General features: G+C 39.5%; 1 pseudogene across 1 annotated transcript; it reads right to left on the bottom strand.

Moving 5' to 3' along the window:
* Positions 1-45,982: 45,982 nt before the first annotated feature.
* Positions 45,983-47,909, bottom strand: LOC309969088 (growth factor receptor-bound protein 10-like; annotated as a pseudogene). The gene is made up of 2 exons: positions 46,420-47,909; positions 45,983-46,186 (listed from the first exon to the last, which is right to left on the bottom strand). The product of its transcript is annotated as a growth factor receptor-bound protein 10-like (transcript).
* Positions 47,910-72,089: the final 24,180 nt, after the last annotated feature.

Here is a 72,089-nt window from a genome sequence, read left to right as displayed (position 1 = left end):
AACACAGGAGCAGACAGCTGGCAGGCAAAGGTTGCACTGGGCTCAGAATTGTGATTTGTTTATCCTGCTGTAAATGATTCGAATTAGTTGCCAATACTGGAGAATTGGGAGACTTCACATAAAAATGACCAGATCTTCTTGAAAACCTGGAGGCTCTGGTAGAGCTGATCTCACAGTCCTCCAACTCCTGGGGGGGTCTTTGGACCACGCGTGAGGCGTCACCCTGGGAAATGGAATTTGCCACACCCTGTGCCTTACAAATCATTCAAAACCTTACAAAACCTTTAAAACCTGCTTCTAGCATTCACCTTACATCAGTAATGATTAATGAAGATGTATTGTCCTATCCTATGCATGGAGATTTTTCATTTTATGAGAAAGCCAAGCTATAAAATGTTTCTGCCTACATACCAGGTACTAACCGTCAAATCTTTTACTTGTTTACTGTTTTATCCGAAACAATGTAAATAACACAGTGGATGCTGCCTCTTAAATAATCATCTTTAGCATCCTGAGAAGGTAATGCTTACTATTAAATCAAATAGAGATACCAGGCTTTTCAACGGCTGAAACGGTCTAAGCGTGATTTTCAGGCTTTAACTCCGAACACCGTGCAATGCTGCCACCTTGAGGCTACATCCCTGATGCGTCCCAACATCAGTTCTTGAGGTAACGTTGCCATCTGCTGAGCTATCCCGAGATTTCAGAACACATATAAAAGAGCTCTGAGGCCCAGAATATAAATGAAATATCCATCAAATTGTGCGTATGGGACTGCTAACAGTGGCTAACTATCTGTGGATAGTTGTCACATTGCCAGTTCAATATCTGTGATGTCATGGAATCTTGGTGCTAGAAACAAATGCAAATTTTTACCCAAGGAAGTTGAGCACCAGATCCCTTTGAGAATAAGAGAAGATGTTCATGCATCTGAGATGGTTTGGATTAGTGATTCCCAAACGCTTTCCTCCAGATGCTTTAAAATCAACTGGGGAGCTTGTTAGAAATCTGTGTCTTGGGTCCCAACTCAGAAATACTTGGAATCTGTATTTATGCGAACTCCCGGGTGACTTGGTCTGCACCCTGACTCATGAACGAACCCTGGGTGACAAACCAGCCAGTGGCGCCAGATTGCACTCATGTATTCATTCCAATGTTGTTGTATGTTTGGGTGCAGTGTGCTGAGTGAGGTTTCTTTTCAAAGAGCCCTCCTTGTTTCAGGATGCGTGCTGTTAAATGGTGAATTACATGCATGCAGTTAGAATAAGTAAAGCAATCTAGTTCCTGCAAGAATGTCCAAAATATAGCAGAAAGAAAAAACAGGGATCCCCATAAGTCTTCTCCAGTGAGAAGACAGTAGCTTTCCAGGGAAGTGTATACAGATCCAGGCACTTGCCAGCAAACCTGTGGGAATGGAAGCCAAATACCATTCTAGGTAAAGAACATGAATGCACAGAGGTGCAGCAGTTTGCAGACATACATTATTGCTGAGAATGTATAAGGATTCGTTGATTCCTGAGCCGTAATGTTTTTGGTGCGGGGGTAAGAATTAAAAACTCCCCAAGAGGGCTTCCCTGGTGGTGCAGTGGTTGAGAGTCTGCCTGCCGATGCAGGGGACACGGGTTCGTGCCCCGGTCCGGGAAGATCCCACATGCCGCGGAGCGGCTGGTCCCGTGAGCCATGGCCACTGAGCCTGTGCGTCCGGGGCCTGTGCTCCGCAACGGGAGAGGACACAACAGTGAGAAGCCCACAACAGTGAGAAGCCCACGTACCGAAAAAAAAAAAAAAAAAAACAAACAAACAAAAAAAAAAACTGCCCAAGAATTCAAGATCCTGTAGATCCTGCAAACAAGTAGGCATTTCGTCATGTAGATGAGTTACAGGAAACCACGGGACATTTGCACAGGGAGGAACAGAATCTGACTCATGGAAAGAGTACGTAGGAAGAGGGTGAAGGTGGATTTGACAAAGCTACTTGAGAGGAAAGAGCACAGGCAAAAACGTTACTAGGAGAACTCAGCCTATGGGTGATGGGGTTCTGACAGTGGGATTGGAAGGAGGGGAAGAGATGGACATTCCCAAGCTGGACAAGCTGGACAAGCAGAAGCATGAGTGATTGGATGTGGAAGGTTAGGCAGAGGGAAGAAACCAAGATAATTCCCAGAGTGATTTCTCTGCCTACCTCTACCGCCTCCCAGCTGAGCACCTGGGTAAATGAAGGTACCGTTCCCCCAAAGAATAAAATAAAGAGAGGCGAGCTGATGCTGAATAGAAATATGGTTTTGAGACACTCGCATGCAATATTGCAGCACCAATGTAGGACTATCTAGTAATTCGTCTGGGATTTAAAGAGAGGGCTGAGCTAGAGATTTGAGTGTAGAAGTTAACCTGGTGTGAGTGGTAGACCCAGTCATGGATATTACGTACAGTGCAAAGAGAAGGGAGGGGAGGATGGACATTTAAGGAGTTGGACAGAGGAGTAGGAAAAGGGGCTGGAGAATGAGGAGTAAAGAAGTAAGAGGCAAAACAGGGGAGATGGGGAGGGAAGAGGGCTTCAGAGAAGTGGGGGTGGTGGATGGTGTCAAATGTTTCCCAGGGGTCAACTAAGATAGAAAAGTGTTTGTTAGACTGCAACAGGGATCTCAAGAGTTTAGCAAGAGCAGGCGTTAGTGGCAGATGAATAAAATGAAGGGAATTAGGTACTGAACGAAGACTTCCATATTACTGAGCCCAACAGTTGATATTTAGATATTAGGCCCTCACCCCTAATTTTGGCACTATTGTCTACTCCATCCTTCACAGAAAAGAGAAGAAAAGCTCAGAGGGCATGGGAGACTAAAAGAGAAGAGGTAAAGAGGGTAGCCAATGCAAGATGGGTTACTTAAAGGGCATAAAGTGAAAGCATCCATGGATTAAACAAGTTTTTTTCTCTGTAATAATCACCAGAAGCACAATTGTCTGCTCAGGGTGGAGGGGGGTGAGAGGTAAAAGTTTGAAGGTGGCTACTGAAGGGACCTGTAAACGGCTGTGAGTTTTTAGTTATCAATTTACACAGTCATGCTCAGGAACTCAAGAATTTTTCTAGAAGAGATTGGCTGTTAACAAAATAGGTATTGAGCATTGAAAAGAACACTACTCAGGAGGATAGCATTGGTCCTCACCCAGGTATTAAGAATCTCCATGAAAAGATGAAAACTCAGTGAATTCATCAAATTATGAAAACAAAAATATACATGCACCCCAATGTTCACTGCAGCACTATTTACAATAGCCAAGACATGGAAGCAACCTAAATTGACAACCTCCATTGACAGATGAATGGATAAAGATGTAGTATATATGCACAATGCAATATTAGTCATAAAAAAGAATGAAATAATGTCATTTGCAGCAACATAGATGGACCTAGAGATTATTATCATACTAAGTGAGTTTAGTCAGAAAGAGAAGGACAAATATCATATGATATCACTTATACATGGAATCTAAAAATTGATACAAATAAATCTATATACAAAACAAAAACAGACTCGCAGGCATAGAAAACAAAATTATGTTACCAAAGGGGAAAGCGGGGGAGATAAATTAGGAGTATAGGATTAACAGATACAAACTACTATATATAAAATAGATAAGCAATAAGGACTTACAGTATATCACAGGGAACTATATTCAATATCTTGTAAAATCCTGTAATGGAAGAAAGTTTGAAAAATTATATATATGTGACAATCGCTTTGCTGTACACCTAAAACTAACACAATATTGTAAATCAACTATACTTCAATTTTAAAAAAAAAGAATCTCTATGACTTTGGCCTTCATTTAATCACCTGCAAAGTATAGGTCTGGAACAAAATGCTTTCTTAGCTCCCAGTCAGCTCCAGCAGATTCTAGATCTATAATTGCTCAAAGTCTCATGGGCAGTCAGTGCCTTCCCTGCTGTCTTCCCTCTCCCTGAGATAATAACAACCTATTGCAGATCACCCTACTTAATTCAATAACTCTCTGAGGTGGGTACTATTATAATCCCATCTATAGATGAGGAAACCAAGGCACAGAAAGGTTAAGAAAATTGTCCAAGTACTCATAGCTAATAAACAGTAAAGCAAGGTTTTGAACTCAGATAGTCTGTACTTCAGAGTATAGATCCTCAACCCTCAGTCCATGCTATTTCCCTCTAAAGATGATGCAAGAAGCCAAAGGAAGTAGTCAGAAGATCCTTTAAGAATTTGAGAGTTTCAGCCAGTTTGGAGTTGTTCTTCCACTAAATCCTACCCCTCAAGTCTTGGTCTCAAAGCAGGTCCAAGCTGAGATCTTCACATCTCTAAAGAATTAAGCCAGAGGAATTCAGTGAATGATTTAGTTCTTTCCCCTAATTGACACCAACCTCCTTGGACCTATCATCATATCTGGTGTCCTATAGGTGGAAATATAACAAGGATCTCATATCTGCTTCTGTCACTAAATAAAATCTTTCCTGTTATGCCTCCTTTCTAGGTGTAGCTACAATTTCCTTAATGGATCAGTTGACTATATGGTTCTTAGTTTCTTGGTAAATTCTCCTTCTCTGCTTCACCCCAAACCACATTGCTTTGAGGAGTGACCAAGGAAAAGTGCAGGCATTCAGAAAGATCCCATGACATCATTCATGATAAAACCATAGCCCTGAAGCAAACAGCTTCCCAGCTCCTCCAGAACACAGGATGTAATCGACTAAACAACCATTTTACCTAACAGTAATATTTTTCTCTGCAAATGGAATTATCAGAACCCAACTGTCCCTTCTGTCTGAAATCTTACCCTCTCCATCTTTGCCTGTAGAAAATTGTTGCATCCTTTTAGGTACATCTCAAATGCCAACTTCTACATTAAGTCTAGAGACACTCAGAACCAGTCGAATCTTCTCTGTTGAGTCCCTGTATCACTTACCTGTAAACATCCATTACAATGCTTATTGCTATTTGTGTCTGTGTCTTCTTTCTATTTATGAACAGGATTTCATTTTCACAGAAGCATGAGGCAGAGCTGGGACATTATCGGTTTTCAGGCTGACTGCCAAGTGCCTCCCAAGTTCACCTCCCACTCCTGCACACTCAGCTAGATTGACACATTCTAGAATCTGGTCATCAGCCTCACAGGCCTGGGAACCCAATTTTCTAAGTATTCCAGACCATACAGTCTTAGGGAAGCTTTCTCAAACTAACTTCACCAAATTTTAAAAAGTACACAGAGGGGAGACCTTCAAGATGGCAGAGGAGTAAGATGTGGAGATCACCTTCCTCCCACAAATTCATCAGAAACACATCTGCATGTGGGACAACTCCTACAGAACACCTACTGAGCACTGGCAGAAGACCTCAGAGCTCCCAAAAGACAAGAAACTCCCCACATACCTGGGTAGGGCAAAAGAAAAAGAAAAAACAGAAAAAAGAATAGTGTCCATCAGCTGCACCACTAGGAGGGAGCTGTGAAGGAGGAAAGGTTTCCACACACCAGGAAGCCTCTTCACTGGTGGAGATGGGGGGGGGGCGGCGGGAAGCTTCAGAGCCACGGAGGAGAGTGCAGCAACAGGGGGCAGAGGGCAAAGCAGAGAGATTCCTGCACAGAGAATGGCTGCCAACCAGCACTCACCAGCCCGAGAGGCTTGTCTGCTCACCTGCCGGGACACGGGTGAGAGCTGGGAGCTGAGGCTTGGGCTTCGGAGGTCAGATTCCAGGGAGAGGACTGGGGTTGGCTGCATGAACACAGCCTGAAGGGGGCTAGTGTGCCACAGCTAGCCGGGAGGCCATCCAGGGAAAAGTCTGTACATGCCTAAGAAGCAAGAAACCATTGTTTCAGGGTGCACGAGGAGAGGGGATTCAGAGCACAGCCTAAACAAACTTCAGAGATGGGCACAAGCCACAGCTGTCAGCGTGGACACCAGAGACAGGCATGAAACACTAAAGCTGCTGATTCAGCCACCAAGAAGCCTGTGTACAAGCACAGGTCACTATCCACACCTCCCCTCCTGGGAGGCTGTGCAGCCCACCACTGTCAGTGTCCCGTGATACAGGGACAACTTCCCCGGGAGTACACAAGGCATGCCTCAGGCTGGTGCAACGTCTTGCTGGCCTCTGCCGCCACAGGCTCGCCCCACATCCGTACCCCTCCCTCCCCCCAGCTGAGTGAGCCAGAGCCCCCTAATCAGCTGCTCCTTTAACCCCATCCTGTCTGGGGAGGAACAGATGCCCTAAGGTGACCTACACGCATTGGTCCAACAGAGACCTCCCAGCACCACGTAATATCAAACAGTGAAAGCTCTCCCAGAGATCTCCATCTCAGCGCTAAGACCCAGCTCCATTCAATGACCAGTAAGCTACAGTGCTGGACACCCTATGCCAAACAACTAGCAAAACAGGAACACAACCCCACCTATTAGCAGACAGGCTGCCTAAACTCATAAAAAGGTCACAGACACCCCAAGACACACCACCAGACGTGGTCCTGTCCACCAGAAAGACAAGATCCAGCCTCATCCACCAGAACACAGGCACCAGTCCCGTCCACCAGAAAGCCTATACAACACACTGAACCAAACTTAGCCACTGGGGGCAGACACCAAAAACAACGGGAACTATGAACCTGCAGCCTGGGAAAAGGAGACCCCAAACACAGTAAGTTAAGAAAAATGAGAAGACAAAGAAACAGGCAGCAGATGAAGGAGCAAGGTAAAAACTCACCAGACCAAACAAATGAAGAGAAAATAGGCAGTCTACCTGAAGAAGAATTCACAGTAATGATAGTAAAGATGATCCCAAATCTTGGAACTAGAATGGAGAAAATACAAGAAACGTTTAACAAGGACCTAGAAGAACAAAAGAGCAAACAAAAAATGATGAACAATACAATAAGGGAAATTAAAAATTCTCTGGAAAAAGGGAATACTCTTGCACTGTTGGTGGGAATTTAAATTGATACAGCCACTATGGAGAACAATATGGAGGTTCCTTAAAAAACTAAAACTAGAACTACCATACGACCCAGCAATCCCACTACTAGGCATATACCCTGAGAAAACCATAATTCAAAAAGAGTCATGTACCAAAATATTCACTGAAGCTCTATTTACAATAGCCAGGATATGGAAGCAACCTAAATGTCCATCAACAGATGAATGGATAAAGAAGATGTGGCACATATATACAATGGAACATAACTCAGCCATAAAAAGAAACGAAATTGAGTTATTTGTAGTGAGGTGGATGGACCTAGAGTCTGTCATACAGAGTGAAATAAGTCAGAAAGAGAAAAAGAAATACTGTATGCTAACACATATATATGGAATCTAAGAAAGAAAAAAAAATGTCATGAAGAACCTAGGGGCAAGACGGGAATAAAGACACAGACCTACTAGAGAATGGACTTGAAGATATGGGGAGGGGGAAGGATAAGCTGTGACAAAGTGAAAGAGTGGCATGGACATATATACACTACCAAGCATAAAATAGATAGCTAGTGGGAAGCAGCCGCATAGCACAGGGAGATCAGCTCAGTGCTTTGTGACCACCTAGAGGGTTGGAATAGGGAGGGTGAGAGGGAGAGAGATGCAAGAGGGAAGAGATATGGGAACATATGTATATGTATAACTGATTCACTTTGTTATAAAGCAGAAACTAACACACCATTGTAAAGCAATTATACTCCAATAAAGATGTTAAAAAAAATTCTCTGGAAGTAATCAATAGCAGAATAACTGAGGCAGAAAAACGGATAAGTGACCTGGAAGATAAAATAGTGGAAATAACTACTGCAGAGCAGAGTAAAGAAAAAAGAATGAAAGGAATTGAGGCCAGTCTCAGAGACCTCCACAACAACAAATGCACCAACATTCGAATTATAGGGGTCCTAGAAGAAGAAGAGAAAAAGAAACAGACTGAGAAAATATTTGAAGAGATTATAGTTGAAAACGTCCCTAATATGGGAAAGGAAATAGGTAATCAAGTCCAGGAAGTGCAGAGAGTGCCATACAGGGTAAACCCAAGGAGAAACATGCCAAGACATATTAATCAAACTATCAAAAATTAAATACAAAGAAAAAATATTAAACACAGAAAGGGAAAAACAACAAATAACATACAAGGGAATCCCCATAAGGTTAACAGCTGATCTTTCAGCAGAAACTCTGCAAGCTAGAAGGGAGAGGCAGGAAATATTTAGAGTGATGAAAAGGAAAAACCTGCAACCAAGATTACTCTACCCAGCAAGGATCTAATTCAGATTCAACAGAGAAATTAAAACCTTTACAGACAAGCAAAAACTAAGAGAATTCAGCACCACCAAACCAGCTTTACAACAAATGCTAAAGGAGCTTCTCTAGGCAGGAAACAAAAGAGAAGGAAAAGACCTACAATAACAAACCCCAAACAATTAAGAAAATGCTAATAGGAACATGCATATCAATAATTACCTTAAATGTAAATGGATTAAATGCTCCAACGAAAAGACAGAGACTGGCTGAATGGACACAAAAACAAGACCTGTATATATGATGTCTACAAGAGACCCACTTCAAACCTAGGGACACATACAGACTGAAAGTGAGGGGATGGGAAAAGATATTCCATGCAAATGGAAATCAGAAGAAAGCTGGAATAGCAATTCTCATATCAAACAAAATAGACTTGAAAATAAAGACTATTACAAGAGACAAAGAAGGACAATACCTAGTGATCAAGAGATCAATCCAAGAAGAAGATATAACAATTGTAAATATCTATGCCCCCAAAACATAGGAGCACCTCAATACATAAGGCAAATGCCAACAGCCATAAAAGGGGAAATCGACAGTAACTCAATCATAGCAGGGGACTTTAACATCCCACTTTCACTAATGGACAGATCATCCAAAATGAAAATAAATAAGAAAACACAAGGTTTAAATGATACATTAAATAAGATGGACTTAACTGATATTTATAGGACATTCCATCCAAAAACAACAGAATAAAATTTCTTCTCAAGTGCTCATGGAACATTCTCTAGGATAGATCATATCTTGGGTCACAAATCAAGCCTTGGTAAAATTAAGAAAATTGAAATCGTATCAAGTATCTTTTCCAACCACAATGCTATGAGACTAGATGTCAATTACAGGAAAAAAATCTGCAAAAAATACAAACACATGGAGGCTAAACAATACACTACCTAATAACCAAGAGATCACTGAAGAAATCAAAGAGGAAATCAAACAATACCTAGAAACAAATGACAATGAAAACACAATGACCCAAAACCAATGCGATGCAGCAAAAGCAGTTCTAAGAGGGAAGTTTACAGCAATACCTCAAGACACAAGAAACATCTCAAATAAACAACCTAACTTTACACCTAAAGTAATTAGAGAAAGAAGAACAAAAATACCCCAAAGCTAGCAGAAGGAAAGAAATCATAACGATCAGATCAGAAATAAACGAAAAAGAAATAAAGGAACAATAGCAAAGATCAATAAAACTAAAAGATGGTTCTTTGAGAAGATAAACAAAATTGATAAACCACTAGCCAGACTCATCAGGAAAAAAAGGGAGAAGGCTCAAACCAATAGAATTAGAAATGAAAAAGGAGAAGTAACAACTGACACTGCAGATATACAAAGGATCATGACATATTACTGCAAGCAAAACTATATGCCAATAAAATGGACAACCTGGAAGAAATGGACAAATTCTTAGAAAAGCACAACTTCTGAGACTGAACCAGGAAGAAATAGAAAATATAAACAGACCAATCACAAGCACTGAAGTTGAGACTGGGATTAAAAACCTTCCAACAAACAAAAGCCCAGGACCAGATGGCTTCACAGGCAAATTCTATCAAACATTTAGAGAAGAGCTAACACCTATCCTTCTCAAACTCTTCCAAAATATAGCAGAGGGAGGAACACTCCCAAATTCATTCTACGAGACCACCATCACCCTGATACCAAAACCAGACAAAGATGTCAAGAAAAAAAGAAAACTACAGGCCAACATCACTGATGAACATAGATGAAAAATCCTCAACAAAATACTAGCAAACAGAATCCAACAGCACAACTTACAATTCCCACCAACAGTGCAAGAGGGTTCCCTTTTCTCCACACCCTGTCCAGCATTTATTATTTGCAGATTTTTTGATGATGGCCATTCTGACCGGTGTGAGATGATATCTCATTGCAGTTTTGATTTGCATTTCTCTAATGATTAATGATGTTGAGCATTCTTTCATGTGTTTCTTGGCAATCTGTATATCTTCTTTGGAGAATGTCTATTTAGGTCTTCTGCCCGTTTTTGGATTGGGTTGTTTGGTTTTTTAATATTGAGCTGCATGAGCTGCTGGTAAATTTTGGAGATTAATCCTTTGTCAGTTGATTCATTTGCAAATATTTTCTCCCATTCTGAAGTTTGTCTTTTCATCTTTTTATGGTTTCCTTTGCTATGCAAAAGCTTTTAAGTTTCATTAGGTCCCATTTGTTTATTTTTGTTTTTATTTCCATTTCTCTAGGAGGTGGGTCAAAAAGTATCTTCCTGTAATTTATGTCATAGGGTGTTCTGCCTATGTTTTCCTCTAAGCGTTTGATGGTGTCTGGCCTTACATTTAGGTCTTTAATCCATTTTGAGTTTATTTCTGCATATGGTGTTAGGGAGTGTCCTAATTTCATTCTTTTACATGTAACTGTCCAGTTTTCCCAGCACCACTTATTGAAGAGGCTGTCTTTTCTCCACTGTATATTCTTGCCTCCTTTGCCAAAGATAAGTTGACCATATGTGCGTGGGATTATCTCTGGGCTTTCTATCCTGTTCCATTGATCTATATTTTTGTTTCTGTGCCAGTAGCATACTGTCTTAATTACTGTAGCTTTGAATATAGTCTGAAGCCTGGGAGCCTGATTTCTCCAGCTCCGTGTTTCTTTCTCAAGATTGCTTTGGCTATTCAGGGTCTTTTGTGTTTCCATAAAAATTATGAAAATTTTTGTTCTAGTTCTGTGAAAAATGCCAGTGGTAGTTTGATAGGGATTGCATTGAATCTGTAGATTGCTTTGGGTAGTAGAGTCATTTTCACAGTCTTGATTCTTCCAATCCAAGAACATGGTATAACTCTCCATCTATTTATATCATCTTTAATTTCTTTCATCAGCATCTTATACTTTTCTGTATATAGGTCTTTTGTCTCCTTAGGTATGTTTATTCCTAGATATTTTATTCTTTTTGTTGTAATGGTAAAACTGATACAGCCACTATGGAGAACAGTATGGAGGTTCCTTAAAAAACTAAAAATAGAACTACCATATGACCCAGCAATCCCACTACTGGGCCTGTAGCCTGAGAAAACCATAATTTAAAAAGAGTCATGTACAAAAATGTTCATTGCAGCTCTGTTTACAATAGCCAGGACATGGAAGCAACCTAAGTGTCCATCAACAGATGAATGGATACAGAAGATGTGGCACATACATGCAATGGAATATTACTCAGCCATAAAAAGGAATGAAACTGAGTTATTTGTAGTGAGGTGGATGGACCTAAAGACTGTCATTCAGAGTGAAGTAATTAAGGAAGAGAAAAACAAATACCATATGCTAACACATATATATGGAATCTAAAAAAACAAAAAAGGTTATGAAGACCCTACTGGCAGGACAGGAATAAAGATGCAGACGTAAAGAATGGACTTAAGGACCTGGGGAGGGGGAGGGTAAGCTGGGACAAAGTGAGAGAGTGGCATGGACTTATATATACTACCAAATGTAAAATAGATAGCTAGTGGGAAGCAGCTGCATAGCACAGGGAGATCAGCTCGGTGCTTTGTGACCACCTAGAGGGGTGGGATAGGGAGGGTGGGAGGGAGATGCAAGAGGGAGGAGATATGGGGATATGTGTATATGTATAACTGATTCACTTTGTTTTAAAGCAGAAACTAATGCACCATTGTAAAGCAATTATACTTCAATACAGAAGTTAAAAAAAATAGTACACAGAATGGCAAGTTATTAATTTACAATATCTAGTATCTGGCATGGTCAGATATGAGTATAATGAGAAGTCTATGAGAATTAAGGGGAGGTATGGAAGGTATAAGTTATATGACCAAAAATATTTAGTAGCATCAGCCTATGCTACTTAAATTGATCCACCTCCACCAAAAAGTTTTATCTGTCAAAGGCAGAGAAAACACTTCTAATTGCAGAGTTAGGGAGTTAGTGTCATGGCACTTCTGTATCTGTGCTGGCCATCTTCCTCCTCTCCAAGCATTTTTTCTCCAGAGGATAATACAATTGATTAGAGCTTCACTCTCTATATTATAATCTTTCCCCTTTACTACCATATCATACTGAGACAGTATCAAATTTTCTCAAAGTCGTCAGCCTCATGATAATTAACCATATCTTGGTTTTCTTCCATAGCTCGTGTGAATCCCATCCATTGTGTGAGGATTTTACTAGTGTGACTCTCAGCAGGAGCCCTAATTTATGGTATGCACATTGTATGTTTCCCGAAGAGCACACAATGTCTGGCTCCATTTTAGGTCCATACCACAGTGTCTGGCTCAGAGTAAGTTCTCAAAAAATATTCTGATTTATTTGAATGTGTTCATTCGACTGTTTATTTCACTCATGATGTAAGCTTGGCAAAAACTGCATGAGTTTGAGAATTGCTTTTGCCACTACTAAGTTGGTGCCATGTTAAATGATAATGAAAAAGAGTAGGACCTTATGGTCCTTTCCCCCATGCCCTCAGCCTGCCTTTTGTCTGTAGAAAAACTTTAGTCAAAGAGTAAGTTTAATCAGAGAGGTGAGAAAATGCAGAAGCAAAGAAAAAAAAACAGGACCAAATAATAATAGTTTAGTCATTAAACAAAGTCAAGGACTTCTCTTTCCTGTTCAAGGGTTATAGGTAATATTCTGAGCCATAACATTTGAGCTGTTTTGAAAATACTTAAGCCCCCACCCGGTGGAAGAAGTTAACTACATTATGACCAGATATAAGCTGCCACAATTCTGAGACCTGGCCTCAAAGAAATGGAACAAACCGACCCTGGAACTGAAGACTAACCATACTTATAACAATCAAGATGACACAGATCAGATCACCGCATGACCAATTTCAAAATGATTGTCAGAGCTGACTGCTGTTTATGCCTGTAGCCCCCTCCTTCCACCTATAAAAGCTCTTGCCCACTGATTGTCAGTAGGGGGTGGAGGTGGCCTTTGGACATGAGTCTGTCCCCATCCCCCATGCTGGCCCCAGTTGCTGGCCCCTGAAATAAAGCAAATTTTCCTTTCCACCAACCTTGCTTCTTTACTGGCTTTTAAGCGGTGAGCAGCCAGACCCTACCTTCAGTAGCAATGTTTAATTTGTCATTTAGTTTGTTATCTCAAAAAAAGAATGACAACTGCTGACATTTTCAAATGAGGGAAGAAATCACAGTGATTGTGGTGGGTAGGTTGCATCATTATTAAATCAGTAATTTTAAGACAGTGGTTTCCAAAGTGAGATCTCTAAAAAAGTGCAACAGTATCACCTAGGAAGTTGCTAGAAATGTAAACCCTTAAGCCCCTCCTCAGATCTACTGAATCAGGAGCTCTGGGGGCAGGGCTCAGCAATCTGATTTTTAACAAGCCCTCCAAGCAGTTCGGATGTACACTCAAGTTGGAGGGTCACAGCCCTCATTTGTTCAGAACCTCGCACATGATTTCAATGGCTCTCACCTGCAGACAAACAAGCACCTTAAGTCTCCTGCACACTGAGCCTGATAGCATATCAGATGATAACACGACAGTCCCTGTGATATGCCAGTCAGTTGACATGTATCTAGTACCATGCTATATGCAAGGGTTACATTAAATTAAAACACTTAATTGATATTGTAAATAAAGATAGCCCTGATAATCCCACACTAGGAAGTATCTCCAGCCAAAATAGCATTTGAATAATTAAGTCATTAAGAGCAAGACTTTTTGCCAGTCATAAATCCTAGTCATTAGGACATCAGAAAAGAGGAGAAAAGGCAAAATATCACCAAAGCTTCATGATGATGTTAATTATACCAGGGATGGATAAGAAAATCCATCTGTGGTTGTTCCAGGACAATTAAGAAAACATACTCTTGGCATCAGACTTTGAGAAGCCTTGCTGGATGGCAGCTCATCCAAGCAGTAAGGGGATGGTGGAGAATCTACAAGATGCACCGACAAGGAATGAAAACGAATTGCTCTGCCACAAATGTGTGCAATGCAGAAAGAGCTAGAGTTGTATATCCTAGCCATGTCTCTGTCATGCTTCTCAGATGCCCTCTGCTTCCTCTTTGGGTGACATTTTACAGCCATCTGTGGTTAGATGTAGCAAAAAGAATAACTTCTGGGTCAAATGCAGCCAAGAGAACTTTGCCTTATTTCTGGGGTGAATGGACAATTACTGTTTGCCAAAAATAATCTTGTTTTAAATGCTGTCCTTATGTAGTTTTGATAGTATCTCTTTTCCTTTCAGAAGTATCCCAGTTTTGACAATAAACTATGTAGCCACTGGAACTATTACTCAAATCTCCTTTTATCTCCTCTTTCTTCTTCTCCCTCTCCCTCTCCCCCAACTCCTCCTCCTCTTTCTTCTTCTCCTTCTTCTTTCTCCTTCTCCTTCTCCTTCTCCTTCTCCTTCTCCTTCTCCTTCTCCTTCTCCTTCTCCTTCTCCTTCTCCTTCTCCTTCTTCTTCTTCTTCTTCTTCTTCTCCTTCTCCTTCTCCTTCTCCTTCTCCTTCTTCTTCTTCTTCTTCTTCTTCTTCTTCTTCTTCTTCTTCTTCTTCTTCTTCTTCTTCTTCTTCTTCTTCTTCTTCTTCTTCTTCTTCTTCTTCTTCTTCTTCTTCTTCTTCTTCCTGCTCTCCTCCTCTCTCTTTCTTTTTCTCTCTCTCTTCCTTTCTCCTTTCCTCCACTTCCAACTCTCCTTCTCTCTCTGTATTTCCTGCCATCACTTAAGATGTTTAACACCTGTATTCCCATGTTCTTGACACCTGGCTACTAAGAGACCCTGGAGTAATCCACAATTGATCACAGCACACCTGAGGTGTCATTCTTGTGAACGATGCCATTGGAATTGTACAGGTCACAATCTATACAGATATATGTGGTGCCCTGCTAACAGGAGTCCCTGGGATGAGACCTTAAACTCCAGCTGGGTCCATCTGTCCAACTCAGTCCATAAATCTCCAGATGACTCACTTTCTCCAATCTGATAAAGGCTAGGGCTATGTAAAGACCCAGTCTTAGAACTAAAATTTTATCTGCAAAATGAATCAGGAGCATGCTCCATATCCATTCCTCCATTGCTTCTCACACTTGGCTGGTTTCATTACTCAGTTTAGTTTTTTGACCTCTAGCCCTTTGATTGAAGACCTCATTGACCTTTGACATGTCCATCCTCTGAATGATACAATCTCTTTTTTTCTCCTCCTCGCTCCATGTTCCAATCTGCATGTTGTCTGCCCTATGCATATCCAAGTGGTCTCCTAGGAAAGAAATGGAGTACAGAACATCATGAATCTAAGGAAATAACTAATCTAGAGACCATTCTCTGCTCCCAGGAGATCAGATATGCCCATATTTCATGATCCTGGAAAGGTTGATGTAACTCAATGTCTCTAGAACAATCTATAGTTTAAGATCCTTTAGAAAGCCTTGGAACAGACATAGCTACTGTCCAGATAGCAGGACAGAGATAGTCCAAGAACAATCACAGCCTCTGCAACACTTAGAGCACAGGACATCCATATATCCAAAAATGGCTCTATGGAACAACCCTGAAATAGGGGTTATGGAATGTGGGGAGACCAACTAAGGAGGCACCTCTGAAGAGTACAGCTCATTAACACCCAACCCAATAGCCCTGTCTCAGAGTCCCACATGGGGGCACACACCTAGGCTGCACATTGCGCTGTGGACAGGATGAACTTTCCTAGATGCCTTTACTATAGGGAATGTCCCCATTGATTTACTCAAGTCCCACACTGGGACTGCCACCTCCTTAGCACAAGAGCATTTACCTGCTCCCGCCTGTATTTGGCTCTATTAGGAGTGGTGGCTTACATCTCTACTATCCTTTTGTTGTCCCAATAAAGCAAGAGTCTAGGGTAGGAGTACTGTGCACTCTTAAAAGGGCATGCCCTTCTACTTTCACTCTTCTTAACTTGAACTTGCTAGTCACCCTACAGAATCGACTCATCCTTGCCACTCTCACTAATCTCACTGGAAATGCTTCTGTCCAGATCACCTTCTGATTAGCGAGTCAAAATATACTTTTCCATTTTTACCACACTTTTTCTTTTTTTTTTTTTTTGGCTGCGATTGGTCTTCATTGCTGTGCACTGGTTTTCTCTAGTTGCAGTGAGTGAGGGTTACTCTTTGTAACTCCATGGGCTCCTCATTGTGGTGGCTTCTCTTGCGGAACACGGACTCTAGGCGTGCAGGTTTCAGCAGTTGTGGTGCACAGGCTTCAGTAGTTGTGTCTTGTGGGCTCTAGAGCACAGGGTCATTGTTGTGGTGCACGGGCTTAATTGCTCCACAGCATGTGGGATCTTCCCGGACCAGGGCTCGAACCTGTGTCCCCTGCATTGGCAGGCGGATTCTTAACCTCACGCCCCGAAGGAAGTCTCTATACCACACTTATTTTTGTTTGCTTTTATTTCTTCAATTTTTAAAAATTACATATGTACTGTATTTACATACATGGAATTGTGTGTATTTTTACACATCATAGATCAGAATTTTATCAGTCTATACTAGAGAGAAGATACAGAACAATTCTAACATCCCAAAGAATTCCCTTGTTCTGCCTGTTGTATTCAGATTCTCCTACGACACCTCAACCCCTGGCAGCCATTGACCCATTGTCTGTTCTTATATTTTTCACTTTTCCAGAATGTCATATAAATGGAATCATAGGTAACCTTTTGAGAGTAGGTTATTTCCCTCAGTACAGATGTTCTCAATCAGGAACATTTAGCAATGTCTGAAGACACTTTTAGTTGTTATAACTTTGGGAGGTGTCACTGTCATCTAGTGGATAGAGGCCAGGGATGTTGCTAAATTACTACTGTACATAGGACAGCCCCACAACAAATTATCCAGCCTGGCAAAGTCAAAAACCCCACTGCTGAGAAATCTTGACCTAGCACAGTGTACCTGTGATTAATTCACATTGTTCAGGTCTTCTTTATTGCTGAAAGGCAAAAAAAAAAAAAAAAAAAAAAAATTAATTGTATGGATGTAGCACAGACTGCTTATACTTTTATCCCTTGAAAGATATTTGGGCTGTTTCCAGGAATCAGCAATTATAAATAATGCTGCTACAAACATTCATGCATAGAATTTGAATGAATGTAAGCTTAATTTCTCTAGGATACATACCAAGAAGTACGATGTCTGGGTGCATGGTAATTGTATGTTAACTATTTAGACATTGACAATGGTTTTTCCAGAGTAGTGACACCATTTTGCATTTCTGTCAGCAACACTTGTGAGTTCTTCTTCCTCTGCCTTCTCACCAGCACTTTCACCACATCTCATTTTATGCCAGCATTTGACACTGCAGATTCAGAAATATTATCAGCACCTCAAATCCCTGCTAGGGTTCTCTTCCTAATACCACCCAGCACTCAAAGGTAAACACGATCCTGACTTCTAACAGCAGAAATTCAATTTAAAATTTTTGAAATTTCTATAATTGAAATCCCAAAATACTAACTCTTCTGTGTCTGGCTACTATCTCTCAATATTTTGTTTGTAAGACTCATCCCTATTATGGTGTGTAGTTGTGAGCATTTATACTCATTGTTGCCTCTTTGTACCCTTTGGGGGGGTATACAGTTTTTAAATTTTACTTTCTATTCTTGATGAATGTTTGTCTTTCTTTATATTGAGGTTTAGTTTACAGTCAATGAAATGCACCCATTTTAAGTGTACAGTCCAATAAGTTATGACAAATATATATATACTTATGTGAACACCAACAATATCAAGATGTAGGACATCAACACCAAAAATATTTCCCCATTTGCCTTTGCCTTTGTTCCTCTCAGACACCCCAGCCCCAGGTGCCCACTGATCCACTTTCTGTCACAATAACTTAGTTTGGTCTTTTCTAGAATATCATGTAAATAGAAACATACAATATGGACACTTTTATGTCTAACTTCTCTGGCTCAGCATAATGTTTTTAAGGTTCATCTATGTTGTTGTATGTGTCGGTACTCTGTGCTCTTTTATTGTTGAACCACATTCCGATGTATGAATATATCACAATTTTTAATCTATTCACTTGTTGTTAGACATCTTTGATATTCCAGTTTGGGTTATTTTGAATAAAGCTGCAATGAAAATTCTCACACAAGTTTTTATGTGGACATCACTTTCATTTCCTTGTAAATAAATAGGTAGGAGATGGCTGGGTCATATGTTTATGTCTATATTTAGCTTTATAAAAAAAACTGCCAAAGTGATTTCCAAGTTGGTTATACTATCTTTCATTCCCAGAGGTAATAAATAAGAGTTCTAGTTGCTTCAACGTCCTCACCAACAACTTCTGGCAAGGTTTTGTTTTGTTTTTAATTTTAGCCATTCTAGTTGTTGTATACTGGTATCTCCTTGTGGTTTTAGTTTGATTATTAAAGTGTTCTATTTACTGTCAAATACTACTCAGCCATAAAAAAGAATGAAAATTTGCCATTTGCAGCAAAGAGGATGGACTTGGAGAGTATTATGCTAAGTGAAATAAATCAGAGAAAGGCAAAACTGTATGATATCACTTATATGTGGAATCAAAATTACCACAAATTAGTAAATATAGCAAAAAAGAAGTAGACTCACAGATATAGAGAACAAACTAGTGGTTACCAGTGGAAGGGGTGGAGGGAAAATACAGAGGTGGGGGATAGGGAGGTACAAACTACTGGGTATAAGATTGGCTACAAGGATGTATTGCACAACACAGGGGAAATAGCCAATACTTTGTAATAACTGTAAGTAGAGAGTAACCTTTAAAAATTGTATAAAAAATAAAAAATTTTTAAAAGAGCAAGAAAATATTTTTCTATATATGTTGAATTATTCAAGTCTTCTGTATCTTCATTTGTTTCTGTCTGCTTGTTCTATCAATTACTGAGAGGGGAGTGTTAAAATCTCCAACTATAGTTGAGACATTTTATAATCGTGACTACTTTTCAGCCTTTTGGTGGACCTGCTTCTCTGGGCTGTGATGTTCTGACAAACAGCCGTTCGTTCAGAAGTCTAGTTTCCTCCTTCCCATTTCACACACCCTTGGTGAGACAAAAAGCCAAGAGGGAGTTGGAATAGGAGAAATGAATTTCTCCATCTGAGGTAAGGCAAGACTCCGTAAAGTTTCTTCCCCTGGGAAGCAGGGCTTTTTTAGGGAGCACTTCCTGCACATATTCACAATGATTACTCTTCTCCTTTCCCTGCTAGAGTCACAAAGGGGACTTGCATGGCTTTTCGCTGTGAAAATCTGGTGGAGTTCCTGGAGGTAAGTCTTAGGATTTCCCCCAAGCCTGCAGCCCCAAGGAGTTTTTCCCTCACACTAGTCCACACCCAGACCCCAGACATTCATCCAAATTACCCTTTAAGTGTTCCTACGAGTTTACAGCTCCTGCGGCTTCTGCTCCAGGTATGTATATCTCAGCTGTGACTCTTGGGATTTGCCTTTCTCCCCACTGTTGGGGGTGGCAGTTCGTCTTTCAACCTCAGATCTGTGATTAGTCCAAGAAAAGTCATTGACATGGAGTTTGTTCAGCTTTTTCTGTTGTAAGGATGCAAGTGACATCTGCCTAGCTCTTTACATGTCAGAGCTGAAACCAGAATTTGCACTTCTGTTTTCGTTCAAATCAAAATACTTTCTAAATTTCCTTTCATTTTTCTTCTGTTCCATGGTGTATGTAGAAGTATGTAGTTTAGTTTCCAAATATGTGGGGCTCTTTCAGATATTTTGTTTGGTAATTGATTTCTAATTAAATTCCATTGTGATCGAATAATGAATTGATACTTTGTATATCTTACCCCTTTTAAATACATTGAAACTTGCTTTACAGCACAGAATTTTGGTATGTTTTGGTGAATGGTCCATGTGCACATAAAAAAAGTGAATTCTGCTGTTTTTTCATTGGAATGTTTTATAAATTAGGTCAATTAGGTCAGGTTGGTTGACAAGTCTTCTGTATTCTTGGTGATTTTTCTATCTACCTGTCCTATAACGTATGTAGAGAGAGAAGGAGCGAGAGAGAGAGAGGAAGACACACACACACACACACACACACACACACACACACAGGGATTAAATCTCTCTCTCTCTCTTCTCCTCTATGTGTATTTCTCTTTGCAGTTCTATCAGTTTTTGCTTCGTATATTTTGAAGCTCCATTATTAAGTGCAAAAATACTTAGGATTGTTAAACCTTCTTGATGACTTGAGCTTTTTATCACTGTAAAATGGCTTTCTTTATCCCTGGTATCTTTGCTCTGAAATCTAGTTTGTCTTGTATTAATATAGCCATTTCAGCATTACCTTGATTAAGGTTGGCATGGAATACCTTTTCCCATCATTTTAACCCATTTGCTTCTTTTTAATTAAAGTGTGTTCCTTATAGGGCTATGTTAGTTAGACACATGTCCCATATGTTTTATCTTTTTTCTTTTTTAAAAAAATCTTTTCTTTCTTTCTCTCAATCTTGATATTTTGTACTGACCTGTCTTCCAGTTTGCTAATCATCTGTTCTGCTGTGTCTGTCTATTAAAACCATAAATTAATGTCTTGCTGTCAGATATAGTATTTTTCAGTTCTAGAATTTTAAAGACTCATTCTCTGGTGAAATTCTCCATCTTTATCTCCATTTTTTAAAACATTTTAATTATGGTTATCTTAAGTCAATTAGCTGAACTTCTTTTGAGTTTGCTTCTATGGTTGAAAAAGAATTGTTTTGGTTGGTCCTAGGTTTTAATTCTCCTGGTAATTTTTAATGGATCTCTGACAGTGTAGATGACACACTACAGAGTCTATATATGATGTCCTCTCCCTCTAACAAGGGTTAGGTTTTCTTCTGGGGAGACCATAGGGACTGCAGATCACTGTAGTTCAGTTGATGTTTGATTTTACTGTTTGGGGTGGTTATATTTCAGTTTTGTGATTATTCCTAAGCCATGGCTCTGTCTCCTAAGGTGTGGTCTTTATTCTGAGTTTGTGGCATTTATTCCTAGTTCATGGCTCTTTTGGAATCACAACTGAAAGCCTGGACTATATTTTAAAGTCCCTCCAAACGTCAGGAATTGGACTCCAAACATAGTCCCTCCAACAACAGGGAGCTGCTGAAATCTCTGCTGCTCCATTTGGCCTCCCAGATGCTTAGTTTGCTGGACTTTTGCACTCTTGCTCTGCCATATTCTTTTTTTCTTGTGGATGCATTACCCAGACGATTTTCTTCTAAAAGTGAATAATAGCTTCTATATCTCTAACAATTGAAAGCATTGCTACCACCTTATATTTAGATAAAGAAATTTCCTCATGAAATAAGAATAACTTGAAACATCAGTTTGTTCACTGATTTCAGAGCATTCACTGTACATTATTAATCTGTTTATCTGCAACATCCCAATTACTAATTCCCTTAGATGGTCTCTCACATAATTTTATCCATTTCTTCTGACAGTTTAAAATCACAGTTTAAACTCTTCTTAGATTAATTTGGAAACTTTGATCCTGATTTGAAAAAGGAAAACTTTGTTATTAGGTTAATACCATCTTTGCTGAGACTGATTTTGTGCTTACCTTGGAAGCTTTGTGCCTTTTAAAAATATAAATGTGGGTTAGGGAGGGTGGGAGGGAGACACAAGAGGGAGGAGATATGGGGATATATGTATATGTATAACTGATTCACTTTGTTATAAAGCAGAAACTAACACACCATTGTAAAGCAATTATACTCCAAAAAGATGTTTAAAAAAAAATAAATAATCAAAAATATATATATATATATATATAAATGAAGTAAGCAATTATTTTCATGTTTCATATTACTTGTTCTTTTCTCTTTATGGCATTTCCTAATAACTTATCTCAATAATCTACATACTGACTTGATTTGGTATTATAATTTGAAAGATTCATTTTTCAAATTAGTTATAAGAAATCACATTATTTACTATTTTTAACCCACTTCCTTTATTCCTAGATACATAGTACATACTGTTTTTTTTCTTTTATAATGTTCGGAAAATAAAGACTTTTGAGGGGAGCGATCAATATATAATTAATGCCTAATCCTAACCATATGGCCTGCCATATTTAGCTGAAGAATCAGCCAATGACTTGATAAGAGTTAGAAGTCTGGGGAGTTTCTCTGTACTTCCCCATTCTCCAGGATTTTGCCCTTGAGATCCCAGCTGATGTGTCAGCTTCCTGACTTCCTGTCTTTACTTTAGTCAGACAGCCACTTTCTGCTTGGCCTCTGTTTTCCTCCACAGAAAACTGGGAAAATGCCTTCATGGAAAAAGCCAGGATAAATGTGGAGCCTCCTGTGTGCATCTCTCTTCCCAGAGATCAAAGTCGTACTAGTCCTGCTTCTGCTAGTCTCTCTTCCTTGAGCTCCAAGAGTTGTTTTGTATGGAGTTGTCAATGAGAGTTTTAGTCCCATTAGAAATCATCCATCTGTCCCAGAACCAGAAATGTGCGATGCTCAGCATGTTTTATCTGGCAACTGGAAGTATCCTGTATTGGAAACTGTTTCTTTAAAATTCTAGTTTGCCATACTTCCACCCCCAAACCTAAATTTGTAATAAACCATCGTACTCTAAGAGACCCCCTTATAAAAATAAATGTAAAATCATCTTTTCTCCTTAAATTTCAAAGTTCTATTTAACTGCCAGGTGCTTGACTCCCTTGAAGTCACACGTGTTTTCATTTAATAACCTATAATTTTTAAAAAGTCACCACTTCCCTGGTGGTCCAGTGGTAAAGAATCCACCTTGCAATGCAAGGGACACAGGTTTGATCCCTGACCGGGGATCCCACATGCCGTGGGGCAACTAAGCCCACATGCCACAACTACTGAGCTCGCACACCTCAACTAGAGCCCTCATGTCACAAACTACAGAGCCCACTCTCTCTGGACCCCGCACACCACAACTACAGAGCCCACGCACCCTGAAGCCTGTGTGCCACAACTAGAGAGAGAAAACTCGCATGCCACAACTACAGAGAAGTCTGCACTCCACAACAAAGAGCCCACGCACCACACTGAAGATCCCATATGCCTCAACGAAGATCCCTCCTGCCGCAACTAAGACCTGACATGGACAAAACTAAATAAATAAATAAATAAATAATAAATAAGTCTTTTTTTAAAAAGTCAGAATAAGAACAAAATAGTTTCACATGGTTTAGTGAAACATGAGATTAGAGTCAAACAAGATGGATGATGTGACCATTTGCACTTTTCTTAGCTATAGTTTCATCATTTGTAAAATGGGAAAAATAATTACTCTTTTTGCATTGTTCTTATGGTACATGCACTAAGATGTTTATAGTAGCACCGTCTATAGGAGCAAAATTTTAAAAACAGAGTAAATGTCTTTCAGTTAATAAGGCTAGAGCTGAATAAATTATGGTATAACCACGTGATGAACTAGTATGCTGCCTTTAAAAAGGGTACTTATGCCACTTGAGTTTAAGGGCTTGTTTTGAGGCATTAAATGGGAATACAGACATGTGAATATAATTTTTTAAATATGTGGATATGTGTACACATATCTGTATATTACATTCAGGAAAGTCATGGAGGGGCATGTGTTTTGTTAGCATGGGTTCCCTGGATAAGGAGATATGGGAAGGGGAGGGGAAGACAGGCTGACATGGGAGAAAGAGAAGAAGGGGGAAGACAAGAGAAAAAGAGGGCAAAATGATTTCTTTGAAGAAATGCATTATGTGATGATCACTGCTTTACCTTTTTTATAAAATTTTATTTACAATTATACAATTTTATAGGAATTAATTTTTAAGTGTTGACTTTTCAATCTTAGATTTAAAGTAGACATTTAGTACAAATTTATATAATTTCTTTAATAAAGCACCTGAGTTATGAAAGGAAGTTAGAGATCCTAAACTTGAAGACGGATTATCTTGCAAAGTCTAATGCTCATGTTACTTACAAAACAAGTCTTTTTTTAAATTTTATTTTATTGAGTATAGTTGATTTACAACGTTGTGTTAGTTTCTGGTGTACAGCAAAGTGATTCAGTTATATATACATACAATAGTTTGCATCTGCTAATTCCAAACTCCCAATCTATCCCTCCCCCTTGGCAACCACAAGTCTGTTCTCTATGTCTGTGAGTCTGTTTCTGTTTTGTAAATAAGTTCATTTGTGTCATATTTTAGATTCCAAATATAAATGATATCATATGGTATTTGTCCTTCTCTTTTTGACTAACCTCACTTAGTATGATAATCTCTAGGTCCATCCATGTTGCTGTAAATGGCATTATTTCATTGTTTTTGATGGCTGAGTAATATTCTAGTGTGTGTGTGTGTGTGTGTGTGTGTGTGTGTGTGTGTGTGAGTACCACATCTTTCTTATCCATTCATCTGTTGATGAACATTTATGCTGTTTCCATGTCTTGACTATTGTAAATAGTGCTGCTATGAACATTGGGGTGCGTGTATCTTTTCAAATTAGAGTTTTGTCAAGTCTTGATCTTTGTGCCAAGATGTCTTACCAAAGCTAGTACACTTACCAGTATGACACAATCTGCCCTTTAGCTCTAATGTTCTGAGTATTCATTTAAATTCTAATGTTCTTCATATAAATTTTGACAATGGAAAAGCTGATGATCCGGGACAGTTATCTCTTTGCAATGTATTCCCTCTTTGCAATTTATTCTTTGGTTCCAAATGAACGGTTGGCTTAAGATTTTCAAAAAGTGAATGCTTAGTGTGTGGACATAGGTATAAATTTAGATCAATTGCTAAATTGCACTTCCATGAATTTGTACTGGTATGCCCTTACTTGCTTAAATCTTTCCAGTTCTTCTCCCACCCCTACAATTTTTTATAAGTTTCAAATAGTTGTTTGGATAAATAATATTCACAAAAGAACATACCTGCCACTGAACTTTAGGAATTTCTAGATTGCCAGGCAGTCAGCAGTTTTATATAAAAGACCAGCTGTGACTATGGAGTGATGCTCATGTCCTGGAGGGCAGGCCAGTGGCACTGTCCTCTCAGTCTTATGTGAAGACACCACACATACTACACATCTAATCCATACTACATTGATTTGTACTCCTTATACATGTTGTTGGGAACCTAAGTCCATGCTGAGATTTGCTAAATGGCATTTGGCCTTTCAACTTGAAATATTTGGTATGCTTTGTGCTAAAAAGGTAAAGACGTGTGGCAGAATGATATATGAGTTGGTAATAAAACTGATGAATCACAATTGCTAACAGTTACTGAACACTTATTATGCATCAGTTGCTCTTGGCTAAAAGTCTTGTGTATAAAAACATGCTTAATCTTCAAAAGCATCCTAGGAAGTAGGAACCATTATCATTCTTATTTTACAGATGGGGACACTGAGGCACTGGCAAATTAGATACATTAAAAATTGGATAAAGTACCACTTGTAGATAGCAGAGCTAAGATTTGAACTGAGTTACTTGATATCCACATGTTATCCTATCAACTACTCTCTTATGCCTGTTTAAATCTGGAGCATCCCACAGTATGCATTATTTTTTCCTCTGCCCAGAAATTAGGTCCTCAGTTTCTTAATGCAGTGACCAGTACATGGAGAGTCTCAGTTTCTACAGCAGCAAGTCAGGACTTCAGGGGTGAGATTGCGATTTGAAGGTCCATAGGTTTTACAATGGGCTTGCTTTTATCACTCCCTTCTGCAAAAGGATCTTTGGGCTGAGGGACATGCAGTGAAGGGAGACAAAGGAAAGGGAAGAAGTAGCATCAGGAAAGTAGGAGACTTGGCAGTTTGCTCTCACGCCCTGGCAGAGCAGGGACAAGAGAGAATGAAGGATGAGCTCTGGAGATCTTAGATGTGTTGACAGTGAGAGGCATAAATGCCCTGTATCCCAGACAAAGTTTAAGAGCAGAAGTCTCTGAGACACTAACAGTGCCACTGGGAATATGGGGAACAATTGAAATGGCAGGTGGGGCATAACATATAAATACCAGCATGGACCCTAGAAGGTTCAGCCCAACACCCCATAGATCTTTTATTTTGTTTTTCACCCCATAGATCTTGTTTAGATCTTTTGGCTCAGAATGTATTCCAAGAATATCTTTCCTTGAAACCTTAGTTGCTGGAGGCAAGAGGCTAGCCTGCTTGTGAGTGATGCCTGTGATAAGAACAAAGGGATTCTCTTGTTTCTGCCCTGCTACTGCAACTCCAGTTAGGAGTCAGAAAGAAGACAAGAGAGGGAAAGCCTGAGATGGAATTTTAAACCAGATTATGATGGAATTAATAATCTTGAGTTAATCCCAAATTACTACCTGTAATTGAGAAAATTTGGAATATGATAAAAGAAGATACACAAATCATCAGAGTAACACTAAGTGGAAAATATTGTTCTTATAACATTAATATCTCTTATTTCTCCCCTACCCCTTCTATTGTAATTCTCCTTAAGTATAGCTCCTGCCTTCTTCCAACACTTTAAAATCAACTGCTGGACTCAGATAATTTCTGCTATATCTATTACAGATTCAGAAAGAATTCAGTAAGGTCCCTTTCTAGCACTACATTTTTGAAGTCTGGGAGACTTTTAAACAGTGCATGTGTATGTGTTTGAACGTATGTGGGAATGGGGAAAGGGTCATAGAATCTATTGCTTCTAGAAATTTCCTCTGACTATATGAACCACATGATGTATTTTCAACCTCAGAGCTAAGAAAAGCATATTATCATAGAAACTGATAAACTCCTTAATAGGTAATAGCTTAAATCATGTGAAATATTTGATGTTAAAATGGGGTCCTCAGGACTTCCCTGGTGGTCCAGTAGATAAGACTCTGCACTCCCAATGCAGGGGGCATGGGTTTGATCCCTGGTTGGAGAACTAGATCTCACATGCATGCCACAGCTAAGAGTTCACAAGCCTCAACTAAGAAGTCTGATGCTACAACTAAAAGATCCCACATGCCGCAACGAAGATCCCACGTGCTGCAGTGAAGATCCCACGTGCCACAACTATGACTTGGCACAACCAAAATAAAAAATAGTAAATAAATATTTTTTTTATAAAAAGGAGTCCTCAATCAAGAAACATTAGGGTGGGGGGCAATGTTCAAGACACTGGACACTAACACTCTTGGGGAATGTCTGTAATATATGTTATATTCTGTAAGATGCTGATAGTGTTTTGATTTGAACAGTTGAGTGCTTAGGAAGGAGCTGGGCAAACAATGCCACAGACTATAAACCATAGTTTCTAAAAGCATCAGTGCTCTAAGGAGATATAATGAACGACGCTGCTCAATGATCCAGATGAGTTTATGCAAATTCATTGACTAACCATTCAAGTTAGACTGACCTAGGCTGGAAGTTTAGGAATAAATAAGTGTGTAACAGACTGAGTCCTTAAAAGTAATGGATTTACTCAATATAGACAAGTATCAGGAAACAAGTATTTTCTACGTGTTCTTCCAGCTTCCAAAGAACTTGATTTGGAAAGCGATGATTAAATATATAGCATCTTCCCTGTAAGGAAGTTGTTCTGGTAAATCTGAAAAAGACATTAAGAAATAAATGGAAAGGGGGCTTCCCTGGTTGCGCAGTGGTTGAGAGTCTGCCTGCCGATGCAGGGGACACGGGTTCGTGCCCCGGTCCGGGAAGATCCCACATACCGCGGAGCGGCTGGGCCCGTGAGCCATGGCTGCTGAGCCTGCGCGTCCAGAGCCTGTGCTCCGCAATGGGAGAGGCCACAACAGTAAGAGGCCCGCTTACCACAAAAAATAAAAAAAATTTAAAAATAAAATAAAAAAGAACTAAATGGAAAGGAATAGAGAGGAAACCATGGGACTTTGTGGGATAAATACATAGCCACCATCAATTTAAAGGCTGGATGCTTAAAGGATTCAAAAGACTCTGTTATAGATACAGTACAGAGATGATTTATGAAAATAAGAGTAGGCCAGAAATATTTATGCAAATTAAAAACACTAATGTGTAGGAAAGTGTGAAAAAAATTGTTTTCATGGCTCAAAAAAGTCAAGCAGTTAATAGTCAGTTTTTGTTTTACTTCATTTTATACCTGAATACAATTTTTTTCTCTTCCCTCTAAAGAAGAAGAAGGAGAAGAAGAGGAAGAACAAGAACAAAAACAAGAGGAGGGAGAAGAAGGGGGAGGGGAAGGGGAAGGGGGAGGGGAGGAGGAGGGGGAGGGGAAGAGGAAGGGGGAGGAGGAGGTGGTCAAGCAGGGTCTCACATCATCTGTAACATCATATATCTGGTCTATTGGTGCTATTGGGGCAACATAAACTGGAATGTTTCAGGGGGATGGGAAATATTACCAATAATATGTTCATAACACTCAGGACCAAACAAGACCTTGAACACATATTTCCCCTTCCACTACTCTCCTCTTCTCTTGTAACTTCCCTGTTAGAAGTTCACCAACACTGAATGCACAGGTTTGCCTGAGGCCAGCATTAACATGTGCAAAGCAAAGAGATAAGCACTAAACACCCACAACTAACAACAAGAAGGGGACTATCCTGGGGACAATTAGAAAGGAGTTTGAAAGGAGGCAAATATCACTAGGCTACCATCTTGTCTCAATTTACACCTCTTGATTCAACACAGGGCTTGGTAGAACAATGGACAATTTTTGAAGCCTCTGTTTTTTAAAAAACGTGTGCAGTACAATAGCCTTTAATTAATGTGGTAACAGGGAGAAATAGCCTACTAGTCTAATTTCACAATTGCAATTTAGCACAAGCCCCCAAATTTGACAAAGATCAATGTTTTCTAGTATCATAGGTTTCATAAACAGATGAGAAAAATACACTTATCTGTAAATCTTAGGCAGGAAGGAGTGATATATTCTCATGTTGTAACATTTATTTCCTCATAGAATTGGTTAGGGACTGTACTCAGCTTGTATATCCAATTCAGTCAGTAAAAATTCATTGATAGTCTGTTACTATTTGACAAAGTTTAGTGTAAGGACTCGAGCTAAATCCTCACAAACCCCAGCCTGCTTGATACTTTTTTCCTCTCCACCTTTTCAACTTCATCAAAAGTGATGCATTATAAACAGATATATTTATCTTCCAGCTAATCCCCAATGGATGGAATAAAGAGCTTGACACCAATTTTAAGCTTTTCTTTTTTTCCTCCCCTAATCATTTATTGCAGAAGAAAAATAGCCCTACAAAAATGGATTTTTTACAGCAGGTCAATAAATCCTTGGTGCATTTCTCGTATTCTCTGTCCCTCTGCAAACATGTTTCTATCAAGATTAATATTAAATTCAGTCCAAGGCTGAGCACCAGATTTGAGCAATGACAAATTCTTCACCATTTCCCTACAGATCTTTTACTTTTTCTAAGTTGAGAATTTCAATCCTGCCCTGGAAATAGACTAGTGGAAAAGCACACCTCTCACTGGATATAAGTCAACTTTTTAAAACTCTGACACACTGATGTAACTGGACTTTTTGATGTGTTATTTGATCTTTCATCCTACTAATTTTGGGGGGACTTTCTGCAAAACTTAGATCATTCATAGTTGAGGTCTGGTCTAGTGTTTTGAAAGGAGAACAAAGAATGAGATGAATGTTTTTAGGTCAGTTGTTCCTAAACTTTGGATTTTGTCAGTAAAATATGTTAAAAAAAAAAAACCCTAGAGGATGAAAATAAGAGGCAGATTCAAATTGTGTCAAGTACAGACATACACTCACATAAAAACCCTCTTACTTGCTACTATTTCTTTAATTTCAGGATAAAAATCTCAGAATTAAAAAAAATAGTTTACAAAATAGTTGGCTTTATGTAGAATCTTTTTCCTCTCATTTTGTTGCAGATTCATCCTGGTCATACAATAGTCTGCACCGCTGCTCTTGGGGACAATGACATCAGGCAAAGAAATAGAGCCCTTTGCTCACACAGTTCAAGACAGAGACCATTAGACCTGGCCTCTGGTCCCAGGACTTTCCTTTGCTAAATAAATGACAATTTTACAAACTTGCCTCTTGAGCAAAAGGACTCATTTTCCCTTCAGAAGTTCATGAGTTCATTTACATTGAAAGATCATTGTAGAGGTCAAAAAAGATTGTGAGGTACACTAACTAGGTAAAAGAACATTACTAATAGGTGTACCTGGTGGGTCGTCTTCTTAGTTATCGTTAGTTATTTAGACCAACTTTGATATGGTTCGCACTTGACTCATCACCAGAAATTGGAGATGAAGACAGTCTTCAGTCAAATTCTGACCATTGCCATGTGAGCTGCATAGAATTATTGTGGACATTTTAATTTATATCTATTTTATTAAGTTAACCATGAACCCAAAACACTGAATCACAAAGAAGCCCATTACAAAAAGCAATCTATCTTATTCCAGGCACAAAAATCCCATCCACCTCTTTGTATTCACACTTTGCTTTTTAAAAGAGTAGTTTTCCTCATTTTAACATTTATTCTTAGAATCCTCACCATGACCCTGATTTACAAGGCAATTTTTAGGTGACAAAAATTTCCTGAAGGCTTTCTGTTCTATTTTGGACTTGAACTATTTGAGCTAGGCAAAAACCTGCCTCAGGAAAGTAATTGTAACCAATTGATTACATTTTATTGAAATTAAGTGAATTCTGTGGGTACCTGCTGAATGTAAGGCACTTCTGGGAAACGTTCCCTTATTTTTCATACTGTCTGTTCTGCTTGGAGAGAACAGTTTCTCTTATTTTATGTCCTTTTATTGGAGAAACTGTCTTCAATTCTCCCCCATTCAACAGTCTGAGTTTGGGGTTTGAGTTGCATTACCTTGCGTCTCAGCCCTTCTCCACTGGATTCCCCTGAGGTTCTCTGGGTGAGTGGTCTCCTGTCAGGTGGTAGCCCTGGGATACTTTCCCAGTTTTGCTAGTCTAGAAAGATTGCAACCCAGCAGGTGAATAACTTTGCTTCTGGAAAGCAGGGATTTAATTGCTGTGTTTTTGTTTGTAGATTCTTTAATTGGTTAGAATCTGTGGCCCATATGGATTTTCTTTAAAAATGACCAGGTAGGGCTTCCCTGGTGGCGCAGTGGTTGAGGGTCCGCCTGCCAATGCAGAGGACACGGGTTTGTGCCCGGGTCCGGGAGGATCCCGCGTGCCGCGGAGCAGCTGGGCCCGTGAGCCATGGCCGCTGAGCCTGCGCGTCCAGAGCCTGTGCTCCGCGGCGGGAGGGGCCGCAGTGGCGAGAGGCCCGCGTACCGCAAAAAAAAAAAAAAAAAAAATGACCAGGTATTTTACATGTTAATTTATTCTGGGGGTGGAGAGGGATACTTTCAGTGACTTTGGACCTCTGAGAGGCCATGAAAATGCACCGTGATGGAGGTGTCATGTAAAACAAAGGATGGAGGGTTCAGGTGTATAACTATTCCGTTTCTAAATGGAGTATTTTGAGTATTCTGACCCCTAGTTTTTTATCCTGGTTAGTTTCAATCCTCTCCCCACTCACACACACAGAATCCCTATCTGCTGTTTTAATTTTTTTCCATTTGCACTTAACATCTTCTAATACACAATATAGTGTGTTTAGTTTTGGTGTTTATTTTTTGAGTCTTTCCCCACTCCTCACTCCCAGGATTAAACTATACAAACGAGGACATTTTTCTTGCTTTCTTCATATCTGAATTTTTAATACCTATGTAAGTTCCTGCCATGTGGTATGCATTCAATTATTTATGAATAGATACCTCTTTTCTCACTCATTACTAAATAGACAGTTTTTAAGATGAGATTTTGCATTTGTATTTTCAGTTCTCAGGACATTTAGCATACCATAGGAAAATGTTCAAGGTGAGAAATCAGGAGAAATATGGCACGTATCTGTGGAAGGGTTCCCACCTGATACAAACCTGCTACAAACCTCAGTAACTGTGTTCTTCCCAAGTGAGATCTGTTCTCATCACTACACACCAGGCAGCCCACAATAAACATATCAGAGTTGGCAAAAGAAAGAAACGTGTTTGCCAATCCTGAGCTAAGGTAACTTCAGTACTGCATGTAAGCTGAATGCTCTATTGGTGTACAGTGTCTTTTTAATTAAGGTATTTGGTTTCTAGACATAACCTGAGACTACCATATTGGCAAACAGATTTACCGCTGTTCTTTATAGCTTGGTGTCAAAGTTATTATTACCTTCAGAAAATGAGTTCAGGAGCCTTCCTTCTTTTTTCTACTCTCTGAAATATTATGTATAAAATGGGGATAATTTATTTATTGATTTTTGCAGAAATTACCTCCTGAAACATCTGACCCAGCAGATCCACTTTTATTATTTGGGGGATAAAGTTTTATTTACTGAATTTTAAAAATTTTAATGGTTAAACATCAATTCCGGTTTCTACTTCTTCTTGAATCACATTTTTTGTAAATTTTATATATAACTAGAAAATTGGATAAATATAACAAGAAATAGATAATTTCTAAAAAGTAATACATTTATCTCAGTTTTTAATTATTATAAATTACTTCATAGTGTGCTCTTACTATTATCTACATTGTATCTAATTGTGACCCCTCCCTAGTTCCTAATACTGTTTAGTAGTACCTTTTCTTTCTTTTGTTGCTCAGTTGCATCAGAATTTTCCATTTTATTAATCAGTGTAAAGTAATAAAGCACCTTTGAATTTTGAACAATTATCTTTGTGTTCTATTTTATTAATTTGTACTCATATTTTTTTTCTGCCTTCTGATCTCTTTGGGTAAGTTATCCTTTAAAATTTTCCTTGAGGTAGACACTTACTTAGCTCATTCATTCTGTCTTACTTTTCCAATAAAGATTCTACCTTTATGTACATTCCCACAACTTTTAATATGAGGTATTTTCATTATTGCCCATTTCTAAATAATTGCTTAATTTCCATGATAAAATCTTTGACCCATGAGCTATTTATGTAACAGAGAAAAACAAAATCGGACTCCATGTTGGATCCCTTTCTTTTGCTTTAACCTTTGCTTTTCATTGCTTTGTTATATAATCACTAAAAGGATGCTGTCTGTAGCTATAAGCATACAAAATGGTCTGCCTTGGGGAACCTTGCCCCTCTGCCTGAATGTTAAATCAAAGTGCCGTTGTTCAGCTCACAGGGAAACATCCTGACCCTGTCCACCTGTGAATGGCTGCAGGAAAGAAGAATTAACGCATCCCCTCCCTGAGGCTGGCCAAACCAGAAGTTATCTTGTAAGACTTATGACCTTTTTACTTTACTTCCTCACCTCCTCCCCGTCTCTGTTCTATAAAAGAAACTAGCATCCAGACCCTGATAAGATGATACTCTAGGACTCTAGTCTGCCATCTTCTTAGAAGTCTGGCTTTCTGAATAAAGTTGCTATTCCTTGCCTCAACAACTCGCCTCCCGATTTATTGGCCTGTGATGCAGTGAGCAGACCAAGCTTGGACTCAGTAACATTTAGATGTGTGTTTCGTGTTTCCAGGTACATAGGTTCTTTTGGTTATTCTGTCATCATTTTCTAATTTATTATTATCAGGCATTGGGGACTGTATGATATTAAAGCCGTATTAATTGCTGAAATGTGTTTTCTGGCCTAATACATGTGCTTAAAAGAAGCACTGTTTCTTTATATCCTCTGCCATTGTTTTTCTACTAGTCTGTGTACTCCCTTCTTATCAATTTCAACATCTGTACAGATGGGACATTAACACTCTCTCTGCTATCTGGGTTGCAAACATATTTTTCCAAATCTATTATTTTTCTATTGACTTTGTTGAAATTATCTTTTACCATATAAATGTTTTTACTTAATATTTATAGAGGGAAATTTGCTTATCTTTTCTTTTAATGCTTTTAGGATTCTATATTGCCCAAGAAGGATTCTAGCACCTTAAATGTACACAGACTCCTGTATGTTCTTTCTTTTTTTTTTTTTTTAATTTATTTTTGGCTGCGCTGAGTCTCTGTTGCTGCTCACGGGCTTTCTCTAGTTGCAGCGAGCAGGGGCTACTCTTCGTTGCAGTGTGCAGGCTTCTCATTGCGGTGGCTTCTCTTGTTGCAGAGCATGGGCTCTAGGCACGTGGGCTTCAGTAGTTGTGGCACATGGACTTAGCTGCTCCACAGCATGTGGGATCTTCCTGGACCAGGGCTCAAACCCATGTCCCCTGCACTGGCAGGTGGATTCTTAACCACTGCACCACCAGGGAAGTTCCTCCTATATGTTCTTGAAGGGTTTTTATACATTTTTGTCAGGGTAAGATCCAGGTTTGAAGAATAAATTTCATATAATTTTAACTGTTAAAAGACTTTTTAAGAAAAAATGCAAACATAAACATGAAATTAGATACAAAGTTGAACATTTGTTCAAAACCTGAAAAGAAATCACAACAGAATAAAAATTTTAATATGTTGACAAATTCCTCAAACATTCCCCAAATCCAGAAAGATGACAATAGTAACTGACTACTTAACATTGCTCTATAGTGTTTTTATTTTCTTACATATTTTCTTCACATTTTCTGATCACCTCTCAATATTATTGCCATTGTATAATATGTTTTATAGAGAGAATAAAAAGGAAAGTTAGTCTTCCTGTTAGTAGAGTCGATCAAAAATTGTTTTATTACTGATAGTTGAGATATGTAAACCACATGAATTCAGACACAAATATCCTCACTATAGGACCACTGCATGGCTGTGATTTCAAACAGAAAATCTGAAAAAACGCATTTCATTCAATTCTAGCAATGATAAAAAAAATACGGTGCCTTTGTAATCATATACACTGTATTCTCCTGTCAACGCTTGAGAAGAGAGAACTATCATTTTGACTATATTTGATATTTCAATGAAAATCCCATCTTCCGCCATCAATTGTATACTGATGTTTGATGATTTGAAGAAGTTTCCGTACATTGAGTTCTGGCTCCATATATTCCAAACCTTGTTTCTCCTCCACTCCCCTTGTTCTTTGTTGCCAGGCACAGTAGGATGTGATTAGAGTGTGGTACAAGCCGTGGTCCCGTGTCTAGTGAGAAAATGCTGAGTGGGTCAGTGTGGTAGGCAGTGTTAGCTTCCTGGAGGCTGGTCCTACCTACATTGGGCCGATTACCAATAACTTAACACAAAATAATTACAAATCACAGACATACATCCCACTAAGCCTAAACTAAATAAACTTAAACTTATTCAAACTCCCCTCTGCCAAATCCCATAAACCATTGTGGGTTTTTTTTCCAGTGCCATCTCATAAGAAAGATGTAGAAAGAAAAGGAAGAGTGAAAAATATAGTGACCAACTCGTCCCAGTTTGCCAGGAACTTTGCTGATTTTAGCACTGAAATGTCCAGGTCCCTGTAGCTCTTTCAGTCCTGATATCAGGCAGGACCCTGTTGGACTGCTGGGTACAAAAGCCTTTCTGTGTCCCCCATTTCTTGATTAGGGGAAATAAGCTTCATTCAGCCTCCATGACCTTCCCTGAGTTCCAAGGGGCAGGTTCAAACAGCTGCTAATTAGGGAAGGAAGGGGATGCAGAGACAAGGGAGGAGCAGTCAAAAGAAACAATAGTGCAGCCTTGGGGCAGGGTCCTGGTTCCCCCTCAAGGGATATACATACTAATATCTTTGAGCTGTTTTGCAGATACTGAATCCCCCGCCAGGTGGGAGAAGTTAACTGTATGGTGCCCACAAGCACATAGACCCCAGATGGGTTGGAACCAAAAGGTTGATAATGCTCACTCCCACTTACCTCACCACCAACCAATCAGAAGAGTGTCCATGAGCTGATCACGCCCTCTTTGAACCATTACTATAAAACTCCTCACTACCCCCTCCAGGTCAGGACACACAGTTTTGAGAGCATTATCCTGCTGTGGCCCCTTTGGCTGGCGAAGCAATAAGGCTATTCTTTTCTACTTCACCCAAAACTCTGTCTCTGAGATTTAATTCGGTGTCAGGGTACAGAGGCTGGATTCAGCTTCAGTCCCTCCTGGGCAAATGGGCGGGCTGCTTGCTGTAAGGGAGAAGAGACAGTGGACTTAACTGATGGTGGATAAAAAAACTTTGCTTTATGACCTTATGGGCACAATGGTGGGGTCTTTCCTAGGGAGTTAGAAGCAGCCCAAGCAAGAGAGGGGCTTACGTTCAAGTTAGGGGCTGAAGCTCAAGTTCCAGTAGCTTCCCAATATATAAGCATTTACATTTAAATTTAAATCTTGTGTCTATCTTTGATTTTTGTCTTTAAGTTGTGACTTTATCTGATATATATTTTCAACTTGCATTCTTTATTTTTTCTTGTCTTCCTCCCCCTGGCTGCTCCTAAGATAGTTTGCAATGTTTCTGTGTCAGCATTCTGTGACTCAGGTACCCCCTTTCAAGTCCCCATGTAGCAAGGGCTCTAGGATGGATGGAAGATGATGCAGTTTCTCGCCACCCTGCCCCACAGGCTAGTAGAGTGGAAGCAGAGGCATTGTCCACCTCTCACTGAGGCGCCTGGAGTAAGCCCCTGTGCCCCTGAGGAGTCCCAGCCTCAGGGACCCTTAGGGCCCACGGTCTCCCTCAGCATCCCCTTAGGATCTTAGTGTCAGGGAGCCCAGACTCTCACTCAGGCCCCATGTCCATGCTGCTCAGGGGACCCCAATTTCCAGCAGTCCCTTTATGTACAGGATCTGCTGCTTTGCTTATCTATGCTGCAGAAACCTCTGAGGCTCATTTCCAGGAAGTCACACAGTTCATGAAAGAGGAAGGACAATTTTGTTTTGGTTTCTAGTTCTGTTATAAATCAAACAGATAACAAGCCTCATCGGCACCTATGTGTGTGTGTGTGTGTCTGTGTCTGTCTCTGTGTGCATACGTGTCTATTAGATTATGATACTAGACAACCATACATAAAATACGTGTGCATAACTGGATCAATAGATGATATGATGCTAGACAATAGAATTCATTACGTAAATATATTTATTTACGTAATATTACACTGCCTTCCGCCACAAAGGACTTGCATAATTTGCCTTAATATTAGTTCATACTTAAGAATATTTATGTAATCTAATGCAAACAAAAGATAAATATTTCTCAAACCAAATGGAACAGCTATCTCCTGCCATCGTCTGTAACACATTTCTGCCTGTTAAGTGCCAGTGGGATGACTGTGGATACTTCAAGAGCCGGCGTCAGTTCTGTCATGGGAAACATACAGGGAAGAGCTCAGTATGGGTCCCCTAGGACTTGTCTTCAGTTTTTTGGTTCAACCACTAGATATTATAAGCTTTGCCAGAGATGTTGAGGTTGGGGCTGTCATTTACACTTGCCATACTCGGGAGAGGCTGAAACATAAATGCAAATGCCAATGTACTCAGTTGCAGTGGGTACTGCATTTGGCCGGGTAACCAGCATGGGTCACCCACCACGTCTCGATGGACAATCTGCTCCGAAGACCTCACTACGAATCAGAATTTTCCAAAAGAGCAAAGAATATCAAAGGACGGATGGGGCATTTCAACTAGCACGGAGCATGGAAATGGCATGGGCATTAAGCCACCATGTCCAGGTTCTAATTTTTGTTCCAGTACTTAGAGTCATGTGGCCTTTAGCAGTGACTTTATCTCCCTGAGCCTCTTCTATCCTCTTCTGTGTAATGGGGATAATAAGTGGGGTTGTTCTGAAGAATAAATGCTCTAGCTTGTCCCAAATATTATCTCATTTCATATTCACAACCGTTCTACAATGTCAAGACCATTGGACTGGCTTTACCAATGAGAAGAGAAAGTACCAGACCTCATGATCCCAGTTAGAGGACACACTGGAATTCAATGCTAGGTCTCTGACTGCCCATCCTTCTTCCAGCTCTTCCCATGACACTCTTGGCCTCTCCTTGAAGAACATGGTAGTAGGAGGCCATTAGGTAATGTCATTTTTTACCGCCCACATCAGTATTTCAGAGAGTATAAGAACATAGTGATTTGCCCCTGTCATAAACATCTACAAAAAAAGCACCATGATAAATTTTCTCCTCCTGATACCCCAGCAGCCTTGATCAGGGCAGTATATTAAACACATTTTCCAGCTGTTTCTATGATTTCATTATCATAGCAGGTGGGAAAAGAGAGTCCCACAAGACCTCAGGGACCTGTTAGATGCCCCATCAAAATTTCATGGAGTACTTAATTAAAATTTTCATAATTTTTAATCCAGATGAAGGAAAACATTCAGAGAGGTGTAAATAAATTGCTAAATCAGAACACAAATTGGGTGAAAAGGAATTCCAAAGTTTATTAAATAATTATCACCATCTCTCCCCACTCACCAATTCATCCTTGCTTATTATAAACCTTTAAGGAACTTAAAATATTAGCCTTTTTGGCCACCAAAATATGGTATTCCTAGAAATTATATGTTTGTGTGTTCCTTTTATGCATGAAAATTAGAATGTTTTGCCTTATTAGTGACACGTGGGACTTGTCACGGTAAAATCTGGGCTAGGATATGAGCTTCCCTATGTATGATCTCTCTAACCTTGAAAAAGTTTCTTCACTCCTTTGGGGTCATTTATAAATGGGCCCAATGGTTTTATCTCACCAGGCTGTTCCAGAGCATAAATAAATTAGCAGATGTTAACATAATTAATTTAATAGTATAAACATGTATTCTATCTGCAAAAATGCCTACAGGGGAGGGTGGGTATGGATGCAGGTGTGGTTTCTGTTTGGAGTGGGAAAGTGTAAGACAGGACTGTTCAATTAAGGAAAAAAGCACACACACACATACACATACACAGGTGTTGATGTCCCATCAAGCTGGATTAAAACCATGACTTTATTACATACTAGCAAGATTCTTAATCTATCTGAGACTCCAATGTATAAAATGAGCTTAATACCTACATTAAAAAGTTGTGGATATAATTGCACGATGGCCAGGAATAGACGCAGGTCGACATAGAGATGCAAGGCTGGGCAGGGGGAGAATTTGATGATCCCCATTTTTCCCCCTTCAGTTCCTCCTCCAAACACAAGCTGCGGGAATGCAATGATGTACCAGAAAGAGAAAGCGTGGGACAGCCACCATGAAAAGCTTTGATTTCTTCCCCTTTCTATTGCTGCTTCTCTCTCCTTGGGACTTGTGCTAAGAGCCTGAACTGTACAATTTCATATCACTTAAGAAAGAAGAGATATTAGACAGTTCAAGGGGCAGCCACTTGGCAAACATGAGAGCCTGTTCCAAGACATCTTTATAAGCTCTGTCCCCATCGGGGTGCTCCACAGAGCTGCCCTCCTGCAGAGCTAACGGAGGCTTCAAGACCAGGCTGCTTGTGTCCCGTGGCAGCAATTAGAGAAGCCGCCTTCCAACGCAGGGTTTTATTTTATCCTGTGATTGCTAGGGAAAGCTACAAACAGCATCCAGCAGGCAGTGATAGCATTACCTGCTATCATTGTCAATTTCTATTTCATTTATGTTCAGCTGCCTTAAATGCTGGAAAAGCAGTTTTACTTAAAAGGCTGGGCTCTGTACTTCCAGGTTTATCAGAATAAAGCAGAAATCAGGTGGGTTAGTTTTAAGGGCACAGGGAAAAACACAGTTTGGTGGCAAGAGGTTTTGAATTATAGTGGGCAAAGATAGCCAAGTTCAGCTTAAGACTTTAAACATCCAAATAGGTGCATTTAAAATGAATGCCCCCATAGCCTCCATCTGCACTCTCATGCCTTTTGTTATCAACATAAAGCAAGCTGCTCAGCAGTAGTTCTCATAAATTCCAAGGATTAAACCGCACAGATTGCATTTGAGATTCAGTAGCACATTCTGAGAATGAACAGTGTTTTTGTCTGGATACTTTTCAATAGTAGCAGGAGCAGTTATTGGTTTTTGAGAATTTAATTTGGAAATGATAATAGTTATTTATTGAGTGCTTTAATGTACTAGGTAGAAACCATTCAAGGACTGTATATACTATTTCATTTAATTCTCACAAAACCATATAAGATATGTAATATTAAGGATGAAGAAATCGAGACTCAGAGAGATAATTAACTTGCCAAAAATCCAATAACTAGTAAATAGTAGAGATACAGAACTTAAGAAAGAGGAAATATTAGAGATTCAAGGTGACAGCAGATCTTTCACACTCAGAAAACCACATCTTTTTCACCTGGCCTCACCTCTGATATATACAAACTAAATATTGCCATATTTCTCCAAGTATAAGATGACATCAATTGTAAGATGCACCTTCATGTATCACAAAGGAAAATAAATCTGCCAATTAAACTGATAATTCCAAGACACATTCTGATTTCAGAAATGTAAAAATGTCGGGGAAAGAAGTACCTTTTAAGATTCATGAAAAATAGTCATTTAAAAGCTAGATGGACATATAAAGAACTAAGAAATAATATGATGGCCCACCTTGAGGTCAAGCAGATGGGATACAAGGCATATTCTGGTTATGTCCAAAGCCAAGGATAAAATTCAGGTGGAGAGTCACTGTCACTGTTTCAGCACTTCTGCCTGAAGGTGGCAGTGCAGGCCACTGGATATGGCCTTTGGCCGTCCTGGGGTACGGGTTTCAAAGGAGGACCAGGAACAGATGGGAAACTTGTTTTCACAGCATTAATTTTTATCAGCCACTTCTGTGCTGGTTCAAACCTCAATATCATTTCCGTCCCATTTCCCTCTCTTTTCCTGTTTTCTAGTGTCTTCTTTCTCCCCATTAACTCTTTTTCTACCCATATTTTCAAAGTCCAAAACAGGTAGACTTGGAAGGGAGACAAAAGCATCCTTCTTTTCCATCAAAAGTTAAATCAGAAGTTTGGGAGTTAGCTAAAGAGAAGGAAGCAGTGCCTTGATCATTCTATTTTTCTAGGATGTTCTGGTGTCTTGATTATGTCTATCTGGAGAATATTCTAGATATAATCTCAAAATAGAGATTATTCTATCTGGAATATATTTCTCAGGTAGGTCTTCCAACCTCTTAATGTAGCTGGTGATCAAATCTATTTGTATAACTTTCTTCCTAGAATCTTCAGATACCTCTCCAAGGCCCATAGAATGAAGTCTGAGCATGTAAACCTGATTCTAGACCACTTCCCCTACTTCCTTACCTACCACTTATGCCAGGCTCTGGCTACCTGAGTACACCTGTGAACACAGTGTCCATTCCCAAACCAGGAATCTCCTTGAAATGTTCTTACCCCTATTCTCTGCCCATAGAACATGCTTATTCTTCAAAACTAAGTTCTGGTCCTTAAGCCTTTTCTCACTTAAACCTCATTGCCCTCCACATACAGTCCTTAGCAACTCTCTGTGCGTACGTTCATTGATAGCTGGTCATTTCATTAGGTATCATGGTGGCAGTATTTCTCTCTGCCTTATTTATGTCTGTATCCCAAGCACCTAGCATAGGGCTGGGGTTATAGTGAATATTCAATTGATATTTATTGTATGAATAATTGCATGCCTCTTTTCTAAAATATATGTCAGAACTGATATTCCCTGGGGAAGTTATTTTTAACTTTTGCACATTAAAATCACCTGGGAAACTTTTAAAACTCCTGATATTCAGATCATGAAATCGGAAGCTCTGAGGGTGGGGCCCAGGCATCAGTATCTTTTAAGGCTCCCCAGGTGATCCCAAGGTACAATCAACATTGAGAATCCCTGTCATGGCAGTGGTTCCCAAATTGTGGTACTATGATCATCAGTCTCAACATTAGTCTCAGCTTCTTTGAAATGAAAAATCCTGGCACCAACACCAAACTATAGAATCAGAAAGGTGGAGAGGAGGGTGATAAATATCTGTGTTTTAACAATCCCTTCAGGTGATGCATACTAAAGTTTGAAAAGCACTCACTGTCCTAGAAGTTTACTTGAAATAAATCTATACAGCTGAGTAAATGAATCCTTCCCTCTCTTTTTTTTCTGATTTGATTCTGGCCTCTATTTCTTCCATACAGCCATGCTTACAGACAAATGACAAACTCATTTTAGTTGATTTTTTCTAACTTAATTTGGTCTTGTGATCAACATCACTCTGTAGTAAAATAGCTTGAGAAGATATTTTATATGCTTTTTCAACTCTTAAAACAACCAGGGAAGTATTATTCTCCTGGCTGTTTTTCAGCTTAAACAACCTAATCTTATACCTAAAGAAACTAGAGAAAGAAGAACAAACAAAACCCAACGTTAGTACAAGGAAAGAAATCATGAAGATCAGAGCAGAAATAAATGAAATAGAGACCTGAAAAACAATAGAAAATATCAATAAAACTAAAAGCTGGTTCCTTGAGAAGATAAAGAAAATTGATAAACCTCTAGCAGATGCATCAAGAAAAAAAAAAGGGAGAGGGCCCAAATCAATAAAATCAAAATTAAAAAGAAGTCCCCACCAATACCACAGAAATACAAAGGAGGATAAGAGACTACTATGAACAACTATATGCCAATAAAATGGACAACCTAGAAGAAACAGGTAAATTCTTAGAAAAGTATAATCTCCCAAAACTGAACTGGGAAGAAACAGAAAATGTGAACAGACCAATAACCAGTATTGAAATTGAATCAGTAATTTTAAAAACTCCCAAAAAACAAAAGTCCAGGACCAGATGGCTTCACGGGTGAATTCTACCAAACATTTAGAGAAGAGTTAACACCTATCCTTCTGAAAATAGTCCAAAAAATTGCAGAGGAAGGAACATTTCTGAACTTATTCTATGAGATAAGCATCACTGGATAACAAAACCAGACAAAGATACCACAAAAAAAGAAATTACAGGCCAATATCACTGATAAAAATAGATGCAAAAATCCTCAACAAAATACTAGCAAATTGAATGCAACAATACATTAAAAAGATCATACACCATGATCAAGTAGAATTTATCCCAGGGATGCAAGGATTTTTCAATATCCACAAATAAACCAATTCAGTACACCACATCAACAAATTGAAGAATAAAAACTATATGAGCATCTCAATAGATGCATAAAAAGTTCTGATAAAGTTCAATATTCATTTATGATAAAAACTCTCCAGAAAGTGGGCACAGAAGGAACATACCTCAATGTAATAAAGGCCATATATGACAAACCCACAGATAACATCATAATCAATGGTGAAAAGCTGAAAGCATTTTCTCTAAGATCAGGAACAAGACAGGGATGTCCACTCTCACCACTTTTATTCAACAGTTTTGGAAATCCTAGCCACAGCAATCAGAGAAGAAAAACAAATAAAATAAATCCAAACTGGAAAGGAAGAAGTAAAACAGTCACTGTTTGCAGATGACATGATACTATACATAGAGAATCCTAAAGATGCCACCAGAAAACTACTAGAGCTCATCAATGAATTCAGTAAAGTTGCAGGATACAAAATTAATACACAGAAATCTGTTGCATTTCTATACATTAACAACACTAGCAGAAAGAGAAATTAAGGAAACAATCCCATTTACCATTGCATCAAAAAGAATAAAATGCCTAGGAATAAACCTACCTAAGGAGGCAAAAGACCTGTACTTGGAAAACTATAAGACACTGATGAAAGAAACTGAAGACTACACAAACATGGAAAGATATACCGTGTTCTTGGATTGGAAGAATCATTTGTCAAAATGACTAGACTACCCAAGGCAATCTACAGATTAATGGAATCCTTATCAAAATACCAATGACACTTTTCAAATGACTAGAACAAATAATTTTAAAATTTGTATAGAAACCCAAAAGACCCCAAATAGCCAAAACAACCTTGAGAAAGAAGAACAAAGCTGGAAGAATCACTCGCTCCCTGACTTCAGTGTATACTACAAAGCTACAGTAATCAAAACAATATGGCATTGGCAAAAAAAAAAAACAGACACATAGATCAAGGGAACAGAATAGAGAGCCCAGAAATAAACCCACATATTTATGCTCAATTAATCTACGACAAAGGAAGCAAGAACATACAATAGGGAAAAGACAGTCTTCTCAGTAAGTGGTGCCAGGAAAACTGGACAATTACATGTAAAAGAATGAAACTAGAACATTCTTTAACACCATATGCAAAAATAAGCTAAAAATGGATTAAATACCTAAATGTAAGACTATAGAGGTAAACATAGGCAGAACACTCTTTGTCATAAATCACAGCAATATCTCTCTGGATCCAAGTAAAGGAAATAAAAGCAAAACTAAACAAATGGGACCAAATTAAACTTAAAAGCTTTTGCACAGCAAAGGAAACAACTTACTGAATGGGAGAAAATCTTTGCAAATGATTTGATGGTTAAGGGGTTAATATCCAACATATATAAATGGCTCATACAACTCAACATCAAAAAAAACCCAAACAACCCGATAAAAAATGGGCAGAAGAATTGAATGGACGTTTTTCCAAAAAAGGAAATGCAGATGGACAACAGGCACGTGAAAAGATGTTCAATATCGCTACTCATCAGGGAAATGCAAATCAAAACCACAATGATATATTACTTCACACCAGTCAGAATGGCTATCTTAAAATAAAACACAAATAACAAATGTTGGTAGGATGTGGAGAAAAGAGAATCCTCGTACACTGTTGGTGAGAATGTAAATTGGTACAGTCACTGCGGAAAACAGTATGGAGTTTTCTCAAAAAACTAAAAATAGAATACCATATGACCCAGGAATTCCACTCCTGGGTATATATCTGAAAGAAACAAAACCACTAATTCGGAAAGATACCTACACCACAATGTTTACAGCAGCATTATTTATAATTGCCAGGGTAAGGAAGCAACCTAAGTGTCCATCAACTGATGAATGGATAAAGATGATGTGATATATATCACATATATGTATCACATATATATGTATGTACATATCACATATATATGTATATACATATACAATGGAATACTACTCAGCCATAAAAAGAATGAAATTTTACCATTTTTGGCAACATGCGTGGACTTGGAGGGCATTATACTAGGTATAATAAGTCAGGTAGAGAAAGACAAATACTGTATGATATCACTTATATGTGGAATCTAAAAAATACAACCAACTAGTGAATAAAACAAAAAAAAAGCAGACTCACAGACATAGAGAACAAACTAGTGGTTACCAGTGCAGAGAGGGAAGGGGGAAGGGGCAATATAGGGGTAGGGGGAAAAAAGAAGGATTATTATGGGACTATATGAAATCATGTGTGTGAGACTTTTGAAAATTGTAAAGCACTATAGAATCTAAAGAATCTTTCATTCAATTAAAAATAAACAAATAGAATCAAAAAACAGAAAAAAGAGAAACAGACAAAAAAGTAGTTTTATGTTATGTGTTTTTAAAACACAATTTAAACAATAAAAATAAATAAAGGAATGGGAGGCAACTGGCAGGGAGTTAAATTTTAGCTCTTTTTTTTTTTTTTTTTAAACATATCAGTTTTAATTGTCAAGATTATTCCAGGGTGAGAGTTCATTTCCAATCACTTCTCTCCAGCTTGTGTTCCTCCATGGCCCAGCCAAGAACATCATTCCAGTTTATTCTCGAGTCTGCTGTCTTCCAACCTTCCCGATGAGGCCAGCGAGAGGGGTGCGGCCCTGCTGGACCTGCAGCAGCAAATCATCGTCAAGTCCAACAAACCAGTCGATCGTGGTCGTGGTCGGTCAGCACCGAACACACCCATCTTGCTTCGAGCCCCAAGGTGCAGACAGACGTGTGTTCTGAATGATGCACAGACCTCTTCACTCCAGTGTCAGCGTCCTCCAGCCTGCAGCCAGGGTAGACCTGATGTCATAAGGCTACCCCGATGCAGTGGTGCTTCAGTCTGCAAGGCAGGACCCCTTTGTTCAGCTGGTAAAAGTCAACAAGCTGGATCAGGTCAGAGAATTTGGTGTTCCCGTCGTCAAGCCTGAAGAAGGTCTGCCCGTCATCCTCGCAAGGTAAGATCTGGACATTTTTAATTTTCTGATGATGACACAATGTGAGGACAAATGCCTTTGTGTTTTTTTGTTTGTTTGTTTGTTTTTGCGGTACGCGGGCCTCTCACTGCTGTGGCCTCTCCCGTTGCAGACCACAGGCTCCGGATGCGCAGGCTCAGCGGCCATGGCTCACGGGCCCAGCTACTCTGCAGCATGTGGGATCTTCCTGGACCCGGACACGAACTTGTGTCCCCTGTGTCGGCAAGCGGACTCTCAACCACTGCGCCACCAGGGAAGCCCGACAAATGCCTTTGGATTACTCTGGCTGTCACGGAGGAGAAAAAGCCCATCCACGAGCCCCTGCTGCTTAATGATCCGGTGTGACTCCTCCCTGGAGATCCTGCCGTGAAACCAGTGCTGCGTCCTGTGAATCACTGTACTTAGGCTGGAAGGGTGGAGGGGGCTTTGGCTCTCGAGGATATTCATCCGCTTGCTTCGCTTCCTCCAGGCGTGGCCTTTTTCCAGGGCTGCACTCTGAGCCTCAGCCGGATTCTCGATCACTCTTCCCGTTTGCCCAGAAAAATCCATGGCCACAAGGGAGTTCTCAGAGACACTGCGCACTGGAGTTGAGAAGGGGGACAGCACGGCCTTCCTCTGATGAGGGATTCTGTAGTTCTGGTAAAGGAGCATTACATACTTGAGGAGCCTGAAGGCCGTCATCCAGCACGTCCGGCTCTGCTCGTCCTTGGCACAGAGCAACTGCAGCTCCTTGGCTTCGTTCCTGACTCTGTTTGGCTTTATGCAGAAGCCGTAGTCCGTGGGGGCACCGTACTGCTTCCTTCCGGCCATCAGGGAGAAGATGCGGCTGTCCTCCAGGTCGGCCAGCAGCTGCCAGTGTCTGGGCTCCTTTGAAGCTCCCTTTGTGGAGCAGTAGAGGCTGGATCGCGGCAAACACACGTACAGCTTCTTCCACGTCTTCCTTCCCAGCTCCTTCACGTGCAAAAACCCTTGAATCTCAGGACAACTACTGGAGTTTAAAAAATTCTGCAAAAGCTGGGTCTGACTGCCATTTGACTGCTGGCACCAGGTAACCATCTGTTCTGGGAAGAAATTCGTGGGATTTTTTAAAAACTCGTATTTTGCATAATTCTTCCTGAATAAAAAATTACTTTTCACTTGCCATGCTGCTCTCTACCTGGACCACAAGCTCATGGTCTTCCAAGCACCTTTCTAATCCCAGGTGCGGGTAATGCTCCACCAGAGTCCAGCTGTTGTCGTCCACACAGTGATTTCTGTAAACCAGCAACTGGCACAGGTCCCTGGCTGTCGTGTCCGCCAGAATCTCCACCACTTTGCTCGTCCCGTCTTCGCTAAAGACTAACATCCTGCTTCGCAGCAGCCGGGCCAGGAGGTAAGGAGCCCGGCGTGAGCGCAGTGGGGGCTCCCGGGGCCGCAGAGCTCGGGGAAGGGGTCGGGGACGGCCGGCGGAGACGACGTCCTCAACTGCTGGTCCTCCTGCTGCAGGCGGCTTGGTGATTCGCCAGCCGTTGCAGGCGGTGCTGGGAAGCCGGGTCCTGCCAGATTTCCAGGACGGCGAGGAGATGTCTGCTCCACCTGGTCCTGGTAGTATGGATGTGCAGAAAGGAATCTGGGCCGACCGCTAAAGCTATCGGTTCCTTCCTGCCGTCTTCAAATCGCGTGGACTGGGCCGCGGCACCTGTCGGGGTTTTTCTGGGGCTCTGGGTGTCTGGTGGCCGCCTGGCTGGACCGAGAGGACCCAGGTGAGAAGCGGCGGCCGGTCACGGTCACGGGGCCGTCGCCCCCCGCAGCCCCCTCCTTGGGCTCAGCATGGTGCCCAACTCCAAAGCTGCCTCAGCGCCGCTCCCGGCCGCCTCCGCCTGGCCGCCCGCGACCCTCGGCGCAGCCGGGGAGGCGCGGATCCAGCGGGGCGAGGGCGGCGCGCAGGGCTGTCCCGGCCCCCGCGCGCTGCCGCCCGGGGGCCGCGCGCAAACTTTGGGCTCCGCGCGGGGCTCCACGGCCTCCGAGCAGCCAGCCCGCCGCTGCGCGCCGCTCGCGTCCCTCCCTGCCTCCTCCCGTAGCTCTGCTTTTGACAAATGACTTTACCTTTTTTGTTTCAGTTTTCTTACTTATTGAGGCAGTTGACCTAAATAATCTTTAAGGTCCTTTCCAATTCTAAACGCCAGCTGCATAGCTATGGGGGCATGTCTTAGCCATTGACTCTGAATAAGACAAAGTTCTCTATAGAACAAAATTTTGACTTCCAAAACATCCCTCTACTATGCCCAATAGTATCAGAGAGAGAATCAATTCACACTTGGTGCTTAGTGATGAGCTTCTCACAAAGTAATTCATGCTGGAATAACATGATTATAATTTGAAAAAGGATAATGTTTATCTTAAGGTAAATGAGTACCTGATTATTAAATATTCATATTGTGTTCATTGTATTTTTGATCGTTAATCTTTATCGTCTGTTTGCGAGAAAAACTAGAGCAAAGGTCATTAAAAGAAAGATAATTGTTTTAGAAATTATCCTAATGTCAAATGAAGATGGTCTGAAAGAAGGAAGTGATAGATGAAAAGGAAGGAATAGAGATGAGAAATGTTGAAGGTGAAGCTTGGTGGGCATTAGGAATGTACAAAAGGTGCTTCTGAGACTTCAGTACAAATGGATTAGGGTAACAATGATACAATCAATATTTGTAGAAAGGATGGTAACTATGTTGAAATACACAAGAGAGAGGTTGGGTCCAGAGATAAAGAGACATCTTGATGAGACAGAATGGTTTCGGATGGAGTTTTGAGACAGAGGAACAGCCAGTCTTGGGCTGAGCCTTGGAGCAGGGCTGCAGTTAGCCAAAGACATCACATTTGGAACAGGTGCTTTAGATGATATACAATTTAATAAACAAGGGAGTTTGTGAATAAGGAAGAAGAAGCCCTGAGCTGGGTGTAAACAGGAAGGATGAGGAAGTGATGAAGACAGAGGAATGAGGCCAAAGACACAGAGGGTGGGCCAAAAGACTGCCCTATACCAAAGGGTAGAGGAAAGCGCCAACAGGAGGTGTCGGTTAGCATCAACACTTGCTAACGTGTATGGGAGGGAGGACACTCAAAGTGAGAAAATTCCAGAAAAGGTAGAAAAGAAAGATTTCTAGGCCCGGATGGGAGAATTAGCCAATTATTCCTACTTGGTATAAAAGGAGGGAAAGATGAGAGAATGAATGTTAAAAGAGAGTTTATTAGTCAAATATATTGCTAGAAACCATAGCAGAAGAATTTAGCTAACTCATGCAAACAGCAATGTATTTGGAAGGATTTAGAGCAACTATCAAAATTCATAGGAAGACCAGATAGCCAGGCTCAGAAAAGGGCTAAACCAAGGAAGACTGAGTTCAAAAAATACATGCAGGTGGCTTCTCTGGTGGCGCAGTGGTTGGGAGTCCGCCTGCCGATGCAGGGGACACGGGTTCGTGCCCCGGTCCGGGAAAATCCCACGTGCCGCGGAGCGCCTAGGCCCGTGAGCCACGGCCGCTGAGCCTGTGCGTCCGGAGCCTGTGCTCCACAGCGGGAGAGGCCACAACAGTGAGAGGCCCGCGTACCGCAAAAAAAAAAAAAAAAAATACATGCAAGTTCAAACCATAGGATGAAGTTAGGTTAGACCACTTCTACTGGCACGGCTGCCACTTGGACACGCAAACTGACAGAACAAGTGTTATCCTTCCACAGGTGCTGTCAACTCAAAACTCTGAAACCCGCAACTGTGCTGCCAAGATTCAAAAGACTGGTGGCATGTATCTTATTGGCTAAAGCTCGATCACCTGCCCACTCCCTCACTGCCATGACTTTCAAATGAACTTGACCCTTCTGCTTTGGCAGGCAGAGCTGAGACATACTTGGTTTCCTACCAGGACACCCAGTGTGAAATTCCCTCAAAATGTAAGGTTCTTACAATCATGAGTAGCCAAAACAAGAGAAACATACCCACCACATCCCGCCTTACCATTTCCCAGACCTGCACTTCAAAAACAAAAGCAAAACAAAATGCACAAAGGCAAAAGGCTTCTGCATAACTTAAAAACAACTCACCCTTTTACAACGAAAAATATTCTACTCCCCAGACCATGGCAGTAAAACCTCTCCTTTTTAATCAAGCTCCCAAGACCTGTGGCTAACATCTATTCCTGTTTTTGTTTTTTGGTTTTGTAGCAATTTTATTCTGATACATTGAAAACCCACAAAATAATTACTGTGAGTGAAAAAGTGTTGCCTGCCACATCAGTAAACAAAAGATGTTGCAGTCATCAAGCCATGACATTACAGTGGCCTGACGGTGCACCCTGAAGGAACACAAGTTAGAAACAGGATGCCTGCCATCAAGCCATCAGCCACTGTAGCCACTCCTTAATGGTGTACCCTGAAGAGACTCAGGATGGGAAAAACACAGGATACTGGCCCCATATAGCTGAGGTGCATATCAAAGGAATGATTTCAATGAGCCCAGACTATTGTATCTTCCCATGCACAGAAAAGTGCTAAATTCATTGACTTGAGATGTTTGGTTTTCTTTAATTAATGGTAATCTTTTGATGTTCTGACTACTTGGTTTTTGTTGCAAAAAGTCCTATATATCCTGGCTCCTCTCTTACCTCTTCAGACTGACACAGACTTAAGTCCTCACTTTTGTCCACCAAATAGAACATAATTCTCAACTCATAGGTTGTGCGGTTTTTTTTCAGTTGACATTACAAATGCATATGCTATGTTGGTGGAAACAGAAAAATAAGGAAGTTAGTTAAAACATTTATGTGGAACAATGAGGAAGGAAATTCTGGGTAAAGCTCTAGTCATTTTCTTTGCAACAGGTCTGGACTGTAGGTAATATTGATGGCTTACCACACCACAGCCCACTACTCCACGTCTTCTTTGCTTTCTGCCACACTTTGGTAACTGTGGGGTGCTTAATCATTGGGACGACCCAAAATGTCATACATGAGTATTTTAGCGCCTGGTGGTCCTGCATGTGTAGAGTTACAACAGTCTTTCAACTGTCTCTCACTAACTTTCTTGTTCTTTTTAAAAAAATGCTTCAGTTATATTTTGGATAGAAACAGAGATGATATTACTTGATAGTAAATCAACCCTACTGTATAACTATAAAGTGATGCCCTTTACCACATTGTAAGATTTTAATTATCAGCCAGCCTATTCCTGATTTCTTCTTGGAGGCTTATGTAATATAAAATAATAAAAAGATGGCTGTATTCCCACTAGGTAATTTAAATCCCCACTCAAATCCTACACAAGTGGCCCCTACTGTTTATTATCAAAATAAATATTTTTAACAAAATAATGTTTAATAACAAATCAAAATAACTCCATAGCCTTAAGCCAAACTTTGGCTTTACCTATGTAAATAACGAATAATAGATGCCTCTCTCTGATTAAACCATTTTCTATTCAAAGTAGAACAAGAAATATTTCACACTCGAATTCTTATGCCATAGGCAATGGTTATGGACTAAATTGTGCCCCTCATTCTTATGTTGAAGTCCTAAACCCCAATACCTCCGAATGTGAATGTATTTGGAGATAAGGCCTTTTAAAGAGTGAGTAAGCTAAAATGAAGCAGTTAGGGTGGGCCTAATACAATATGACTGATGTCCTTATAAGAAGAGGAAATTTGAACACACAAAGAAACACCAAGGACTTGCCGGCACAGTGAGAAGACAGCCACCTGCAAGCCAAGGAGAGGAGCCTTAGAAAAAGTCAAACCTGTTGATAGCTTGGCCTTGGACTTCCAGCCTCCAGAACTATGAAAAAATAAACTTCTATTGTTTAATCCACCCACTCTGTGGTACTTTGTTATGATAGCCCTAGAAAACTCATACAGCAACCAATTTAAAGAAACCAACAAAATCATTAGTAAAGAAAAAATTTGTGAATTACCATCTGCATTCATTGGTGTTTTAAATATTTTTCACATATCATAATTGTATAAATTTTATAATTCTTAGTAAGAAAGCATACTTGAAAAGCCCAATGGCAAATCAGTTTTAAAATGTTCCTGCAGCTTTGGGGCAGGCTGTAAGGATCATCTTCAAAGTCTCCCAACTTACTTGATTAGAAGGCCAAATATTTGCTGTTTGTATTATTCTGAACTTAATTTAAGTGATCTGGGTTGTTTTTCTTTCAGCAATAGCTTTATTTGATTAAGGGCATTAGGCTTGACTTCCAAATTTAACTGGCCATTTACTGAACATATTGATAAGTGTCTTAGGTCAACCACCCCAAAATATGACTCTAAGTCAGCATAGTACAGGAGATTTATGAAGTAATCCCAAGGGAAAACTTGTGGAAAAGTGATGAAAGCAGGAAAAGGAAGGGGAGGAAGCCAAATAAGGACATGGTTTCAGGCAAAGTGTTACAGAGAATCAGTTCAGTTTATCCCAAAGGAGATCTCTGGGGTGCAATTTGCACCTCAGCACTGGCTTGACCCAAGGCAAGGGTCATAGAGCTTTCCAACTCCCAAATTCATCAGTCATTGGCTTAGAGGCAAGGAAATTCCCAGAACCTACCAAGGACAGTCTGTTGAAAAAAGAGCTACAGGTGCTGGTTATTGAGAGCAAAATCTCCTTAAAGCCCTGGCTCCAAATCATAGAATTAAAGGAACCAAGGAGATCTGGTGGGAATACCACTATTATACATTATGGTAATCATTGGACTATTTTGTTATTTCAATTTCTCTGTAAGGTTCTGGGCCATATCCTGGAAGGTCTTCATAACTTCTGGAGCTGGCATAGCTTTAAGAACTTCAGCATCACTAAGATTTTTATTAAACCTAGACACTCCTATCATTTCTACCATGCCCCCTTCTACTCCAGGAATTCCTTCAGACAAATTATCAGGCATTCCCCCAAGAAAGCCACCTGGAATGAGTTAACTGAGCTGCAATTATAAATGGGATCATTTTCTTAATTTCTCTTTCTGATAGTTGGCTGTTAGTGTATAGAAATGCAACAGATTTTTGCATATTGATTTTGTATCCTCCACATTTACTGAATTTGTTTATTAGTTCTAATAGTCTTTTGGTAGAGTCTTTAGAGTTTTCTATTTGTGATGTCATCTGCAGATAATGACAGTTTCACTTCTGCCTTTCTGATTTGGATGCCTCTTATTTCTTTTTCTTGCCTAATTGCTCTGGCTAGTACTTCTAATACTGTGTTCAATACTATGTCAAATAAAGGTGGTGAAAGGGGGCATCCTTGTCTTGTTCCTATCTTAGAGGAAAAGATTTCAGTTTTTCATCACTGAGTATGATGTTAGCTGTGGGCTTGTCATATATGGTCTGTATTATGTTGAGGTACATAGAATGTCATTTTTATTTTTTCTCCCATTGGGACCTCTCACATTCTTCTCAAGCCTGTTTATCCTTTCCTTCCTCCCTTTGATCTTTTTCTCTCATGACATTCTTCACTTATACTTTCTGATGTTTTATATTTTTCTGTGCTGTTGGTTGAATTTTTGTCAGCATTGTGCTGGCACCCTCACTGTAATCCAGTTTACAAGCAAAAACAAAATCATGGGCTCCTTTTTCTGTGTCTCAGGAGAATGTTTGCTTTCTCCTGTCACGTTAGGCTGTGCTGAATCAGGATTTGTTTTCATCTCTATGACACAGCTTTGGATGGGAGTGTTTAGTAGCTTCTGCAAATTGAAGAAGTCACTTACTCTTTTGGCCTAAACATTGACCAATTGAGAATTTGGCTTAATATGGTATGGCAGAAGTAGGTATATGAGAGATGTGAGTCATATCCTGATACAACTTAACTGTGCCTTCAGGGCCTGCTGAGACCTAAACTTTGTGTAATTCTACATGACGCTGTTTTGCTAAGTGGAATAAACACACAGATCCTAATGAGTAACTCAGGGCCTATGGTCAGCTGGTTTTGTATAACCAGATAAACTTTTATCAAGGCTCAATAGCAAAACAAAAGCTCTTTCTGTAAAGGAGAATAACTTCTTGCTGAAGAATAACTCTACAAAACCCCAGTGGTCTGAGATTCCCCTACTGGAGATTGTCATAGTCTCATATAATACCTTGATCTACTTCCAAAATTTTAAGTACCATCACTGGATCTGCTTAAACTGCAATCTGGACTGTCTAGGGAAACTTCTTTTGTTCTGGGCCCAATTCAGATTGGGACATTGTATTAGTTTCCTACAGCTGTTGTAACAAGTTACCACAGCCTTGGTTGCTTGACAATAGGAATTTATTCCCTCCCATTTCTGGAGGCCAGAGTCAAAAAATCAAAGTGTCAGCAGGGTTGGTTCCTCCTGGAGGCTCTGAGGGAGAATCCACTCCATGCTTTTCTCTAGCTTCTGGTGGTCGCAGCAATCCTGGGCATTCCTTGGTTTGTAGATATATCACTCCAATATCTGCTTCTGTCTTCATGCTGCTTTCCCCTCTGTGTCTGCTTATATCTTTCCCTTTTCTCATAAGGACACTGTCCTTAGATTTAGGGCATGCCCTAAATCCAGGATGATCTCATCTCAAGATCCTTGACTTAATTACATCTACAAAGACCCTTTTTCCAAATAAGGTCACATTCACAGGTCCTGGGCTTTAGGACATGGGGTTTCAATCAACTACAGAAATCTTTCTGATTATTCAGTTATTAGCTTTAAATATCCATCCAAATAAAGTATATGTTCTTAATAGTACACAGTTCAAGGTGAAATAATGTGTCCTTTACTTTGGAAAAAAAAATTCCAACCTATCTCTGACCATGAAATAGAAGGCTGTTATATTTTCACAGAATTGATCTCCTACTCCATGATATACATGAGTTTTATTAAGGCCAAAGAACCTGCTTCTCTTCGGATTCTAGGAGCTCATGTCACCAATATATTTGACCTATGTGATATCTTATGAGAAGGTAAGATAGTCATGTCTCTGTATATTAAATTGTGGCAAGTGCCAAACAGTTGAAATAATTCTGAGCTAAGATGGTGATGACACAATGCAAGGTATCTAGCTAGGTAAAATAAACTGTATTCCAGTGGCTCAATAGGAGGACTTTTATTGATTTGCTCTTGGAAAAAGAGTACTTCCAAATAGTAGATGTGATTGATGTCACCACCTGCTAAGCTTAGGTTAATTTTCATTCTCTAAGACCAGTCCAAGACCAACTGACTCTGGCCAAATTTGAGAGTTAAGTAAAAATAAAACAGAAATCACTATCCCTGTATCTTTCAAGAATTTTTATAGTAGGAATTTCTCCACAGAAATTGTAATACATTTGCATTATTATTTTTGTAGCTAGAGAGCTTCAGGGGCCTCAACTTGGCTCTTCCTACCTTAATAGACCTTATATTAAATATAGAAAGCATGTTTATCCAGGATAGAGGATATATGTAGCAACTCTATGCTCATGAACCAGATAATTGATGACAAAAAGGGTTTGTGACCGACTAGAACTATGAGAGGCATTTGTGGATCAAACCTCCATTGACCCCTGTAAGACGATATTCTGACCAGTGGAAAACCATGGTCTACGGAGTTCCCAAGAACTGGTGTAACATATAGCTAGTGTCCAGTGATCCTCAAAAAGTCTGAGTATCTCACTTTCCTAAGGGAAAAATAACCCTGATAAATAGCTTCAGGAAAGTTGCCTAAAAGATCCAATATGTGTACTTCTTACTTTTTTTTTCCAAAACCTGTCCTCAAGGGAAACCCAGTCTGGGAATTAGGCAGTGAGTCATGACATTTTGATTCAAATTAGGCTTCTATTCTCTAGACCAGGAGTTAGTTTTCAATTATAAAAACCATGGAAAGGGGTATTTCCATTTTGGGGAAGATAGACTAGATGTATTTTTCCCTGTTCCTCTCACTAAGTACAACTAAAACTCCTAGACATCTCTATTAAAGAAGAAATAGGCACACCCACTAGCATAGCTGGAGACAGTCCATTAGTGCTCTGGGGTTGCTTTTTCTCTGTATTCCCTCAATCGCTGAAGATGCTCTCTTGTTTACCGAAAGTTCAGCAGACTCTCTGGGGCTTGCTCTAACATGGAACAATAATATTATAATTAGTTCAAGAATGACAATTCTATTATAACTTCACTTTTATCTCCTGAGATGTCCAGACACCTTGCCAACACTCAGATTGTAGCTTTGTCTGAAGATGGGACTAACTATGAGAGGAAGTGGGAAATCCCTGTACAGAAGCGGAAGAAAGGAAAATTGTGATCTGGTGCCTGTCCTCGTATGTACATAATATGTGGGGGGTTACAGAATGCACTTGTAATTTATAAATTTATGCTGACAGATATAAGCTTAGCCAAAACATTTTATAGGGAAAAAAGAGTGATTCTTATCTCATTTGCTGTATTCTACGTCTCGACTTAATTGTAAATTACAAATAGAACCCACCTAATAGTCCATGTTAACCAACCTTCCTGCTTTGTCTCAGAATGAGGGGTTTCATGGAATATAGGAATTTCATTGCTAAACCTGAAACAGTCCTGAGCAAAATGGGATGAGTTGATCACCTTACCTAGTACAAATACCCGTCATATACCAAGGGTTGGCAAACAACCTGCTTCTTATCTTTTGTAGATAAAGTTTTATTGGAACACAGCCATAGCCATTCATTTATATATTGTCTGTGGTTGATTTCACATTGCACTGGAAGAGTTGAGTGGTTGTGAGAGAGGCTGCATGGCCTGCAAAGCTGAACATATTTACTGTTTTGCCCTTTACAGTAAAAGTATGCCAACTCCGGATCTACACATAACCTGGAGGAGATCTTGAAGAGGAGCTGTGTGCAAAGATAGCTAAAGGATTCATTAGGGATGACCGAACCCACATCTGAACTAGGTACCATACATACTTCACTATAGATTGACTAGCATAAAATGGCTTTACAGGCACGCCTCAGAGATACTGCGGGTTCCATTCCAAATCACTGCAATAAAATTAATATTGCAATAAAATGAGTCATAATTTTTTTGTTTCCCAGTGCATGTAAAAGTAGCCTATTGAGCGTGCGATAGCATTATGTCTAAAAAAAGCATATATACCTTAATTTTATTGCTAAAAAATGCTAACTATCAACTGAGACTTCAGCTAGTTGGGATCTTTTTGCAATAGTAACATCAAAGATCACTGATCACAGATCATCATAACATATAAAAAAATACTGAAACAGTTTGAAATATTGTGAGAATTACCAAAATGTGAGACAAGGACAGGAAGTGAGCACAAGCTGTCCCAAAAATGGCACCAATAGACTTGCTTGACCCACGGTGGCTACAAAACTTTAATTTGCAAAAAAATGCACTATCTGCAAAGCACAATAAAGTGAAGCACAAAATAAAGTGTGCCTGCACAGGGTGAAGTTTTTTGTTTTTTCTTTAACATCTTTATTGGAGTATAATTGCTTTACAGTCGTGTGTTAGTTTCTGCTTTATAATAAAGTGAATCAGCTATATGTATACATATATCCCCATAACTCCTCCCTCTTGCATCACCTTCCCAACCTCCCTATCCAACCCCTCTAGCTGGACACAAAGCACTGAGCTAATCTCCCTGTGCTATGCAGCTACTTCCCACTAGCTATCTATTTTACATTTGGTAGTGTACATATATCCATGCCACTCTCTCACTTTGTCCCACCTTCCCCTTCCCCCTCCCCATGTCCTCAAGTCCATTCTCTATGTTTGCGGCTTTATTACTGTCCTGCCCCTAGGTTCTTCAGAACACTTTTTCTTTTAAATTCCATATATATGTGTTAGCATACGTTATTTGTTTTTCTCTTTCTGACTTACTTCACTCTGTATGACAGACTCTAGGTCCAACCACCTCACTACAAATAGCTCAATTTCATTTCTTTTTATGGCTGAGTAATATTCCATTGTATATATGTGCCACATCTTCTTTATCCATCCATCTGTCAATGGACACTTAGGTTGCTACCATGTCCTGGCTATTGTAAATAGAGCTGCAATGAACATTTTGGTACATGACTCTATTTGAATGATGATTTTCTCAGGGTATATGCCCAGAAGTGGGATTGCTGGGTCATATGGTAGTTCTATTTTTAGTTTTTTAAGGAACCTCCATACTGTTCTCCATAGTGGCTGTATCAATTTACATTCCAACCAACAATGCAAGAGGGTTCCCTTTTCTCCACACCCTCTCCAGCATTTATTGTTTGTAGACTTTTTGGTGATGGCCATTCTGACTGGTGTGAGGTGATACCTCATTATACTTTTGATTTGCATTTCTCTAATGATTAGTGATGTTGAGCATCCTTTCATGTGTTTGTTGGCAATCTGTATATCTTCCGTGGAGAAATGTCTATTTAGGTCTTCTGCCCATTTTTTGGATTGGGTTGTTTGTTTTTTTGATATTGAGCTGCATGAGCTGCTTGTATATTTTGGAGATTAATCCTTTGTCATTTACTTTGTTTGCAAATATTTTCTGCCATTCTGAGGGTTGGCTTTTTGTCTTGTTTATGGTTTCCTTTGCTGTGCAAAAGCTTTTAAGTTTCATTAGGTCCCTTTTGTTTATTTTTTTTTCCATTCCTGTAGGAGGTGGGTCAAAAAGGATCTTGCTGTGATTTATGTCATACAGTGTAATACCTATGTTTTCCGCTAACAGTTTAATAGTGTCTGGCCTTACATTTAGGTCTTTAATCCATTTTGAGTTTATTTTTGTGTATAGTGTTAGGAAGTGTTCTAATTTAATTCTTTTTTCTTTTTATTGTGATACGCGGGCCTCTCACTGTTGTGGCCTCTCCCGTTGCGGAGCACAGGCTCTGGATGCGCAGGCTCAGTGGCCATGGCTCACAGGCCCAGCCTCTCCGCGGCATGCGGGATCCTCCCGGACCGGGGCACGAACCCGTGTCCCCTGCATCAGCAGGCAGACTCTCAACCACTACGCCACCAGGGAAGCCCTAATTTCATTCTTTTACATGTAGCTGTCCAGTTTTCCCAGCACCACTTACTGAAGAGGCTATCTTTTCTCCATTGTATATTCTTGCATCCTTTATCAAAGATAAGGTGACCATATGTGCGTGGGTTTATCTCTGGGCTTTCTATCCTGTTCCATTGATCTATATTTCTGGTTTTGTGCCAGGACCATACTGTCTTGATGACTCTACTTTGTAGTATTGTCTGAAGTCAGGGAGTCTGATTCCTCCAGCTCTGTTTTTTTCCCTCAAGACTGCTTTGGCTATTCGGGGTCTTTTCTGTTTCCATACAAATTGTGAAACTTTTTGTTCTAGTTCTGTGAAAAATGCCATTGGCATTTTGATAGGAATTGCATTGAATCTGTAGATTGCTTTGGGCAGTATAGTGATTTTCACAATTTTGATTCTTCCAGTCCAAGAATATGGTATATCTCTCCATCTGTTTGTATCATCTTAATTTCTTTCATCAGTGTCTTATAATTTTCTGCTTACTGGTCTTTTGTTTCCTTAGGTAAGTTTATTCTTAGGTATTTTGTTGCAGTGGTAAATGGGAGTTTTTCCTCAAATTCTCTTTCAGATTTTTCATCATTAGTGTATAGGAATGCAAGACACTTCTGTCCATTAATTTTCTATCCTGCTACTTTACCAAATTCATTGATTAGCTCTAGCAGTTTTCTGGTAGCATCTTTAGGATTCTCTATGTATATTATCATGTAATCTGCAAACAGTGACAGTTTTACCTCTTCTTTTCCGATTTGGATTCCTTTTATTTCTTTTTGTTCTCTGATTGCTCTGACTAAAACTTCCAAACGTATGCTGAATAACAATGTTGAGAGTGGGTAACTTTGTCTTGTTCCTGATCTTAGTGGAAATGGTTTCAGTTTTTCACCATTAAGAACAATGTTGGCTGTGGGTTTGTCATATACGACCTTTATTATGTTGAGGTAAGTTTCCTCCATGCCTGCTTTCTGGAAGGTTTTTATCATAAATGGGTATTGAATTTGATTGAAAGCTTTCTCTGCATCTATTGAGATGATCATATAGTTTTTCTCCTTCAATTTCTTAATATGGTTTATCACATTGATTGATTTGCATATATTGAAGAATCCTTGCATTCCTGGGATAAACCCCACTTGATCATGGTGTATGATCCTTTTAATGTGCTGTTGGATTCTGTTTGCTAGTATTTTGCTGAGGATTTTTGCATCTATGTTCATCAGTGATATTAGCCTGTAGTTTTCCTTTTTCATGACATCTTTGTCGGTTTTGGTATCAGGGTGATGGTGGCCTCATAGAATGAGATTGGGAGTGTTCCTCCCTCTGCTAAATTTTGGAAGAGTTTGAGAAGGATAGGTGTTATTAGCTCTTCTCTAAATATTTGATAGAATTCTACTGTGAAGCCATCTGGTCCTGGGCTTTTGTTTGTTGGAAGGATTTTAATCACAGTCTCAATTTCAGTGCTTGTCATTGGTCTGTTTATATTTTCTATTTCTCCTAGTCAGTCTCAGAAGATTGTGCTTTTCTAAGAATTTGTTCTTCTAGGTTGTCCACTTTATTGGCATATAGTTGCTTGTAGTAATCTCTCATGATCCTTTATATTTCTGCAGTGTCAGTTGTTACTTCTCCTTTTTCATTTCTAATTCTATTGATTTGAGTCTTCTCCCTTTTTTTTTCTTGATGAGTCTGGCTAATGGTTTATTATTTTTGTTTACCTTCTCAAAAAAACATCTTTTAGTTTTATTGATCTTTGCTATCGTTTCCTTCATTTCTTTTTCATATATTTCTGATCTGATCTTTATGATTTCTTTCGTTCTGTTAGCTGTGGGTTTATTTTTGTTCTTCTCTCTCTAATTGCTTTAGGTGTAAGGTTAGGTTGTTTATTTGAGACGCTTCTTGTTTCTTGAGGGAGGATTGTATTGCTATAAACTTCCCTCTTAGAACTGCTTTGCTGCATCCCATAGATTTTGGGTCATCGTGTTTTCATTGTCATTTGTTTCTAGGTATTTTTTGATTTCCTCTGATTTCTTCAGTGATCTCTTGATTATTTAGCAGTGTACTGTGTAGCCTCCAAGTTTTTGTATTTTTTACATATTTTTTCCTATAATGGATATCTAGTTTCATAGTGTTGTGATCAGAAAAGATACTTCATACAATTTCAAATTCTTAAATTTACCAAGGCTTGATTTATGACCCAATATATGATCTGTCCTGGAGAATATTCTATGCACACTTGAAAAGAAAGTATATTCTGTTGTTTTTGGATGGAATGTCCTATAAATATCAATTAATTCCATCTTGTTTAATGTGTCATTTAAAGCTTGTGTTTCCTTATTTATTTCCATTTTGGATGATCTGTCCATTGGTGAAAGTGGGGTGTTAAAATCCCCTACTATTTTTGTGTTACTGTTGATTTCCCCTTTTATGGCTGTTAGCATTTGCCTTATGTATTGAGGTGCTCCTATGTTGGGTTCATAAATATTTACCCTTGTTATATCTTCTTGGATTGATCCCTTGATCATCTGTAGTGTCCTTCTTTGTCTCTTGTAATAGTCTTTATTTTAAAGTCTATTTTGTCTGTTATGAGAATTGTTATTCCAGCTTTCTTTTGATTTCCATTTGCATGGAATAACTTTTTCCATCCCCTCACTTTCAGTCTGTATGTGTCCCTAGGTCTGAAGGGGGGTCTCTTTAGACAGCATATATATTGGTCTTGTTTTTGTATCCATTCAGCCCGCCTATATCTTTTGGTTGGAGCATTTAATCCATTTACATTTAAGGTAATTATCAATATGTATGCTCCTATTACCATCTTCTTAATTGTTTGGGGTTTGTTATTGTAGGTCTTTTCCTTCTCTTTTGTTTCTTGCCTAGAGAAGTTCCTTTAGCATTTGTTGTAAAGCTGGTTTGGTGGTGCTGAATTGTCTTAGCTTTTGCTTGTCTGTGAAGGTTTTAATTTCTCTGTCTAATCTCAATGAGATCCTTGGTGGGTAGAGTAATCTTGTTTGTAAGTTTTTCCATTTCATCACTTAAAATATGTCCTGCCACTCCCTTCTGGCTTGCAGAGTTTCTGCTGAAAGATGAGCTGTTAACCTTATGGGGATTCCCTTGTGTGATTTTTGTTGCTATATCCATGCTGCTTTTAATATTTTTTTCTTTGTATTTAATTTTTGATAGTTTGATTAATGTGTGTCTGGGCGTGTTTCTCCTTGGATTTATACTGAATGGGACTCTGTGCTTCCTGGACTTCATTAAGTATTCCTTTCCCATATTAGCAAAGTTTTCAAGTATAATCTCTTCAAATATTTTCTCAGTCCCTTTCTTTTTCTCTTCTTCTTCTGAGACCCCTATAATTCGAATGTTGGTGCGTTTAACATTGTCCCAGAGGTCTCTGAGACTGTCCTCAATTCTTTTCCTTCTTTTTTCTTTATTCTGCTCTGTGGTAGTTATTTCCACTCTTTTATCTTCCAAGTCACTTATCTGTTCTTCTGCCTCAGTTATTCTGCTATTGTTTCCTTGTAGAGAATTTTAAATTTCATTTATTGTGTTGTTCATCATTGTTTGCTTGCTCGTTAGTTCTTTTAGGTCCTTGTTAAACATTTCTTGTATTTTCTCCATTCTATTTCCAAGATTTTGGATCATCTTACTATCATTACTCTGAATTCTTTTTCAGGTAGACTGCCTATTTCTTCTTCATTTGTTCGGTCTGGTGGGTTTTTACTTTGCTCCTTCCTCTGCTCTGTATTTCTCTGTCTTCTCATTTTGCTTAACTTACTGCATTTGAGGTCTCCTTTTCCCAGGCTGCAGGTTCGTAGTTCACATTATTTTTGGTGTCTGCCCCCAGTGGCTAAGGTTGGTTCAGTGGGTTGTGTAGGCTTCCTGGTGGAGGGGACTGGTGCCTGTGTTCTGGTGGATGAGGCTGGATCTTGTCTTTCTGGTGCACAGGACTGCGTCCCGTGGTGTGTTTTGGGGTGTCTGTGAACTTATTATGATTTTAGGCAGCCTCTCTGCCAATGGGTGGGATTGTGTTCCTTTCTTGCTAGGTGCTTGGCATGGGGTATCCAGCACTGTAGCTTGCTGGTCATTGAGTGGAGCTGGATCTTAGCATTAAGATGGAGATCTCTGGGATACCTTTTGCCATTTGATATTTCACCATTTGGTCCTGGACCAATGTCCATTGGTGTGGACCAATGTCCTGAACTCAGCTCTCCCACGTTAGAAGCTCAGGCCTGACAGCCGGCCAGAGCACCAAGACCCTATCAGCCACAAGGCTCAGAAGAAAAGGGAGAGAAAAAAAAAAAGAAAGAATAAAATAAATTAAATAAAGTTATTAAAAGAAAATATATATATATATTATTAAAATTAAAAAAATAAAAAGTAATTAAAAAAGAAAGAAAGAAAGAAGAGAGCAACAAAACCAATAAACAAATCCACCACTGATAACAAGTGCTAAAAACTATACTGAATAAAACACAAAAAAACAGATAGACAGAACCCTAGGACAAATGGTAAAAACAAAACTCTACAGACAAAATCACACAAAGAAACATACACATACACACTCACAAAACGGGAAAAAGGAAATATATATATATGAAAAGGAAGAGAGCAACCAAATCAATAAACAAATCTACCAATGATTATAAGCTCTAAATACTAAACTAAGATAAACGTAAAACCAGAAACAAATTAGAGGCAGAAACAATCTCCAAGTCTACAGTTGCTCCCAAAGTCCACCGCCTCAATTTGGGATGATTCATTGTCCATTCAGGTATTCCACAGATGCAGGTACATCAAGCTGATTGTGGAGTTGATTGTGTTGATTGTGCTGCTCCTGAGGCTGCTGGGAGAAATTTCCCTTTCTCTTCTTTGTTAGCACAGCTCCTGGGGTTCAGCTTTGGATCTCGTCCTGCCTCTGCATGTAGGTCGCCTGAGAGCATCTGTTCCCCACCTTTTGGGAAGTCTGAAGTCTTCTGCCAACATCAGTGGGTGTTCTGTAGGAGTTGTTCCACATGTAGATGTATTTTTCATGTACCTGTGGGGAGGAAGGTGATCTCCATGTCTTACTCCCCTGCCATCTTGAAGGTCCCCCCCATGGTAAAGTTCTGATACAGATATTCATTCCCTCCTTAACAAGAAGGTAATAACTCTTAACCAGAAAGACCAAGAGAAGGGTTGCTATTTTATTCTCCGTACAATTCTCTTTTTTGTCTAAATTCTCTTTGCCCTGGGATTTAGCTTCCTCACATCAGGATAATTTGTAGGACTATAGACTCTCTCAATTCTCAAAATTTTAAGTATCAAGTTTTTACCTACTTATTTCCTTCCCATACCTGTTCTTGCTGTGAGGCTAGCTCCTTGCTTTGTTTGTCAAAATGGACTCTAAAATCAGACCTCAGTTGGAAATGTAGCTCTATCACTTGCCGCTGTGGGTTCAACCCCTTTGGACTTCAATATCCTCCTCTGTTCAATGCAGATACTAGCAGAGGTAGTAACCTACCTCCTATGTTACTGTAATAAGTTTAAAAAATTAATGTATCCAAAGGACTAAGAGCCAGGATGCATGTTGTAAGCATTCAATGCATTTAACTTGCTGTTGCTGTTATTAACATCAGCATTATTAATAATTCCTTGAATCATTACTTGGTTGATTATCGATCATTCTGGACTTTCTCTTCCTGCTTAGTGTCTATATTAGTCAGGGTTCTCCAGAGAAAGAGAACCCATAGAGGAATAGATAGATAGATAGATATAATTTATGTACATAGATATATATATGAGTTAATATAAGGAATTGGCTTATGTGATTATGGAGGCTTAAATCTACAAGCTGGAGATCCAGGAAAGCCAGTGGTATAATTTGAAGACCTGAGAGCTGACGGTATAGATTCCAGTTTGGGCCTGAAGGCCTGAGAAGCAGGAGTTCTGAGGGCAAGAGAAGATCAACATCCCAGCTCAACAGTCAGGCAATGAATGAATTCAAACTTCCTCTGTCTTTTTGTTCCATTCAGAATCTCAGTGGATTGAATGATGCTCTCCTATGTTAGGGAGGGTGATCTGCTTTACTCAGTTCACCAATTCAAATGCTTATCTTTTCTGGAAACACCCTCACGGACATACCCAGAAATAGTGTGTAATCAGATACCTGGGCAACCCATGGCCGGTCAAGTTGATGCATTAAACTAACCATCACAGTGTCCAAACTGAAACAGGTAACCTCGTAGGCAGAAAAATGAACACAGTGATAATTCCTGTCCTCAAGGTCTTTCCAAGTAGCATTTAGACATTAGAATTGAACCTTTTGGGACCCACTCTGTGGGCTGCACCGACACGTAGGTCCCATGGAGCACCCCACTTCATCCATCTCAACAACTCGGCAAGACAGGCAGAGCTGGCCCTTCCACCCTGACTTCACCTGAGCAAGGGGTCACTCACGGTGGTAAGTCACCACCTCACGTCACATAGTTTGTAAGCCATGTTGTGAGCATCCAAACCCTCTCATTATCTCCAAGTCTAGTGCTTTCTTAGCTGTAATTTATTGCCTCCTGTGTCTTTGGTGATAATCCCCGGTGCAGCCATTAAACAAAAAGCCTTATGTGGTTTTAAATATTGAAATATTTATCAAAATGTCCTTACTAAGGACAAAATAATTTATTCCCCAAAGAAAATGAAATCAGATTTATTTCCTGTCTGTTGTTTTCTAAGTGATGCACTCAAGACCAAACTTGCTGTCTCCTAGAACATTAAGACTCTGACACTGTTCTCTCAGACCCTCTGAAACCTCATAAAGATTGGAGGACATTTGAAGAAAACACAAGCCTCAGAGCATGGGGATAGAGAGGCCCTTAGGAATCCTGCCCCAGATATTGACTTTAATAATAGTCCTTTAAGAAGAATATCCAACTGACAAAATAGCCTTTCTTTCTTCAGATGCCTCTTATGAGACCTATTTTGACCCAGAAAGTTTATTTTGGATGATCAGAGAGTTTTTGAGTGGGAGGAGACTTGAGAGGTCAATTGGAAGAACATTATTTTGTTGTCAGTGGTAAAGCTACGTGACATGCCCCATGTCACACCAAAAGGAAGTAGAATTTCACTGACGGGACCTAGATCTCTTGATTCTTAGTTCAGTGTCCCCTCTTCTGTGAGCCTTTCACCATAAGTCCCTGGTTATGTTTTTCACACCAGCTACAGATGACCTTCCCAAAGAGCTATGAGCCCAGGACATTAAGTACACAGCATGCAGAAGGCAGCTCAATTTTAAACCCATCCCTCTGGCCAGCCAAGTCCTAGCCTTGTTTAAGACCTGAGTTCTAGATTCCATTCTAATTCCCTTACTTTTCTCCTCTGTTATGTGACTTGATTTCTTTCCAAGTGGGCTTGATCAACTTTGCCTTTATCTGCACTCAGGAAATTATTTAATACAGTATAAGGTCATTTGTGTGAAAGGGTATGTGACATATGGTAGTGATTACCTGGTGAAGGAACAAAGCCCAGTGAGGGAACACAAAAGCACATTTTCTGCTGCCAACGAGCAGCACCGAGGAAAGCAAATGATCTGTGCGTAATGCTGTCAGTAAGCTTGAGGCACAGGCTAGTGGAAATCCCAGAAGGGAGTCTGTGAGCGATGGAGACGGAGCTAATGAAAGAAAGTAAAGAAATGAACTTTGTAGAGTGCCTAGTTGCTTCCTGTGGCATTGTGATTAGGGTTCAGACACCCAGCCAGACGAGCCTGGGTTGAAATCCAGTCTCCAAACCTTGTGAATTTTTGATGTTGGTTACATTTTATAACCTCCTTGAGCCTTAGTTTATTTGCAACAGAAAAAACAAGGAATCATAATAATATGTACTTTGCTGAGTTATTGTGGAGGTTGTAAAGTGTCTGACTTTGGGCATGAAAGCTTAAAAAATATTAGCTGTTGTTGTTGCTATTATTATTATTATTACATCACTAGCACTTTTATCATCATCATCCTGGCTTAAGGTATCATGGTTTATCCTACCTGGAAAGGACCAGTAGGTTATCTCAACTATATATGCAAACTATTTATATTTTATTGTATATGTGTTTGTGGACATGGTTATACAATCATTTTATCCAAAATCACAGGTCACATACACTGGAATTCAGAATTTGGAATTTGGGGATTTTAGATAAATTATACAGGCAATATAGCATATGCTACATAACAATCCCAGCAAATTCTAGAGAAGCACCCCTTAATCAATCAGATTCACTTTCATGTCAGGTGTTCCCAAGAACACCTCTAGGACTAGCGATTTGCTAGTAAGATTCACAGAACTCAGCATATAGTTGTGCTCATGGCTATGACTTACTACAATGAAAGGACACAAAGCACAATCAGCAATGATAAAAGGTTCAAGAGGCAAAGTCCAGAGGAGACCAGGCATAAGCCTCCGAGAGTCTTCTCCCAGAAGAGACACACAGGATGTGCTTAATTTCTCCAGCTACAAATTGTGACAACACATGTGAAATGTTGTCTGCCACAGAAGCTCATCAGAGATTCAGTGACCAGAGTTTTTACTGGGGACTCGACACACAAACACCCTCAGCCTAGTACATACCAAAATTCAAGACTCCTGGAAGAAAAAGACAGGTTTTTGGCGTACATCACATGGTTTCTATGCAGGTTTAGCACAGTGAGTCACTCATATGTGATGGAATGGAAGCAACCCCCTGAATCCAAGTTCCCAGGAAAGCGGGGACCTTGCATGCGGGCCTTTCTACGGAGAGCAGTCTCAGGCCTGCCATGTTAACTCTTTCCACACAACTTTCTGTGGCAAAATGTATGAATAATTACACTAACAGTGATAAAGGCCATAATTAGCCTCATGTCACTTCAGGTCAGGCTTTGCCACCAAATCAACTCAGATTAGGTCAGATATTGCTATAACATGTATTGTGAAAATCTTCTGGGTTGAAGAGCTTCTTGGGTTTTGTAATTATAGATAAGTGATTACAGTTCTATTTTTTTTCTCTCTCCCCACCCCGTTCTTCCTTTTTTCCTTTTCTCTTCCCTCCCTCCCTCCCTCCTTCCCTCTCACTCTCCTTCCCCCCTCCCTTCTTCCTTCCTCCCTCCTTCCCTTGCTTCCTCCCTTCTTCCTTCTTACCTTTACCTTTGTTCACTTTTATTATTAAGTAAAATGTATAAAAATAGCACAAAAGGCAGGAGGCTAGAAATGGAAGTGTGTTATTATAGGTTTTACACTACATATAAAGTGGTGTGACATCACTTGAAGGTAGACTGTGATAGGTTCAAGACAAACCCTAAAGCGATGACTGAAATAACAAAACAAATAGTACAGCTAATGACCCAAAAGGAGACAAAATGGAATCACAATATATTCAATTAATCCCAAAGAAGGTAGAAAAAGAGAGAAAGGGAACAATGAACAGATGGGACAAATAGAAAATCAATAGCAAGATAATAGATTTAAGTCTAATTATATCTATAATCATAGTAAATGTAAATAGCCCAAACATTCCAATTAAAAAGCAAAATGTTAGATTGGATAAAAAAGCAAGATCCACCTATATGCTGTCTAAGAGAAGTGAACTTTATAAAGGATGCAAATAGTTTAGAAATAAAATAATGGAAAAGATAAACTACGCATGCACTAAAAAAAAGTGGAGTGGGTATATTAATATCCCACAAAGTAAATTGCAAAGAATATTAGTAGCAATAAATAAGGTAACTTTGTAATGATAAAAATGTCAGTCAAGAGGACAAAAAATATGAAATGTTTATGTATCTAACTAAGCTTTAAAATTCAGAGAATTCCCTGGCCTTCCAGTGGTTAGGACTCTGCCCTTTCACTGCCGAGGGCCCGGGTTCAGGGAACTAAGATCCTGCAAGCCATGCGGTGCAACCAAAAAATAAATCCATAAATAAAATAAAATTCACGAGGTAAAATCTACTGAAATTGCAGAGAAAGAGACAAATTAAAAAATATAGTCAGAGATTTTTATACGCCTTCCTCAATAATTGATAGAATAAGCAGGCACAAAATCAACAAGGATGTAAAAAGGTTGAACAAAATTATCGACAAACTTGACTTATTTTACACATGTAGAACAATCCACTTCAAAACATCAGAATACACATTCTTTTCAACGACACATGGAACATTTATGAAGATATAATTTGGGCCAGAAAACAAATTTCAATGAATTAAAAAAGATTCAAATCATGCAAAGCATGTTCTATGATAAATTTATAATTAAATTAGAATTCAAACACAGAAAGATCTCTTGAAAACCCCTAAAATATGGAAACTAAGTAACACACATCTAAGTAATCCATGTGTCAAAGAAGCAATTAAAAGGATAATTAGGAAACATTTTAAATGGAAAAAGAAAATGAAAACACAGCAATAGTAGAATTTGTTGAATACCATAAAATAACATTAGGGTGATATTTATAGGACTAAACAATTCTGTTAAACAGAACAACTTTCTTAAGTCAGTGACCTATGTTTCTTCTTTAAGAATCTAGGGATAAAGGGGAACCACATTAAACTCAAAGTAAGTAGGAAAAAAATAATAAAGATAAAAATAGAACTCAGTGAAATAGGAAATAGAGAAAATAAATGAAACTGAAATTATTTGAGAAGATCAAGAGCATATAATATTGATAAACTAGTCAGACTTGATGTGAAAAAAAGAGAGAAGAGACAAATGGGTCAGATTTTATCACAACTGATTCTACAGACGTTAGTGCATATCAAGGAAAATTTATAAATAACTATGCCAATAAATCCAACAATATAGATTAACTAGAGAAATTTCTTGAAAGACACAAACTAATAAACCTCATGCAAGAAGAAATATATCATTTGACTATTTGAAAAATTGAAATTTTAGTTAAAAACCTTTCTTCAAAGGAAACTCCAAGTCCAAGTGGCTTCACTGGTACATTCTAGCAAATATTTAAGGAAGAAATAATGCACAAATAAACACAAACTGTCTGTAATAGGCAGAATTTCAAGGTGGCCCTATAAATTTCCAGCCCCTGGTGTACACACACCTTCTCTCAGTCATTCAGCCAAAAAATAATCCAGGTATTACTGTGACAGAATGCAATTAACATCCCAGATTAGTTAACTTTAAGGTGGGGAGATTATCTGGGCAGGTCTTCAGAAGTAGAGCTTTTTCTCAGGCAAGTCACAGAGGAGGAAATGAGAAAGACTTGAAACAGAAATTGGATCTGATGCACTGTTGCTGGCTTGAAGACAGAGGGGGGCGTGTGGCAAGGAATATGAGGAGACCCTAGGAGATGAGAATGGCCTGACAGCTAGCAAGGAAGCAGAGACATCAGTCCTACAACTGCAAGGAAATGAATCCTATGAACAAGAATGAGCTTGGAAGTGGAGGTTTCCCCCCAAGCCTCTGGGTAAGATCCCAGTCCAGCCAATATCTTGCTTCCAGCCTCATGATATGCTGAGCAGAGTATGCAGCCAGCCCACAATGGGATGCTGAGCTAATAAATTGTATTGTTTTAAGCCAGGAAACATGCACTTATTTTGTATGCAGCAAAAGAAAACTAATACTTCCCAACTCATTCTATGAAGTCAGCATTACCCTGATAGTAGAACCAGACAAAGGCATTACAAGAAAGGAAGGTAATCGATTAATATCCTTCATGCTCAGTGATGCAAAAATTCTAAACAAGGTTTAGCAAATTGAATCTAACAATATATAAAAAGGATAATCTACCATGACCAAGAGGGTTTATCCAGGTATGCACTGGTTGGTTAACATAGCCATGTTAACCAATTTATAAAGAAAAAAACAGAACAATCTCAACAAATGCAGAAAAAGCATCTGACAAAATTCAAAATCCATTCTTGGCTTAAGAAAACTTCAGCAAACCAGGAACAAAAGTGAACATCTTCAACCTGATATTCTATAGTTAACATCACACTTAATGGTGAAATACTAAATGCTGTTCCCCTAAGACTGGGAAAACGCAAAGATGACTGCTCTCACCACTTATATTCAACAGTGAACAGGGGGCTGTTTCCAGTGCAGCAAAACCAGAAGAGAAATAAAATCTAGCCAATTTAAAAGGAAAACAGAAAAACAAACAGTTTTTATTCCTGGATGGTATGATCATCTATGTGGAAAATTTAATTGACTCTATATGTGTGTGTGTGTATATATATATATATATATATATATATATATATAATGTGTGTATATATATATTGACAACAATCAAAAATTGAAATTTATAAAACAATAGCATCTACAATTATTTAAAAATGAACTATTTAGGGCTTCCCTGGTGGCGCAGTGGTTGAGAGTCCGCCTGCCGATGCAGGGGACACGGGTTTGTGACCCGGTCCGGGAAGATCCCACATGCCGCAGAGCAGCTAGGCCCGTGAGCCATGGCCTCTCAGCCTGTGTGTCCAGAGCCTGTGCTCCGCAACGGGAGAGGCCACAACAGTGAGAGGCCTGCTTACCGCAAAAAAAAAAAGATGAACTATTTAGTTATAAATCTAACCAAAGATGTATAATATCTGTATCATGAAAACCACAAAACCTTGTTGAGAGAAATTAAAGGAGGCCTAAAAATAATGGAGATATATTTTCTTATTTATGTGTTGGAAGACTCAATACTTTTAAGCTATTGCTCTCCCCCAATTGATCTATAGATTAACACAATTCCAATCAAAATTTCCACAAACTTCTTTGTGAAAAAGGACAAGCTGCTTCTAAAACTCATATGCAAATGCAAAGAACCTAGACATCTAAAACAGCTTTGGAAAAGAAAAACTAATTTGCAGCACTAACACCACCAGACTTTAAAACTCTATAAGCTCCAGAAATCAAGACTGCCATATTAGTGTCAAGATAAACAAATAGATTAAGATAAACAAATTGAACAATAGATCAATTGAACAGAATAGAGTCCAGAAATAGATATATGGACACATATATGCACCACTGATTTTTTCCTATTT

The sequence above is a fragment of the Leucopleurus acutus genome (genome assembly GCF_964270905.1).
Source record: "Leucopleurus acutus genome assembly, chromosome: 1".
Classification (NCBI taxonomy): Eukaryota; Metazoa; Chordata; class Mammalia; order Artiodactyla; family Delphinidae; genus Leucopleurus; species Leucopleurus acutus.
This window is presented reverse-complemented; position numbering and strand designations above follow the sequence as displayed.